Genomic DNA, 72,089 nt, shown 5'->3' on the forward strand with positions numbered 1-72,089 from the left:
TTTTTTTTTACCTAATTGCTGAAACACACCTTACCTATGACAGAAATACATCAATCTGCGTTTGAGAATAAAGTGTTGTTGTTTTTTTTAGTTAAAGCCCCTGTACGGAGTTTTTAACTGGATATGCAAAAGTCTCTGGTTTCTGCTGATGTGTCTCTGTTACCTACAACAGCAAATGAGCCCATCAGTGTGAAGATACGCTATTTCTAAGTAGTCTAATTCTATACCTCTGAAAGGCATTGGTCAGGTCGGACCACTGACGAAACGATTTACGGCAGTCAGACCGGAACTGGCGACATTCAGGATACGGCATAGCTGTTTTGTTGCTACGCTAGCCAGTGCTAACCGAGCTAAAACTTTTGTCATGGCTGATAATGAGACAAAGAAAAGAAAAATAATTCGAACTGAAGACCAATGAAATGCCAAGAGGGAATCCGATCGAGCTAGGGCTAAAACACGGATAAACATTGGCGATTCCTTCGAGAGATGGAGAGAGTTGCGGGGCTTGAAGGGAGGGTCGGGTCCAGAATTCGCCCGATTCCTCCTAGACAGGTTTGTAAATTTTATTTAATTTATGAAATGTAATGCGGGACGTAGTTTACAGCAATACATGAATTTATGTTGTTACAACAAAGCTGGCTAACGTTACCACTAGATTAGCTCTTGATACTACACTTGTGAAAACGACAACAAACGTCTTAGATCACGCATCCATTTCAGCTGTGTGTATCAGCCCAACCGACCTGCAACGATGCATCGGTAATATCCTCTGTCATTATAAATGATTCAGTTTCTTACTTAGAACAAAACATCCATCACAATCACTGTGACTTTGCTGTAACGCTAGCTCTGTAGCACCGTGGGTAATATATATAGCTGGGAAATTGCAGCGCAACAGCAGCATTACTTTGTTCCACCGGTGGCATATTATATTAAGTAGAAATACAAATAGACACATTACCTCGTCCATATGCACGCTGCAGATAGCTGCTAAAAAAAAAGTTTTCAAAGCAAGTCCCATCGTCTTTCCGACGTTTCCAAAACAAATCTACATGCGCCGGCCAGACAAACGTCTTCACGACAGTGGGCGCTAGAGCTCATGGGAAATGCAGTTTTCATTCCGGCAAAACACTACCGTTTTCATCCAGCGGGGCCGCCAAAATCAACACTAAATGAAAAGTCTGTACAGGGGCTTTAAAGGCAGCAGACTTTGAGTTGATGAATGTCCACTGGCATCCTCTGACCATCCAACCTGACCTGCCGGATTTCAAGGATGTCAACCATCCTAATCCAGTGTGGAGAGGTGGACTCTGTGTTGATGTCATTGATGCTCAGTGTTCACATGCAGTCAAAGTGGGAGGACAGTGTTTCCCAGATGTCCACCATATTGTCGTCACCTGTTTGTTGCTGCCGTTCATTCATAGTCAGTCTAACACTATATTAAAAGATGCTCTGTATGTTTGTGTATGTATGTATGTATGTATGTATATAAGTAACTACGTATATGATCCATGTTTGTGTGGCTTAAAGGAGTATACTCTCATTTTGTTATGCATCCCTTTGTTGTAAAATAAATTGCACTATTTGTTTAGTTTTGGTCATACAACTTGTGCATCAATATTTTCAGATAACTATCAGGCTCTGATGTCACTGTTTTAAATGTACTCTCAAAGCGTGTTTAATGAAAGCCACGTGATTTACAAAATGACTAGAGGTGAGATTTGTTTGGATGAGGTTCAGAGCATTAAAACAAACAGTGCATAATGATACAAAACAGCTAAATGGACAGCTGTGATGAGGTCTAGGTTAGATTTAATTTATAGCCTGGCATCCTTACAGATGCTGACATTTTCTGCCAGGCTTTAGATTTATGACTGGTGGGATCAGAGAGCGAAAAGCATAACTCCAACTGAGAGACTATCACATCTTTGTTGTTAACAGAAGAATTTACCCCAACATGTTGCTTATAGATGGATGGATAACATAGTACAGTGAAGGTACAGTAAGTGCATTAGGGTCAAAATTCAAAGTTCAGGTATTTTCATGAGAAATAACATCCTCACTGACCAAAATTGACTTTATTATTATTATTTAGATTATCGGTATGAAAGATAACACAAGTTGTTTAAAGGTGATGGCGACGTGTTTGAGCGGTAAAGTAGTATTTATTCCAAGTCTGATAATGATAGAGCCAGCACCTATTGCATGTGTAATAATACTTCCATCACCTGAGAGTGTTTGTAGTACGTGCACATGGTTCTCTTAATACTGCAGCGGCCGTCTGCAAACATAGAAGACATAGGACACGTTTGTCAGTACAGTCCCCCCAAAGTACAGTCTGCAGAGTCATACATTTTCAGCTGTGGGAGGACGATTCATCGTGTTGCTTACGGCCACGCAGTTTCAGAAGAATAATTTTGGGTTCAAGCAGGATAACTCACTCCCATCCGTGAGCAAAGAAATTACCCAAAGTAATTAAAGTGCCTTTGTGCACAACTTCAAAACCTGCTTCCTGAGAGTCATTTCAGTGAAACAAATGAGCTACTATGTTTCTCGAGGCAATTCCAACAACAGCAGACTGCTCTGAGGCTAGATATGTACTGTACATCCACACAGTGCGAGCTCAAATGGCTGCAACCTACTCACTCTGCAGTGCTCTGAAGATGACGCGCGTAATCGAGAATTGAGGCACTCAAGAATGATCCACATTCTTTGTTCCTCTCAACGTTTGCAAGCAGAGACATGTGAGAGGTGGTGATGATTGTAGTATGTATAAAGCTAATGTAATTACCATTTTGATGCTGCATTTCTGCATTCTGTGTTCATAAGCTCTTTAGTCATTGTCTAAATTAAAGCATATTAGTGACACAGATGTGGTCACACACTGAGCCTGTTTGAAAAGGTTTTTGAATACTTTTTGCTATATTCTAGGATCTCACCACTTTGAGATCAAAAACATGTCAACAACTATTGTGTAGATGGTTTCATGTATGGTCCCCAGAAGACAATGTCTCTCAATGATCCCCTGATGTTTTCTGTAGTGCAAACATTAAGCTGACAGTTTGCGGTTTTATTCAAATATCTCATCAACTAATGGAATAATTGCCGTGGAATTGGGTTCAGTATTCTGTTAGTATGATGCTAACAGTCTCAGTTGGCAGTGATGATCAGCTCACTGATGAACCTGTGGCAGGTTTGTAACTGCAGACCATTCCCTCACACATAATTACCCGCACATAATGACACTGTGTAGTAAACATCACACTCTGTCATCAGTCATGGAAAGCAGCCATTTCTGTCTTAATTGACCTTTTACCTTGTACACTCAGAATAACATGTTGCATATTCATCTATTCATCACTTCGGTAACCCTTCACAACCCGTGTCCCTGGTGTCATAATAAATCATTACGGGGGTCAAAACAATGTCACGGCACGTTTACAGACAACACATCCCTCATCACGTTTCTGTAGACATCTCAACTGGCTCAACACTTCTTTGACACTTGGACCATGACAGCTCGTTCCCAGTAATTGATTCAGGAGGAAATGTTTGACGGCCATTAAAAGGGAAACAGTTCTATTTATTTAGGAATGAAAGTGTTTTGACTCAAATGGGACAATAACAGACTGTCCAGAATCACAGACATGTAATATTTAAAATACAGGCAAAGCCCTGAAGAATTGTATCTGATCCACTAAGAACGTTTTTTAAAAATCTTTCATACCAAGTGCTATAACTTTGCTAAAATTGTAAACATTATTCATTGTTCATTGGACTCAAGTCTCTCTCACTCTCCATCTGTTTCCGTGCTGTTACGTCTTTTATATCCTTTTGTCTTGCTACAACTGCCAGTGATATGCACTGATAGGTTGAAGTCTTGTGTTGGGAAGGTGACGTGCAATGACGAAAAATGAAAATAATCAATAATTCCCCTCAAATGCGTTTAAACTCATGTAAAAAAGCCTGTTTTGAAATGTGAGGAGTAAAAAGTAAAGATATTTGTGTTAAAATGAAGGGAGGACAAGTAAAAAGTTAGAGAAAGAAAAAGAAATACTAAAGTAAAGTATAGATACCTGAAATGAATCTACTTAAGTATTTGTTACTTCCCACCTTTGTATGTATCATGCATGTTGTGTTAGCTATCATTGTGTGTATTGTGATTTACCATGATATGTGGATAAAAATGATTCATATTATTATACAAATGACTATTTTTTACTAAAAATTCCTTCTCATTTTGGCTTATTCTTCATTCCGGTATTTTTCCAAACATAATTTAAAATTCGTAGGGAATTAACCACATTGTCCATTTGGTGAGTATTTTTTTTGTATTATGATGTGGTTCTTAAAGATGTTGAAAATGTTCAGCATAAGCTGGCTTGGCAGGACTGTTTTTTGGCCCTCATGGACTTCTACATTCCTGCCTGGCTGTGAGAAGAGTGAGGGGAGGCAGGGAAGGAGGCCAGTATTTGTTTTACTTTGCCGCTGTGTTTCCACCCTCCCCTTTTTTTAGAAATGCACCCTGGGTTCTTTTTGTGAATCACCCGGCAACAGACACATCACTTTGTCTCCATCTTTTCACTGCGAGCGGAAACGTCGCACCGAGGCTCTTCTGGAGAGGCCTAGCAGCGTCCTACCTGACTGACTTACCAATGAAGAACCAGACACATTCTATGGACCCGCAGTGTTACACATAACTGGTCCTGACAACAATCCCTCCCTCTACCCACCACCCGAAAGGAACAGAGGCTTTTAGGATTAAGAGACATGGAAAAGCTACAGTACAGGGATCGGTCTGTCTGTCTGTCTGTCTGTCTGTTTGTTTGTTTGTTTGTTTGTTTGTTTGTCAGTGTCTGTTTACCTCTCAGTCTTTATCTCTCTTTCATATGCCCAAACACACATTGATTTCCATAAGCTCTAAAGTTCTAAGCCAACATATAACACCAGTAAAAAAAAAATGTTAGTTCAAACTAGGTGTTTTGAGATGCTAATGTAAACTTTGCATTGATCGGCGAGCATTGAAACTGATCTGGGGAGTGTAGATTCATGCACATCACACAGGTTTAGAGCTGACATTGTCCTCCGCCGTGATAACATTATAAGACTGTAATGATATGTAATTATGGTGATCAAATGACAGAAGCACTTTCGCCATGTTGTGACCCTGTTGGATTGTCCTGTGAGTTTGCAAAAAGGGCCAACGATAATGTGGTAAAGTGGTTACTGCCGATCATAGAATGGATTATGCTATTACTGATGTGTGTGATGTGTTAAGTGTCAAGATGTGTTCCACACTGTTCTGTTTATATGTATATACAGTATATATTACATTTATATGTATTTCTGCATGATGTGCATCATGCATTTCATGGCTCCCATAGGATGAACCCTAATGACTTCAATCCCCTGACTTTTACCCTAGCACCACCATGAGATTCACCTTAGTGATTCAAAGTGAAATGCCTCCGCAAATGTAAAGATTGTCATGAAATTAGGTGAAGACAATTCATGTTCCCCTCAGGATGAATTCTAAACACTTACATATGACCCCCCTTCATGTAGCGTCATCACTGCGTCAACAGTATAGTTTCCCAGAATACTTCAGTCTATGACCAAATACCTGCAAAATGAAATACCTTCACATCATCAGCTGTCCTTTATGTTTTTATTACTATTTAGCTAATATTAGCATGCTAGCATGGCAAACCAAGAATGGTCATCATGGTAAACAACATTCCTACGAAACAGCAGCATGTTAGAATTGTCATTGTGAAGCAATGTTGCTCTTTTGTGTTTTATTTTATCTCTCTGTGTTTTTATATTTATATTTTATTTCTCTATAATTCACCAACTTCGCACCCACAGTATATTATATGGTATTGTAAATTGTCTATCGCCTTGTAGCTCTGGTATTGAAAGGGGCAACAAAAATAAAGTTCATTACTGTTATTTTATATTGTGAGCACGTTAGCATGAAAACATTAGCATTTAGCTCAAAGCACCACTGTGAGCAGCCTCACAGACCTGCTGGCATGGCTTCACTCTTCTCACAGCTATGTCTGTTAATGTTTTTGCAGTTAATCAATATGCAAAATGTCCCAGTTTGAGGTGGAGTTGCATAAAACACATCTGCAAACATGCCTGCATTATAAATTCGTCTGTCATCATTATCACTGTCATCATCATGTCTATCACCGCTTCATCTTCCTCACATGAGCGATAATCTGCTCTGCAGTTTCCGAGCATCACTTTTGTCCTCAATGTCTGAGCAGTGAAACTGACAGGGGCCCAGCTGTCTGCCTGTGTGTTTGCCTGTACTCTACTCTCTATTACTACCACCTCCTTCTGTAATTACAAGCTCCACTGCACACAGGCTCACCATCAGGTGGGGCCAGGGCCACAAGCACAGCACCGGCAGCTCTCATCACTGTAGCATTTTGAATTCCCCCTCCATGTGAGAGCTGCAGGCCGACGGGAGGCTTTTTGCACATCTGAGGTGCCACAGCCTGCAGGCCAATCAGCCATTTGGGATTAGAAATGCAAAATTTCGTTTTGTATCATAAGAGGGTTAGCTCACCCCTCATTGGTTCACCATCTGGGCATTCTTGCCTTCCCGGCTCAGTTGGTGTGGCTTTGCTTTAGCGCTTGTATCAGCACAGCACAGCCTACAGTAGGGCGGAAGCAGACAAAAAGAAGCAAAGATGGAAGGGAAAGATTTGGGCAGATGAGCTCAGGGGGGTAGCAAAGGAAGCGAGCCTTGAGGGAAATAGGGATGGTGTGGAAAAAAGAAAAAGGAGAAGAAAGGGGGGATATGAGGATGTCAGAAAGCACGGTTTTGTTGAATGTTTTCAATGCATTTCATACATCTATAAGCCATGACTTTGCATGTGACACCACTTAACATAAAATTGAAGCTGCTTTGGCTCCAGAATATCACAAGTCACGATAAGGCGTAACCTGACAGCTTTACGACAAACTTGAAAATTAAATATCACCATCACACTTTTCATCGCTTGCCCACGTTTGTCACATCCCAAGGCAGATTTTATGTATTTATTTATTTATCTTTGAAATACTAACATTGATTTAATCCTTACTCATTTTCACGACTCAAACTTTTAACTGTTAAACCCTGTGAGAGCCTAATCTCCCAGCGAGACCCTGATAATTTATCTCGATGTGGGAGTTAAAGTCTGCATTAAGACTGCTCATTTGGGATGTTCCACAAGGGTATTTCGTTTTGGAAGACAGCGGGCTAAGAAGATTATAAGCACAGTTTTCAATTTATCTCACACACCCTGACTCCCTTTATTGGCTGCGACCCTCATATCATGTTTTGCCAGGGGGTGAGAGCAGCCATTGGCATCGTCTTTTGTATCTGGAGTGGCTGCATTTGATGCTTGATGCTTATTTTTTTCTCATGGCGTGGTCTTTTATTTTATTTTTTTTTCTACACAAGCTGTTTTCATGTTAATCACCCACATTGGGGTTTTTTTTTAGAAAATGGAAACTGTGAACATGTGTCACTTAAGTGTCTGGCAACTTTATGGGCAGCTAGTCATCTTTAGAAACTTACAGCAAAAGCAAATAAAAGGATGCCATCAAAACGTTAAGTAACCCATTGAAGTCCGTGTTGCGCATCAACTGGCCCTTGAGTGACTCAGAAAGGGAGAGAGAGGGAGAGAAAGAGAGAGAGAGAGAAGTTGCTGATGTAAAAAAAAGGAAAAAAAAAGAAAAAAAAGCAGCAGGAGTAAGGATATAAAACCTTGAGACAAGAGGATGCTCCTCTCTCAAACCCGCTGCCATCTCAGTGGTGGAAATGTTGGAGTTGGGGAGGGTCGACTTTGAGGTGACATTGACGCTATGTAGATGAGAGTGAGGATCCTGCGCTCCATGTTACGTCCCTACTCGACTCAACTCAGACGGCGGCAGCTCCTTTCCCCGTCTTCTCTCCCCTCCTCTCTTTCAGCACCACTCCTTCCAGGACAGCACCTCGCTTTCGAAGACGTATTCGTCCGCCATCCTCCCCCCTCAGGATCGTATATGTGCTCGCTGTCGACGGATGCAAAGTTTTCGCCCTGGTTTTATTCGAAAAGTGCGAGGAAGTAACTTTTTCTAAAAAAAAAAAAAAAAAAAGAATTCGGATTTTCCCATCGGGGAATTAACGGATTTTAATTGTAAGTATTCTGCTTCACAGTATGAATTTTACTTAAGCTAAAGACAGATTTGTGTTTGTTGACATGTTGTAACGATAGAGCACCTCGGAGGGATTGGGCATATGCAGATGCGCCGAATTTGGCATCGTTGCGCGGATGTGCGCCCACACTTCACTCGATGGCGACGGAAGAGACTTATCTCACGAGGGTTATTAGCGAGTTTGATCCTTCGATCCTCCAGCCACATACGATTTAAACGTGCCAAACGTGAATGTTTGAAATGTGCAGATAAAAATGCCCACACAGCTCCTTGTTCACTGAATCTCAATTCGTCTTGACGCCGTGTGTCTCTCTGAAGAAGCATCACGCGATCTCGACATATCGTGAACACATTTGGTATAAAATGCTCATCATATCAATATGAAAGAACTGTGCCCATGTTGCCTCGTGTTGCGCTTCGCAATTACGCACGAGAGGTGATGGAGGGCGCAGGGAGCGCGCTCCGTGTTTCACCCGCTCAACTGTCAGGAGCAGGTGTTTATTTCCTCATCTTAAAAGTGAAACATAAAAATGATTACGTTCATTTTTAAATGTAGAACATTTCTTGTAGTGTGATGTTTAAAACGACTGTGGCTTATTTTATTTGTACTTATTGATTAGAAAAAAAAGCATACAAATATTTTAACTCCTGCAGATATCTAAAAGAAAAAGAAAAAAAAAGAAAGAAAAAAAAAAAGCATCATTGTTATATTTACTATTAAAAAGCTCCAGTGAGTTATACCAGCCTCTTTAGGTGATTCATTGGACATTATCGTCGCGTCTGACTCCTAAATGTGTTTAATTGCTCCTCTCTTGTACGGGAGCAGTAGGAAGTGGGCCATTGAATTAAGAGCGTAATGAATCAAGGACAAAAGCAGCCTCTAAATTTCGCCTAACATGCATTCACTCCAGGCAATTAAAAGTAATTCTTATTGCATGAGAAGTCTTTATTTGATCCCGTGGGGTTCACGGATCGAGGGGCACATTTTTTTTCTCCCTCTCTCTCCCCTGCCCGAAGAAATGTCAGCCAATTAGAATTGTTGCACGCAGAATAACCGTGTAAAATAATATTTCACCAGGAAATATCAAACTTATTTTTTCCAGGACAGACCAGGACGATGCCCATCCAGGGAAGCAATTCAGCCACGGTCTAAATCTTAATTTTTTTTTTTATTTTTTTAATTTCCCTCTTGCAAACAAGTGATTATTCACTTAATGTGGGAAATAGATGCACTTTCATTGAAGAAAAGTTTCAGAATCACATATTTTTTTTTCTTTTCAACCTGTGAATATATTCAACAGTGAAGGCAGAATTACATTGAATTAATACTGACATTGACTCCAGAAAATATTTTCTAACAAGTAGATTCACATTGGTATCAGATAAAGTTAATGTCTTCTGTTTAAAAAAAAAAAAAAAGAGAGAGAGAAGAAAAAAAAATCACATTTTTGTATGTGTTGTTGTTTTTAAGGGCCGCTGGATCTCTGCTGAGCTGTCCCTGCTTCTGCTCTCGATCACTCTCATTACCCCAGTTATCCGTCTCTACTCGGCTGTTGTCTGGGAGCTGGGTGCACAGGACGGAGAAGCTGTCGTCTGCCTGGACCGGTGCTGAAACCCCCTCCTCTCCACTGGTCAGGACTATCCGACACGCACAGTGACCATGGCCACGAACGGGACCAAAGCCTCGGACGGACACGTCTTAACGGAGACGGTGAACGACGCGCCCACCACCACGCCAAACGACAAACCCAAAACCTTGGTGGTGAAAGTGCAGAAGACGAAAAATGAGCTACCCGAGAGAGAAACGTGGGGTGGCAAATTTGACTTTCTTCTCTCTTGTGTCGGATACGCAATTGGACTGGGAAACGTCTGGAGATTTCCTTATTTATGTGGAAAAAACGGAGGAGGTAAACAGGAGTTCTTGGCAATTTTCCTTTTATCCATACCCCCAAAAGGAGTGCAAAGATCTCGACATCAAAACCTGCCAGTTTGCCTTCCAGAGGTTTTTAATTAAAGTCTATCCCCCCCTCCATCCCCCACCCCCAACCCAATCTAAGCCGTGCGTAATTGCGCACAAGCCTGCGCTGTGATCTGGGGCGCAGTGTGAAACCAAATACACCTTTAACCAAGTATTTTATCTGGATTATTATTAATGTTAAAAGTGTATGATTCACCTTCACTTACACACCTTTACCTCTCACCTCTCATTCAGGGGCCTTCTTGATTCCCTACTTTTTGACCCTCATATTTGCGGGCATGCCTCTGTTCTTTCTGGAGACGGCTCTTGGTCAGTACACGTCTATTGGAGGGCTTGGAGTGTGGAAGCTGGCCCCCATGTTCAAAGGTAAAAGACACCTATGTTATATTACCCTTAAGGCCCTCAACTCTGCTTTGTTAAGAATGTTAACTGGGTGAAGGCCAGGCTGAATAACATAGGCAAAGCTGGAAATTTGGGGTTTTGTAAATGCATAACAATTCTCCCTTATACGTGTATAATTATTCTCGTTTGAAATTCAACAGAAATATTCCAGCATAATTTAACAACATCCCTTTGTTCCAGGTGTGGGTCTGGCTGCTGCTGTCCTGTCCTTCTGGCTAAATATCTATTACATTGTAATCATTTCCTGGGCTATTTACTATCTGTACAACTCCTTCACTAGTGTGAGTATTTGATATTTATATTCACGCTGTTTCCTAATACAACAATGTAGTAACAGGACTTGAATACATGTCGAAAATTAAGGGGAGAAAAAATTCCCAAAGTAGTTTAGCTTCCCCGAAGTGCCCCTTTAAATTGGAACAAAGCACTTTGTTTTCGCCAAAGTTGTATTTTTTAACATAGTAACCCTTTTAGTTATGTGGTAGGATCTGTTTGCCAGCACCTTTTATTTAAGTGTGCACAGACCTTAATAGGGTATGACATTTATTACTTCCTTTCCCACATAATTAGCTCCTTACACAAGGTATTGATAAATGCATTTGGCGATGAGGCATTCAGTCCTCTGAGAAAAGCATGAAATCTCAATGAGTATCATGGTCTTGGCTGCTCGACAGCCAGAGAGAATGGGACCCGGCGGTGGGAGACTGGTCCAAGTAAAAAGAGCTGTCTGTGTGATTTTTCTCTCCTTTTTTTCTCTTTAATTTTCAGAACCTGCCATGGCAGAGTTGTGGCAATCCCTGGAACACAGACCGCTGCTACACCAACTACAGCATCGCAGACACCAGAAACCTCACCAGTGCCGTGGTGGAGTTCTGGGAGTAAGCTGGACACATGAGTCTGTTTTTATCACGAAGATACTGCTCCGTTGTGAACGGATCTGAACTGCATAGAAAGATCATGGCCCTCACTGTGCATAATGAAGATCAGGGTTGGAGTCTGATGTTGCCATTTGGATCTAAAGATCCAGTGGATCAACAAATCCTCTAATATCTTTCCATCACCAGATACTTCTAGAGGAGGAAGAAATTGTGAATGTACAATAAAGGGCCTAAAATGAGCCTAAAAAAGCTGATGAGTGTTTAAATGATGCATGTAGACATACGCGCAAGCAAGCATGACATCCCTTTACTGTTGCGACTTAAAAAAGCTTTAGGGGTGAGAAAAGGAAGCAAGGCAGAGGGGTCTTTGTTTAAATCTAGACATGTGTGTGCATATTTGTTTGTGGACCAATACGTGCTGTGTGTTTGAGATTAAGGACGCATTTGTGCGTTATAATAAAACCACTTTACTCCTGCCCTGCAGACGCAACATGCACCAGATGACCGATGGTCTGGAGAAGCCTGGGGAGATCAGGGTCCCACTGGCTATTACACTGGCCATTGCATGGGTGCTTGTCTATTTCTGCATCTGGAAGGGGGTCAGCTGGACTGGCAAAGTAAGTTAAGAAAAGAACTAAAAGGAATGTAAAAATCTAAATCCATTCTAAATCGAATTTGCATCATCTTAACATTGAGGTCAATGAATGAGCACTATGACATGTTGGATTATTGTCTCGAATAAAGGGATTGCATAACTTAACTCTTAATCTATTCAGCTGTTTTCATGATTTCATAAGTTTTACTGTCATGAAATATTTGGAGATCATACGCAACAATTTCAGAACTTAAACGACACGATGACTGGCAATACTTTGCCAAAAGTTTTTCTTTAAAGAGCAATACAATATGAAACATCCAAATGTAGCATTTAATCAAAAGAACCTTGAAGCAACATTATGTAGAAATTTGGGAGGAGTGTCTGAGTGCGACACCATTGTTATAAATACAAATTGCAGGTCTGTAACAATTTGTCAGATGTTTTATTACATCATAAGAATGTTATGTGTTAAAAAAAGGGTAAACAGTTACATAATGTTGCTGTAAGTATGACACGCACCTACATTTTGACACCACTGACCCTTATGTTCTGTTACAATCACTGGAACATTTCATCAGTGTTAGAAGAACTGCACTGGGCTGGTTTCAGTCCTGTTTATCGGATGGATCTGTGTTGGTATGATGAATCCTCTATGCATACCAAAGTTATGGAGTTCCACAAGGCTCTGTGCTTGGACCGTTACTTTTCACTAACATGGGTAAGCACTTGGGGACTGTGGAGAGAAAAAGAGCATATATTCTTTTTCTCTCCGCAGTCACCAAGTGCTTACTCATGTTACATAAAGAAAACGATGGCCTAAACTTTGACCACAAAATTACAAAGCCATAATACATAGCAGTGTCAGGGACTGTGTCTTTGCTGGTTCACTTCTTATTCAGTGGATTATATCATGACTGCGCTGAAGTGTGTTGACTTTCGATAGCACAGTGCGAAATTAGTTCAGATAAGGAGGGAAATAGTACACTTCAAGTGTGCTGAACCCAACCATGCTGGGGTCATGTTGCCTCTGGGGAAAGGCTGACTAGGTCATTGTGCTGCACTGTGCTGTAGGGATGGTGCCACAGTACTGTAACACTGTTCATGACGAGTTGAACAACTAGCAGTTTCCACTTCTTCTCTAGTTCTGCTGCCTTGCAGGGCACATTTTTCAAGTGAAAAAGTGCCCCTCAGCTGATTTAAACACAGCTCGAATAACAATATATTTCATCCATTTTTTCTTTGTGTCCCACAGGTGGTGTACTTCTCAGCCACGTACCCTTACTTCATGCTGTTCATCCTGTTTTGCCGTGGCGTCACTCTACCTGGTGCTTTTGATGGAATCCTCTTCTACATCACACCAGACTTTGAAAAACTTAAGCAGTCTGAGGTAGGCCCTCCTCACGCTCTACTCTCTCACTCTGCAGGCCTACATGTCTTGTGTTTGGGAAAACATTTAGCACTTTATAGATCATCTAAAATAAAGGTGGCTGCAGAGGAGAAGCTAAGTCAGTGAGATGCATTTTGGATGCGTCATACAGGTTGTTTACAGGTTACATTAATGCCATTGTAGAGGTCATTAGAGTGTTCATCGACCTCAGTTTAATCCAATGGATTTTTAGTGATTGCACACTGTTTATACTAACACATACAATCGCTGTGGATTGTATGGGCTCAATCATTTTCTTTTCAATTTATATAGGCTGCATATATAATTTTACCTTCAAAAAGCAAGGTACATAACACAAACAATGGACGCAAACAACAGCTGTTGATGAAAAACAAGGAAGCAACAGAAACATAAATCATCATCCTCAATATTTTAACTGATATAACAAAGAAATGTTAAATGTGCAATGAATGTGTAACAATCTGCTTACTGTACTTCCTTGGCTGGTTGCTCAGTTAGCTGTGCAGCTTGTGGTATGGACTGGGAGCTCGGGTAATCTAAGTGTTGACACCTATAGCATGGGCGCTTTGGACCGGGTCAAGCCGAGGCGAGCTGGTTAGCATGCTAACTTCTTCAGATAGCTCTGCAACATAATACATAGATTTCATAATGTCAAAACTGCTGATTGTTCCCTCTTTTTTTTTAAGGTTTTCAACTAAAACTTAAATAAATGTATGGTCTTTACGCTTTGGGGATTACTTGGTTCCAAAGCTGCAATACTCTTTATTAGGATTTCAACATAGTCCTCTTCAATACAATCTATAAAGGGGCTCCAGAGAACATGTGTGAGCCTTCCCAATGGGAGGGGTTGTAGTACATAACAAAGCAAACGTGAAACAGATGGTTTGTCTTCGACAAGTCAACGCTGTAATATTGATTAAAGTATACAGTACCAAAGAAGACTAAGAATCCATTTGGATCTGTTTAGTTTCGATAAGGACATCTATTAGCACACAGAGATAAAAATTAAAAAAAGAATGTTAATATTAATGTATTTTCCCTTGAGCAGCAAAGCAACAAGCATACAAAAATCAAACCCCTATGATGACTATACACCATTGTATTTATCTAGCCGATGCAGGCTGAGTATAAAGCATACTGTAGGCCCCGGACAGCTCCTGAAAGGCTGGAGTATGCCAGCAGTTTGTAGTTTGATGTCCAGAAGAGAGAAGGCAGCTGAGTTAAGTTGATCAAGATGGGATGCAATGTGATTTTGCTGCATCAGAAAAGTGTAACACACCAGCATTTAGTTGTTACAGTTTCACAGAAGTAGTTTTCAGTTCCTGACATCACATCAAAGGTTTATAAGAGACAAAATAAATTTGTGCACATGGCTTGATAAGCCCAACAAAGAAAAAAGGCTCAAAATGACTATGTTCATCAGTGAAGTAAATAAATCTTGGTCATTTTTAATCATAAATCTCTGTTTAGCATTGACGATGCACAATCTACACTGGGGTTTTTTAACGTCTTTCTTTTGATAATCTTTGTGTGTCAGGTATGGCTGGATGCTGCCACTCAGATCTTCTTTTCCTATGGGCTGGGATTAGGCTCTCTGATTGCTCTTGGCAGCTACAATACCTTCAATAACAACGTATACAGGTAGGTGATTATAATATGTCACATTTCAGATCAATTTACCACATGAATCAAAAACCTTACCAGATGAAATATCTAGCACCGGTCACTCACGCATCTGTTTTTGTTGTCAAAGGAGACCGTGCAGATGTCTCTTCCTGGATTATTTTGGTCTCTTGGCAACATAGTGTCTGCTGTACCTTCTATTTTGGGACTATTTGAGCCTCCAGCTGTATCAGTTTTTTCATTATTTTGGCTCCGTTTTACACTCACAGGCACAGACGTTCAGTTTGCCTCTGTCACATTGTCAGATAAACACTGGCCTGCAGCCCGACTCTGTTCATCTCTGGTTCCAACTGTTTTGAAACTGCTGGAGCTCGCTGCCATTTTAAAAGAACAGGTCAATATAAATGCATTCAGCTGCTGTGCTGCTGCAGGATGCAAAATGGCTCTCCGCTGTCCCTTCCCCCCATGCCTCTTGACAATGTGTGACGGGTTGATAAGGAATTGATATAGGCGTGACAATGGCTGCCTTGTGCTTTGTCTCTCCCGTACAGAGATTCTGTCATTGTCTGCTGCATCAACTCCTTCACCAGCATGTTCGCTGGCTTTGTCATCTTCTCCATCGTCGGATTCATGGCCAATGTAACAAAAAGGCCAATCGCTGATGTGGCAGCCTCAGGTAATTGCAATCAATGTTGAAACTCCATACTGACAATAGACACAGGCGAGAAGAGATACTTGCAGGGGTGTGAAAATTTATTAGATTGCAAGATGTTATTCTATCAGTCAGAAAAGGAAGGTTTGATTTCTGGGTTTATAAGGAAGAAAAATTGCTCAATGATTTCTCAAAACTCTCTGTCCTTTCTAAATAGTCAAGTTTGATATTCAGCACTTGCACTTTTTTCTTCCAAGGTCACTTTAGATTTGGATGTTCTTTTTTTTATCAAGTATTGCAGTTGCTGTTATTATAGAGTGCTGCAGTAATGAGTCGTGAAACCCAGAGATGAGTTGGCATTTTCACACTTTTGAGTCTAGATGGGGTTTTCTGAAGTTTAATGTCTTAAGGTCTGTGTTTAACATAGACTTAGGAGATTTTCAACTTTTGTTCTATGAATGAAATACATCAATAAATACCCCACTCATACCCACCAAGAGCGCATTGTACTCTGTAGTAGGAAGCTTAGTTATGGTGATGTTGAAGTCAAGGTGCAGCTATTTGATAACCAAATGTTAGGTTTTTCTTTTGCATTATACGCTTAAAAAATCATTCAAGTGCTGTAAGTATCGTTGTGTCTGCCACAGTTTTCTGCATTTATCCAAAATCGAACTGAAAAATCCAATTTGTGTTTTGTTGATGGCGACAGGCCAATGCTAACTTCCAGGTTAGCCTACAAAAATACGTCATCCCTGTGGCACTCAATTGCCGAGAACACATTTTTAAATAAAAACATTTCTGCCGTGTTATTAGTGTCCCATTGTAAATGCACATCAGCATGTTTATGTTTATCTTCGGTCAGGACCTGGTCTGGCATTTTTGGCTTATCCTGAGGCCGTCACCCAGCTACCCATCTCTCCTCTCTGGGCCATACTCTTTTTCTCCATGCTGCTGATGCTGGGAATCGACAGCCAGGTAAACTCCACCCGACAACATGGTCTCAGTTTTTTTATTCAATATATATAACAAAGTGCTGATGTTTCAGTTTCTGCCAAGCATTACAAACTAAAGTAAAAATTGGAATAAATGAATAAAAATGTTCATGTTCTAATTCCATGGTTTTAGCATCTCAAGGTAGAAGCCTTCACGGTGGTAGACAGTCATGCAAACAGAATGCTATGACGTAACGTAGTACATCTTTCATTGATGAAAGTTACCTCTAATCCTTAGAAATAGGCCCAGTTTCTTTAATTCTGTAAACAGTGCGTTACGTAACAGTTCTGACATGACTCTGCAATCTCCTCAGTTCTGCACTGTGGAAGGCTTCATCACTGCTCTGGTGGATGAATTCCCTCATCTCCTCCGAAAACGCAGAGAGATCTTCATCGCAGTTGTCTGCCTTATTTCTTACATCATTGGATTGTCCAACATCACACAGGTAAATACTTACATCGCTGGGTATTCAGCTCAAAAGCACTCTCAACAGCCTTTCAACTGAATGACGCATTTAGTTTATTATTTATCATATTCAGGTCAGTGTTGAGTTTGTATTGTTATTCAGGTTATGAAATACTTATACACCATAATCTCCAAGGGGATCGCATGGCATCGATGGCATTGTCAAGGGATAGTTAAACATTTCCCACAGACTTGAAAGCTTCCCTGAGGACACCAGTGATGTGACCTCTTCATCTTACCAAGTATCCTGCAACACCATTTACTCAGCGCGGCCTAAGTTTGTGCAGTGATCATCATATAAAAACAGCATGTAAGTCAAAAGGTCATGGAGTCATACCTCTTCTGAGACTAGAGCTCCAAGCCAAAGTGTTTCAGGTCATTTAGCATCATACTTTAGTCTGAAAATGTGAAACAGCCACGATATCATTACACTTGGTTACCTTGGACCATAGGATGATGACGTGGTTAGCTGGTCCGTCTGTTCAACACTTTGGTCCAGAGCACAAGGTCTCACACATACATGCCCTGAAATGTAGAATTTGTCAATACAATGAACTATTGTCTAAAGCCACCATCGGGCATATTTGACTTCTGCCCAACACTTGCCCACTTTGTGTGTAACGGCTGCAATTCCATGAAATGTGTTGATGATGAATCCTAATGCTTTTTAATGCTTTGCTAGTGCCACCATCAGGCCACAATTTTACTTGAAATAAGTGGGCAAAAAATGTCTGAGAGGCACTTATCATAGATGATACAAAGATGTAATGTACTTTATGAAATAATTATTATTGCGGAACAAATTCAAGGCCCTCACAGAATGAGGGGTTCTTCATGAGCTTTCCTCAAACATCCTGGAGGGGTGAAGATGACCTATTAGGCATGTTAGGTTTTTTCGTTCCTACTTGTGCATGTCAAAGATCTTAAGTTAAAAAGCTCCTCTCTCCTATAGAAAACACTGCTCCTGAAATGCCCCGTCATTAGTCTTGCTTTTAATTCTGTGACATTGTGACATCACAGTAGGTCACCATGTCACACATTTGCATATTTTATGCCTAGCAGCTAGTTTAGCATATAATAACTGATTTAGCACAGCTACCCTGTTGTTGGCAGCGCTGGCTCAGGGATGTATGACCTGACCAATCAGAGCAGACCAGGTATTCAGGAGGGGGGCCTTAAAGAGACAGGAGCTGAAACAGACACAGGCGATATACAGAGCTGCAGCACTGGGCAGTATAAGAAAACTGATTTTTTGAGCATTAAAGCATGTAAACCTGTTATAGTGGTAACTGACAATGCAATTACGAATCTGAAAATGAGCATAATATCTCCCATTTTTTAAAAAAGCAATAAAATATGTATATAGTCAGTTTGAATGCATTATCATTCCAATTAAAGATCTTATTAGTCCCAGAGAGAGGTCACTTTAGATAATCATCAGTCTTCATTTGACCATTAAGATGCTGTTTAACTACTCAAATTCATATTCACATCATTAATTTATTTTGATTCAAATTTGTATTAATATCAAAGAATTAGAAGATTTCATTGCATTGGTCGATAGTAATCTCTCAATATTAAATGACATGGTTACTGAGCCACATTTCAACAGGATTGGCATGAGCTCTTCATTTTTCAGTTGTTTTCAATGTTTTTCGTCTCAAGAACAACACGCTTTATCCACCCAACTTCATCAGATTAAAAATATTTTATTTATATTTGAAATCTTTATCATTTTTTTCTTCACAAAACTTTGCTAGCATTAGTTTTACAACAAGAGATGGAGGCGAGAGTCAGCAAAAAGCTGGCAAAGAAGCCAACTTCTTTGTGTGGCTACTTTTGAGCTAGAAATGACAGAATCACCGCAGGCCAAGGTCATGTTATCTAATGACACTAGAGGACCCTGCATTGTCCGTCTACTTCTGCCAAACTGGATTGTCATCATGCCACATGCACAGCCCTGTTACAGTGAGGCAGTTACCCTAATCACTGCTGCAGGCAGGATAAAATATATCCAGCTTCACAGGGTAAGAGCTGACGAACTGTAGCAGGTCCCTCAGAGCCGGTCTCCATAATGACCTGATAGCTGCAAGAGATCGTGGACAGACATGAAGTGTTTCAGGGAGATGCCTGACCTGCGCTGGTCATGTCTGTGCAGCACAAGTCTTCGCACCAGTTCTGTCCTCACCAATGAGATGTCACTAACGCTCACCAGCCACAGCCGCTGGTGCTCTCGCCCTTGATGTTATTCCACTTGACCGATTTAGTCCTGTCCTGCACGTCCAGTACTATAATTGCATCTTCAGTTTTTTCCCCTTCTCCTTCATCGGTCTTTATCATCTTCGCATCTATTGTTTTTCTCCTCTCCTTTTGCAGGGTGGACTGTACGTTTTCAAGCTATTCGACTACTATTCAGCTAGTGGAATGTGCCTGCTCTTCCTGGTCTTCTTTGAGTGCATCTCAATTTCTTGGTTCTATGGTGAGCCACACTCATATGGATGTTTTTTGTCCAACTTTAAACAGGACTACATTTAAGATCCACACTCGATCCTGAATTATAGATGAACATGATACCTAAAACTGGATTCATCATCATTTATCTCCAGGTGTGGACAAGTTCTACGACAACATCGAGGAGATGATTGGCCACAGGCCCTGTCTGTGGTGGAAGGCCTGCTGGGTTGTTTTCACTCCACTCATTGTGGTCGTAAGTAACACTGTTCCATACACCAGCAGGGAGAATAACACCACATCATGCACAATATTTAGGCTTATGAAGTCTCAGGTGATGATATGTACTGAGAGCAATTGCTATATAACATGATTTTTCTTGTTACTATAGCTTGGTGGTTGTCCTTATGAAACCAAAAGTAGTTAATTCATTACTATCTGATACCTCTAACCTCACTGTAAGATATCTTCATGTGTGTGGCCAAGAATTTGGAATTTATTAGTCAAATGTTGAAACTAGCACAATATATTAGTCAAGTTTTATAGTACAAGCTCTATGAGCATGATGATGAAGGCGCTGAGATCTTCTTCCATGTCCCTCTTGTCCAGGGAGTCTTCTTGTTCAGTGCAGTGCAGATGGTTCCCCTCACCCTGGGCGACTATGTGTTCCCAGCCTGGGGCCAGGGGGTCGGCTGGTGCATGGCCCTCTCCTCCATGACGCTCATCCCTGGCTACATGGTCTACATGTTTCTTACACTCAAAGGCACATACAAAGAGGTAAGCTCAATTCGGATTCAGTCTAAAATTGTGCAGATTTAATATACTGTATAATATCCTTGTGTTAAAAGGAAGTGAAGTTACTGTATCCATGCACTTAAAGGAAAGGGTATATAAAAACCAGGAGTTCTGGTTACTGCAAAGCAAATGCAATAGCCACAGATTTCCCAGAACATATACTACCTCTGAGCCTTTCACACATCTATTAACTTGGTTGAATTTTAATCTGCAGTCAGCAGCGAGGCAGGCGCTGTGTTAAGAGTTTCAAGTGGATTACTTGGTATGCAAGATTTCTGGCTGAAATATATTACTAAACACTGTATGAGAGACAAATCCAGTGCGGCAAACACAGTGGTGTTTTAAGAGGGTGCTGATATTTTGTGAGGATAATGTGAATGCAAGCCCTGAGGATTTTTACAGAGGAGATCAGTTTTAACCATGTGGGGATGCTTGAATAAACATTTAAGGTCACCCTGTCGGTTTTTACAACCAGTTAGACTACCAGAATATATATTGATCCAGGATTTATTTCATCTTCACTTACATTTACAACATTACATAAAGGCTGGCAATGAAGGTCGCACCTGAAATGTAATTCAGCAGCAAGAGGACTCACACTAGATGTTAAAATGCTCGGCTTAAGCGGCTGTGCATTATAACTGTACCGCGATTCAATGCTTTTGTAATGAGCAAACACACAGGCATGCTGGGTAAAGATGTGATAAATTGCCATGAAGAGCAGAAGAGAGATAAAAGGATTAGTAAAACAGAGTTTCTAATTAGTTCTGTGACACCATTTTTGATTCCTTTTTTCGCTACACCAGCCACTGAGTTCTCGGTATATTACATTCATTTGTATGTAGCAAAATGGTACACTGCATTTTTATTGATCTGATGATCCTAATCACTGACACATTATACCTTTTCCGGCACGCCATTTACATTAAAGAGCTTTTTGATTTGCAGTCATTCACAGTGAGCTAAATAATAACCTTACATCTACGTGGTACAGATATAGCTTTATAGCCGCCACTGACAGAATAAATGGGCCATAATTGCAGGCAGTGCAACGGAGGCTGTCGGAGGCGATGTGCAGGTGTCAGATCCTGCAGTAACAGCTGATGGCTGATTGTCTAATTGTAGCAATCAGCCAGCTGATTAGTGCTCTGCACCCAGGCGGACGCTTAGTTTCACAAACACTCCATATAAATGCTGCCGAGCCTGGCTCATAGTTTGGAACATTTGGAAGAAGTTTGGGATGGTTTGATTTTTGGTTTGCGGGCACACTGAATCTGGCCCACAAAACATTTGTTAGTGTCACTAATACTGGCTTTCATGTTCCCTTTATCAGCTCTATCTCAGGCTGTATATCATGGAAAATACATTGTCTTTTCTGAGACTATCTAGGATGTTTAGATTCAGAGCCTGGGGCTGTGCATTCATCAAGCTCACAGCTGTGTAGCTGGCGTGTTCGGTTACAGCTTATGGGTTTGAGCTGTTTGGTTCCTCCTAATGGTATATGACAATGTCTCATTGTAATTTTGACACCATCTGTGTCAGCTGTGTACCAGTGATTTCACCGCTCCTCTTTTTCAGCGTCTGCGGATGATGATCAAGCCGGTGAAACTGGTGAAGGCTCAGGAAAATGGCCCGGACCAGCAGACAGAAAACCAGAGTCAGAACCCTGCCAACGAGGAAGCCTACATCTAGAAACTTCTGCCTGTCTCTCTGTCTCAACGGCCAGACTGGCAATCTCCACAGAAGAAACGTAATCAAGGTTGGGAACGACCACCAGACTTCCATGTCTGCTTTTATTCACCTACCTCCTGGGGACACGTGAGACCAACCTGATTACACAGTTATTTTTAGGGGTTTTATTTTCTGTTTGTTTATTTGTATAATACAGAGTTATAAAACTGATGAGTAAAAACAAACTACCCAGCAAAATTGTTGTGATATTATGAATTTCATTATGCAAAAAAGTTAGTCTTTTTAGAAAAGGAAATGTGACTTAGGAAATTACTGTATATTGAATATATAATTTAAATTTGGGGGCCCGCGTTGATTCAATAGTATTGTGCTACTTTGAAGATATTAACTAATCTACTAAACTACAATTACTGTACAAAGACAAATATGGGTTAAATGCATTTTGCTTGTACATGAAATAAATACATTAAAATGAATGCAGTGTTGTAGGTGAAAAAAAAATACTATTTGAAAGTTTGTAAGTGAAAATTGAGTATTGACCAATTTAAGGCAAAGACAATATGGGAATGTGCAACAGGTAAGGCCAAATCTGCTCATATGTGTAAAATATAATTTAGCCAGACTATCACTCCCTCGCAGGATCCTGCAGTTTGCCTGAAATGTTTACCACCCATGTCTGGGACTACCTTTGAAAAGCACAAGCACAGTAAGGAATTTTGAAGCGTCCAACTTCTTTTCGGCTCGATTGAAACTTGTGACAACAGCAAAAATAACTTACATGTGAAACATAGCAAGAGACTGTTATAATTGTTTCTTTGTTTTCTAAAGAACAATAACTTTGTATGTTGTCCGAATCTTTTTTGTAGAGTCATTTTTAGGTCGTTTTCTATATGTGAGAGTGAGAAGGACCAAAATCATACTCGAGTTTGAAAGATCGGTGCAGACAGTTGACTCACTGATTATATAGATAAAATCAAGCACCCCGCTTGCCTCCACAAAGAGCAACAGGGTAGAAAAGTAAAGACAGCATCCACCTACAAGCACAATTTGAATCTGTAAACTACCGCCTCCTACTATAACAATGTAGCCAGTACAGAAATCCCACATTTGCACTTTGCGTACTATATTTCTTTGGAAAATGTACATTTATTTTTCACTCCTGCCAACAAGTTAAGTGGAAAGACAGAGTTGTGTCGCAATAAGCCAATGTTAATTCTGATCCATATTTCTAAACTGTGAGCCTGAATATGCTCCAGTGGCTGCTGCATTGAATACTGCATGATAGATTTGGGAACCATTTACTTGTATATCTATTTAGTAACCCACTTCTCAGGAACAAAGGTGGACGTGACCAAATTCTCTCAGATACTACCATTCTACACTGAAACAATTAATGCTGTATTTAAAAGAAAAAAAAAGAAGAAGAAAGAAATGCAACTATTATCAAATTTCCGCCAATTCCTCCCGTTACTCCGACAAACTTTGAGGAGCAAGAAAACCTGAAAACAAGAAGCAGTATTAAAATATAGATAACTGGGCACACCCGGAAGCTGATCCAAAATGTCTCTTTTCTGTGTGCCATTTCAGCGAGCATCATTTCTTTCAGTGTAAATGAACTGTGATGGCCTTCACTCAGTCATTTTAGTAGAAGCCATAATGTGTTTCTATCCTGTGGCGAGTGCAGATATTCAATATCAGTCTCGGAGAGAGAAACTTTGGCTCAGTCAGAGGTCAAAGCCGGCAAAAGCACTGTTAACACAGCAGGACACAGCCAGATTGCTGTATAGGCCAACACCACTGAAACTACTCCTTACCAAGGGATAAAGAAAAAACCTATTATTACATATCAAGTTTGCTTGGCAATATAAAAACAAATATATAGAAGCTGACTTTGTGACAGACCACAGATATCACTGTATTATTAAGAAGGAGGATCAAGAAAATATGCTTCTGTGGCAGCTACGTGCGACAGGAATCAGGTTGAATCAGTCCCGCTTATTTTCTTTAATTTATGTTCTTTTTCTCTCAAAGATATGTGAATTAAAATGTGCAATGACAAAGGGTTCCGTGAATTTTGTATAAAGTTACCATACTGCAGTTTTCTCTCTTGAATGATGTTGTAAACTGGACTGTGTAATACATGTATCTGTGAATGTCCGTACAAACCTGAGTTTTTCTTTTCTTTTGTCTAAATGTTGAACAAAAAAAAATTGATATTATTTGCTGTTTTCTGCAATAATATTATTATCTCAGAAACTAAAGCACATATCTCTCTCAACTGTAAAAATTATAATTACAATAACAGAATAGAGTAATAATAAAGATTATAACAATAATAATAATAATGATGATAATGTAATAGAAATGTCTAGTCAGAGAATATTGTTTTGTATATTTCTAGCTGTTTCATGGGCCTAATGTAAAATATTCTATGTAAAAAAAATATAATAAATGTCTTTAGATGGTGTTATATGAAAAAGCATGATTGCAATATATGTTATCTGCAAAAATAAATAAAGACCTATAGATTATAATGTCTGTGTCATGTAATCTTTCTGTCTATCGGAGGAGCAGGCAATATTTGGTGTCCGTTCAGTTTTAAAAAGCCAATAGGGAGTTTTAGGAAGTACAAATACCATTTGTATTTGTTAAATGGATGTGACTCGTTGAATAGCTACAAGCGCTGACTTAAAAGGCATGCAAATGCTCTTCAAATATGCTTTCTGCATTGTTGAACGGGTTGGTTTTGCTTGACACTGACCTACTCGGTGTTATGCTAATGCTTGATTCATTATGTGAGGGGGAATGAATATGCAATCAGCTCCAACACTGCAAGAAATGTTCTCTGCGAACTTAGCTGATAGTTCCTGACAAAATAGTTCTTGCAACAGTAATATCCTAGTGACACCTGCACTGAGAGCTGTGCCAGCAGAGACTCTATGGCTACCGGGGCTGACAGCCAATCCCTCCTAGTCACAATGCACCATCCATCTCCCTGCTGTTATGCAGTCGTTAGCCTACATTTGTATAATCCGAATATCCACCAAATCATCACAAAATGCCCAGTGACAAAGAAGTACACAATGTGTAGACGTCTTTATTTGAAAGGATTTATGACAAGTGAACAACAAAAATAATACTTCTGGCATTGCATATGAGATGGGAAATGCATGAATTAACTAACATGTCTTTACATTACATGTCAACATAAATATCTCTTGGCTCTACTACTTAACATTTGTTGTCACTTTAAACACCAATGAAACGTTTTAAAGCCCCTGTACGGAGTTTTTAACTGGATATAGAAAAGTCTCTGGTTTCTGCTGATGTGTCTCTGTTACCTACAACAGCAAATGAGCCCATCAGCGTGAAGATACACTATTTCTAAGTAGTCTAATTCTATACCTCTGAAAGGCCTTGGTCGGGTCGGACCACTGACGAAACGATTTACGGCAGTCAGACCGGAACTGACGACATTCAGGATACGGCATAGCTGTTTTGTTGCTACGCTAGCCAGTGCTAACCGAGCTAAAACTTTTGTCATGGCTGATAATGAGACAAAGAAAAGAAAAGGAATTCGAACCGAAGACCAACGAAAGGCCAAGAGGGAATCCGATCGAGCTAGGGCTAAAACACGGATAAACATTGGCGATTCCTTCCAGAGATGGAGAGAGTTGCGGGGCTTGAAGGGAGGGTCGGATCCAGAATTTGCCCGATTCCTCCTAGACAGGTTTGTACATTTTATTTCATTTATGAAATGTAATGCGGGACGTAGTTTACAGCAATACATGAATTTATGTTGTTACAACAAAGCTGGCTAACGTTACCACTAGATTAGCTCTAGATACTACACTCGTGAAAACGACAACAAACGTCTTAGATCACGCATCCATTTCAGCTGTGTGATCAGCCCAGCCGACCTGCAACGATGCATCGGTAATATCCTCTGTCATTATAAATGAATTCAGTTTCTTACTTAGAACAAAACATCCATCACAATCACTGTGACTTTGCTGTAACGCTAGCTCTGTAGCACCGTGGGTAATATATATAGCTGGGAAATTGCAGTGCAACAGCAGCATTACTTTGTTTCACCGGCGGCATATTATATTAAGTAGAAATACAAATAGACACATTACCTCGTCCATATGCACGCTGCAGGTAGCTGCTAAAAAAAAAAGTTTTCAAAGCAAGTCCCGTCGTCTTTCCGACGTTTCCAAAACAAATCTACACGCGCCGGCCAGACAAACGTCTTCACGACAGTGGGCGCCAGAGCTCATGGGAAATGCAGTCTCCATTCCGGCAAAACACTACCGCTTTCGTCCAGCGGGGCCGCCAAAATCAACACTAAATGAAAAGTCTGTACTGGGGCTTTAATTATTGTGTGCTATCCACACACACCAAGGTCACATCTCCTCCAGTAATTCTAGGACCTTGAATCTATGTGTTCACAGCTTTACTCTGTCAAACTGTTCATATGGCTAAGCACTTTTTAATGTCACATAAGGCACCCTGTTTACTTTGCTGTCTCTTTTTCCAGCTACAATTGCAGTTACACAACTTTCAAGGCAGAGACATGAATGTAATATGTGAATGCATTCCACGTACAGGGAATGGTGTCAAGGCTTTGACCTTATCACCCCCCAAACAATACAGCAAACTCGAGACAACATAGATTGGGGCATGACAATAATAGCATCATCACCCAACAATGAAGATATTCAAATATTTGCTTTGTTCTTAACCACACACAAAGGTCTCTCTTGTCCAGTTATTCTCTGGAAAACTAACTACGCATACACACCAAGGTCACATCTCCTCCAGCCTCTCTGTTCAAATATGTATGTATGTAATATTGTCTCACTGTTTATATCGCTTGGGCCTCTTGTGCATCTGGAAGGGCATCCTCTAAAGCTGATTATGAGAATGCACTGTATATAACGATTTGGTATAAAGAGTTGGCATACGATGTCTCTGCTCCAACCTCATCAAACCCCAAAGGGCTAAAACAAGCTCAACACAATAGAGTTTGGGGAGTGACAGTTCCACTGGTCAACTAAAGGCTTCAGAGCTCATGAAACTATGGGTTTATCAGATATTTTCCAAGAATATGACACGTCCTCTCCAACTACTGAATTGCAGCAGGCTTCGTCAATCAAATATTCTTTTAAGTGCAGTTACCGAAATGCAGTGAGTGGCAGGGTGTGTGGAGGTGTGAAAATAGGCAGAATTTGAACTTCTCGGTCAGGCTATTCTTCTCACCATCACCTCCATCCCTTTCCCAAAACCATGAATGCCTTTGAGAGTTATCCCCTTTTTTTCCAATTTACTGAGGCAAGACTACAAAGACATGCCACAGACACAGGAGTCTTGGAGGAGGAGGTAATGGAAAGAAGCCAGAGGGAGGTTGAAATAAAATAGAACAAGCTTTGCAATTGACTGGAGTAACTGGAGGGAAAGGCTGTTCAGAAAGCCACGACAGCTGTGCCCCTTCCCTCTCTATGACAGCAGGCTTTTTCCCCCCTTCTTCGATGGTGGCCAATTTGGAAGAGGTATGAAAGGTTTGCCTTTAGATTTTGGTCAAACATGGTGACCAACTTCATTTGAAGCATACTGATGCCTTCATACACAAATAGAATTTGGGGTGTGGAGATGTCTGGGCTGATGAAATGCTGTAGGATGTAGTAGCAGAAGTCAGTCAGTATCATCAGGTGACAGTTAGCCGATACGTTTTCAGTCGAGACATGACAAATCAAAAGACTAAGCCGGGTGATGACAGGTTAAATACATGCTTCAATGCGGGGTGTATTGGATATATTGGATATACTGTACGTTGCATAGATCACTGTGAGTAATGTGAGAGTAGACTCCAATTTAGTTTTTTTCTGAACTAGCTCACAGGCTTTGCATTCTTCCAGTCAGCCTACTCATGTGGAACAGATTGTTGTGAATGCAGAATATATATAGACTTTATAATTGTCATCTTGGCTCTGACATCATCATTCCTCACAAGCATATACTAGCTCAGCAAAACAGAGATTGTGGTGTGATGATAATACATATCCCTGAAAAACAGGCAGTCGATGCAGAGCCCAACACCACATATTATGTTAAATCTTCTATATGAGTGCTTGTGGCAAAGCCCTTTCAGCCATTTTCCCAAAATAGCTCTTCACACCGCATATCTACTGAGCACTGGTGCGTAACTCAGTGGTACTCACTGGCACCAGCCACTGTATGGCTGTTGTTATGCTGGCACCTCAGAAAATGATAGAAGGATACCTCTAAACTGAGATGAAAGTTCAAGTAGAAGGGCTCAGATTAAGTTGGAGGACAATACATACAACAGTTTACTACCATGATTTGGGATGTTCACCTTAAAAGGTGCAGTATGTAAGATTTTAACATTAAAGAATGCGCCAAAATTATCAACAGAATGGGAAGAAATAACAGTGACAACATTATTAAGATCTATCTCCTGATGTTAGCATTCTAACCAGCTAACCCTGGCCTGTCCTTGGTCTTGTGCTAACAGTATGAACACCAACACTTCAACACTTCAGTCTGGGCTGCTAGTTGCAGGGCTAACTGTGCTATCTAGCTAACAGCAGCTACAGTGAACAGCAGCTAAATCGTAATATTGATTTGGGGACAATGACGTGACTGGTTAGCTAGCTAGTCTTGTTGTTAAACATACTGTTAAATTATATTTACTGTTTGTCAACCGTACGCAATGTTTTTGACTTTGAATCTAGCTAGCATTGCGTTAGCTTTCTGGCTCATTGCTAAGTGGACTAGAATATCTCCTGTTGCCAAGTCGTATCTATGGTCCGTCCTATTTACTGGAGGAGTGAACAATGTTTCTGTTGCATAAGAACCTTAAGGGAGGGTAATGATTGTTCCAGGTATTAGTCAAACCCTCAGGCGTTACCAGGGAAACTTACTTACGGCTTGTGAAAAACTTTATATTTTGATTGTAAAACGCATGAAAATATAAATGAATGGTCTTAATATCTTTTCTTTGGCAAGTGACCATGGTATAAGCGTGATAATGCCCTTTGAGATGTCCATAATCCGGAATAAATGGACTTCGCGGAGGCACTTCCTGATTATGGGCACCTCGTCAGGCATTAACCCTTACGTATGTTGCTCAAATTCATGTCAGGTGTGTCTCAGGTGTTTGTTTGTAAGCACCCCTTTGTTTTGAGAGTTAACAATTCATAATCACTGAAAACCACTGGTTCAAGTTATTGAATGGTGCATCTGTGCATTTGTTATCACGTGTGTGTGTGGATGAGCACAAGGGAGAAATCTATGAAGAGGCAGTGATTTTTTACCTGGTCAGATGAGGCGTCTCCAGTGCTGTCGTACAGCAGTGGTGATGACTGTGTGTTTTTGAGCATGTGTGAGTCCGTGTGCATGCATGCATGTGATTCAGCGTGTCCTTGTGAGTATGCATATATATTTATATATGAGTCTGTGTCTGCTCATCTGAGCATGCAGCGGTAGTAGAAGTGTTAGTTGTGGTGATGACACAGACATGAGCGGAGCAGCTCTGACAGCTCCAGTCTAGCAGAGGTAGTAACTGCTCTGAAGTCAGCTCCGGGGCCTCAACAACACACACACTGTGGAAATGGTAATCTGTTTTCCCTCCCTGCCAGCTTGGCCAAGGCTCCCAGTAGCATGCATACTCTCCAACTGCATCACAATCATTGGGCGCTGACGTATGCAGCACGATGGGGCAGGAAAAGAGAGAAAAATACTTCTTATGGCTGCAAGGCTGTTTTTTTCCAAAGTTGTTTCATGTGAAAGATGCTAGGAGGTTATGCAATTGACTTTATACAAGAGGAGATGTGATATCATGGGTATGTTAATGGATGCCAGTCAAAAACATTAACACATTCTTCTTAAAATAGTTTATTATAATAACAATAGCCTCAGATTTCCCTTTTTTCCCAACATCAGCCAAGTCATTGTTATTGTAACCGTGACGCGGAGAGTCCCTTAACCTAAACAAAGGAATAATTTTAACCCAAATTACAATGTTTCTGTATAACCTTAACAGTAGTTACATTAACTTAAAGTCCCCATGAAGTCAAAATCAGTGTTTTTTTATTGTCATACATGTCTTGCTCCATATTTCACCTATACGTCAGTTTCAGGTCCAACAGCTGCAAAAAAATTGTTTTGCAGGTGTTTTTAATGGAATTATAGAGTTGTAACTTCCTGGAAAATCATAAAAAATGACGTTTGTCATTACGTAGTTTATACTTCAACAGTTATTTGTAAAGGTTTTGGACAGCACAAAGAAGCAATGTCGTCCTGATGATATGGGGCTAAAATCGTAAACTAATGCTATGTGTCGTACTGAAGGGCATAGACAAACACTGCAATGTACTTCGTCATTTAATTTGGAGGGATTTTTCGGATGTCTGCAGCTTTTGCACAGCAGCAGCATTTTAAAAGGCTGTCTAGTGTACACTGCAAGACCTTTCCCTCACCTAGGATCCATTTATCTCCTGCTGACCAAAGCGGAATCAGAATATCAGTGAGCCTTCATGGCTTTCCCTCTGTTCACCCTAACAACAGGCTACTGATAGCATATCTGCTCCCAGCAGACCAACAGACAGACAGGCAGTGAGAGCAGCAAATGCCCTTATCACTGCCTGCCATATGATGGGATTAGCTTGAGTGTTGTCTAACAAAGCATTAATGAGCAGTTTTAATTGCCTGCACGGCATACCCTGCCAAGCCCTGCCTGAAATACACACACACACCAACGCAGAGTTGTGACGCATATTTGTCCCATCTGAAATGGCGTCCAAGTGATACAGAATTTGTATTCATCACTGGAGTACACACAGACCATTATTGCTGTCATTCCAATACAATTGGTGTACAATTTGACAGAGAAAATGGGTTTGAAGACGACTTTAACCTCCATTTATTCCCCCACACATTGCTGACTTAATTGAAATCAATAGATGTTTTTGATTATCTTGTAGTATCATATCACAGTGCAGCCTCACGGCAGCCATGGGGCTTCAGCAGCACTCTGACCTGAAAGCCCCTGTGATTACAGCAGGGCAGAGGGTAACCTCTTTCATTTCACTCTACAAAAATACCATTCAAAAATACGATTCTATAGATATGTGATGTCTTGTCTGACTGGACTTGTCATTAGTTTGTGATGAGGGGTGCTATTGCTTTCATTGGATCAGTAAACATCTCATAAAGACAGGTGACTTGGTCTACTTTTGCCTTTCCTATAAAGCCCTGTTCTTAAGGTTACAGTGGCAATATGCTCTGCACTGTCAATGGAATAGCAATAGAGATAGATAGATAGAGAGATATTACTCCACAGTAAACACCATATTTCTGTTAATTATGTCTGGAAAACTGCTCTCTTGCTCTCTCTCTCTCTCTCTCTCTCTTTTTCTCTCCAAATTCGTACATTTTACTACTATTATTACTACTAATATTATTATCATTGTGAGTTCAGGTAGTGTGGGACAGATGTGCATTGTAATTATTTAATGTGTGCTAAATCAACAGCCAGTCACCAAAACTGAAATTGAATTGCTGCTACAAGACAAATCTAATCAATGGTTTGACTTTGTCTGACATCATCAGAGTGGGCGTGGTTTGTCTGTAAAGATAGTCTGTCAAGTGCGAACATTTCATGAGTTCCATTTCACAATTATAAGGCTGTTGAAGGAATTGAATTTAGGTATCACACTGTATTACTGGTTCATACTGAAGTGATTTAACAACTGGTTGAAATGCAAAAGAAAGTAATTCATTAATGCTGTAAAACTGTTATTTACCCCTCACAACCCACCACCAGTGCACCCCACATTTCAGTTTTTGTGTTATAGACTTTTTACTGTCTATACCACAGTGTATCACAATGCAGCCACATCCTCAAGCATTTCCTGCTCATCATCTATTTAACTCTAGATGGGACCATAATTTATTATTGCTATGCTGTATTGAAAAATACTTGAAACTAGCGACCGAGACCATAAACTCAAGTGAGAAGAAGGGGCATTTTCTCATAAGCCTACATACAATCAGATTCCTTTTTGAAACCAGTAAAGTCACCCCCAGCTGGCTATTAGAATGAATGCAAGGTTTAAGGCACCTCCGCATTGGCTCACTTTTCAGACAAGATACTCCGTCCATGTTTTAAATCAGAGGTTAAGCATTTCCCCCCAAACTCCTCTGATCTCATGTTTTAACATGCACTGCACTGACATTTGCATGCACTGTAGTTAAAGTGGACCAACCTAGCCATTCCCTACTCTTATGTCAGCTATTTTGACTTGTCAAACACTTCAGGAGACACAGTCCGAGGATGGGGAACCTGTCACCATAATATCCCAAAATGGTCAGCAGCAGTCGCCCTCCACCAATCATGCCAATAATTAAGCAGATGGTGGCAAACTATGCCGCTGGTCCGACCGTTGAGCAGAGGAAGAAACAGAATTTCCGTAACAATACAGGCCATGCAATGACGCAGCAAAAGGCCACACTGTTTAATCAACACAAGGTGCTAGCATAGTCAAATTTGAAAAGAAACACATCGAGGCAGCCCTTTTACAGTACGGGATATGACTGACCTTTTACCTAACAGCTTGTGGAGATATAGGGAGCAAAAACAGACCATCTGTGGTCAAAATGTTGTCAAGAAATGTTGTCCACATAAAGTAAAAAAAGTGGAACAGTGCTGAACTAGGATGGTAGCTACATGTGCTGCAGTGTTCAAACAGCAATAATTTGACAACAGCAGCAATGTGAGGCTTGAACCAAACAGTGATCCTCAGACCCTCTCTGTCTTTTAGCGATGAATGGAGACAGAGGAGGCCTGTGTGACAAAACAGGGAGCCTGACTTCCAGCTGGAAACAGCTCCTTTCTCCTGGCACAAAAGAGTAAAGAGCCCCAAACAGAGCTCAACACTCCTCTTCTCACTTAGTCTCAGCTGCCTTTCCCCACATTCTCTTCTCTTCTCTTCTCTTCTCTTCTCTTCTCTTCTCTTCTCTTTTCTTGTCTTCTCTTCTCTTCTCTTCTCTTCTCTTCTCTTCTCTTCTCTTCTCTTCTCTTCTCTTCTCTTCTCCTCTCCTCTCCTCTCCTCTCTTCTCTTCTCTTCTCTTCTCTTCTCGGTAGAATGAGTGATCGTCATGCCAGACCATCAACCAATGAACCCATCCTATCCCTTCCGGTCTCTGGGGTCTTTTGCCACGCCACATTTATCACCAAATGTACCAGGAGCGCTGGCGGTGTGGTGCATCTTAAAGCTCAAGGCAGACCCTTTTGCCTTGTGGCATCTTCTTCTACACTGAAGCAGAGAAGATATGGTACAAGACTAAATATAATGTCACGGAAAGACATGATGAGATACGGTAGAGTGAGAGAAGGTGGAAAGTCGGACAAGTAATTTATCTTGTGTTTTTTCCCCATGTTTTTTCACAGTACAGTCCCTCTATTCTTCAGAGACAATGTTTTTGAGCCAATGCTGTGGGAAAAACCTGCGCTATAACCCCATGACAAGCAGAAATAGAAAAACCTTATCATTGAAGAAGGTCTAATTAGTGTTTCGTTTGCTGTCAAGAACCTTCACATCATCAGCCCGGCGCTCTCCAACTCAGCGTACTTGACACGACTTTCTGAAGAGTACTACCCACACAGCCGACAAAAGGGGTAAAATTGCATCAAAGGTACATTTGTTTATGATGGGAGAACCAAAAGGAGAGAAATGAAGAGTTCAGTACCATGAAAGTGAAAGCTTCCAGTCTGAGACTCAGCCACAGTTGTTGGCGTGGGAACACTGTAAGATCTACCATCAAAAGTGATTCGCATGTGTTTTCTTCCTAGAAAGGTTACATAAACACCTCATGGCAAGTTACAAGGTTTTGCACGTACCGTATTATCTACTTAATGGAGACGCGTAAAACTGTGAAATGTAAAAAGAAAAAAAAAAGGCTGTACTATGAAGTTTCACATAAGAATAAAAATACAAAAAATATTATAAATGCATTCTTTTCCTGTGTCATCAGGATAAAAAAGTTTAATGTCAAATTTCCAAATTTAGGAAAGTAGCATTAAAGATATTACAAATCTTGAAATGGACTCAAATTCAATGGCTTGGCAGTCTTCTCAACTGTAACTCCCCCACCACCCCATGCCTTGTAATACACTGTAACTGCAGTGTAGATATAAATGAGTAATCATGCAATGTGTAGTAATTGACAACAGCTAACAGTAAAAATAAATGCTACATCAATGCTACAACAAATATTTGTTTGTGATTGCTACCTCTACAAAACATTCTGACTTGTACAAATGTCTGAACGCTGTGAACTGCCTTGGAAACAATCCAGCGGTTGAGTGCTTGTACATCTTGAAACGCAGACTCAAACTGGGTTTCAGTTGCTTTGAAACCGTCTCACCTGTAGATGTTCCACCACCCCTTACAGCTCCCAACATGAAATTCAGATAATAAACATGGAACGTGAACTTGATATGACACGTTTCGTATAAATGTTGATACAGCATGTAGCCTATGACGTTCAAAAGTATGTGTCTCTTGCATTTTTTACATTTTATCCTGGTAGCTGGACTAAAAAATCAATGATCCCTCAGTACATTTTATGAATATGACCACATGCAAGAACATGAGTGCTTTCTAGGGGAGACTTGGAATGTGGGCTGTTATCCCCATATTTTGATTTCAGCATGCTTAAATTCTCACAGGGACGATGCAAACATGCTGACATTTAGCAATATTTCCATCATGCTCACCTCAATTAAAGTTAATTGTATTATCTGCCAAACTTTGCTAATTAACATTAAACAAAAATGACACATGAGGACGATGGGAATGTCATTAGTTTTTAGTTTTCATAAGTATTCGATAAACCAAAGTGTGGACAATTAAAGATTTGACATTACGATGGCACTGATCAACAAACTGACAACTCCTAATATTTTGTACTGAAACTAAGACACCTCAATTTACGGACGTCCCTATTTAAACTGTTTGTTTACCAAACACATGTTAGGGATGAAACAGTGATGCTGGCAAAAAAAATATCCTTGAATAAATGTCTGCTATGGTGCAGCGATTCATTGCTCAACAGCGCAACATCCAACCAAGGATGCATCATATGTCAACACCCCCCAATCTCTCCCTCTCTCCCTCCGTAATGCTGCTTATGCAGAGAGGAAGAAATCTGATGTCATGCCTGCCTGCCCTCGGCTGTCAAGCCCTCTGACACACACAAGCACACACACACACACATACACAGACAAACGTTATTTACAGTATAATTACTTCCATGACAGTTCAGATGCAAGCCCATCACTCAGTATTATCAAACTATTGAGGCGTGTAACAGCCTATATATAATACAGAAGGAAAAATCTGAGCGCTATTACAGATCCACGCTCACACACGACCAACAACACACCCACTGTAAATGCACGAAATGATTTCAACAGTCATCTCAGAAAAAAAAGAAAAATGGCGACTGCAGTTTTTTTTCTTCTTATAAAAAAGATTCCAAACATTCTGAACAGATAAAGAGACCTTCCATAACATAAACTAACCCTTGGAAGCAAAATATCCGATCAAGACAGGATAGTTTTTCCTCATCTAACCATTGCTAGTCTGCAGAATATGGGAGGAAATGGCAGGCAAGGCATATTTATATGGGTTTCTAAAGCCTATAGTTCCTATGCAAATCCCCTGTAGATGACTAAGTGATTGCTTAGAGACTCTCCCATTCTGCCGCTCTCTCCCTCTCTCTCCAGTTCCCCATAACCTGAGCCACCGGAGCAGAACATGCACTTGTCTTTGCTTCATGCCTCAATCTCAGCGTTGCCGAGGGGCGTGCTGAGAGAAATCAGATGTAATTAGGCGGATGTTTGAGAGGCAGTTGGATATTAACATGGATTTCACCCCTCGACATGGTGTTGAATGCCGGGCGCACATCTCCTGCAGTCACTTTATGTTTGCAGACAGATGTTCTTTAAGGCCCCCTCGCACCATCGTTAAATTGTGGGGCGTAAGTGCCGATTGTGCACATGTATAATGGAGATAATGCAGTTCAAGTGAGGATTTTTGTCCTGTTGTTTCTTGCTTTGGGAGAAGCTTGAACGTAACACTAAACAGGGCTGAGAACTACATAGATATGAGCTGCATATCCTGGCAACTGGGCTGGAAATGGCGGCCTTGATTATGTTCACTGACAGTGTTTTTTCCAGTCATGGAAGGGGTAGGTTAATGTACTGAACACAAATCTGTTAGGTCTGCAGACATTCTGTTGCCGCTCAGGATGAAATTTAATACTTTACCTGAGTTATGCTTAGCGTAAGTTCAATTAGGGTGAATATCAATTTTGCTACTTGTCATTCTCATTTCTCTTCCTTTCTCTCTCTGCCACCCTCTTCTCCTTCTTCTTTTGGGAACGCCTACAGGCATTTACTCTTCCAGTTAAACAAACCAGATAATGCCACAATCTTCTTCATAACAATGCTGCCGAACCTCAAATCAGTTCTCCTCTTTGCTGCTGTAGTTGTGACCCTCCTCCATCCCATTCACTTCCAGTTTCATCACTTCAAGCACGCAGGTCAAAGCAAACTGGGCTTTGTTCAGACTCCCAGCCCCAATCAATTTTTCGCTACCATAGCAACTCATGTAAACATGCTGGGGGGCAGCTGCTCAGGGGTAGAGCCAGCGTCTTGTTATCAGAAGATCACTGGTTGGATTCCCCTGGTCTGCATTGTTGAAGTGTCTCTGGGCAAGATACTGAACCCCAAACTGCTCCTGATTTGCTGGTCGGCACCTTGCATGGCAGCCACCACCATCAATGTATGTATGAATTACTGAAAGTCAAAGGAAAAAAGTGTCTGCTAAATGCCCTGTAGACTCCTTCAGGGTGGGATTCTATGCAATGCATGGCATTACCATTCCCTTTGAATACAATGACGCCACAATGGAGTCCAACGCCAATGCTTAGAGTTGATTATGTAAAGCAAGAATGGTTATTGCAGATAAAACAGTGAATGCTCTGCAGACCATTCCAATATAAATATTTTGTGATGATGCTCATCAATATTTTCCTTATTATGTCAATGAATGAAGCAAATTTGGGCAGCGTTATGTCTCTCCATAAAATAGATTTGTTTTTTTGAAACTGCCTTGTGTTGTTGCCATTCTTTGAAGAATGCATTGAGCATGGAAGCGACCATGAGAGTACTCCGCAATGAAAACCAAATTATATACATACAGTATTTATGGGCCACACAAGAATTTGATCTGATAGTTAAATAATTTGATTTTCTACATTTCTACAAATCATTCTGACCAATGGAAGATTTGTCATTAAATTAAGTTATACCTCATCATGCCTGTGACCATGATCTATATCAGATCACAACAGTTTCACAATTAATTTCTGTTAGCCCAACATTTGATCTATATATATGAAATGATCATAAAAATCATAAAATGATTAAAAATGATATTATATTTAATCATTGTATCAATTGTGTTAATTTAAAATAAGCTTGCTGAGCCTCAGCTGTGGTTATCGGTGGGAGTACAACTTAGAAGAGCACAAAACTGACACACACAAACACACACACACACAAACACACACACACACACAAAACCCTGAATAGGACATGCTTCGAGGAAAAATGGCAGAGACAGATTACAGATTAAGCGTGCCACATCCAGCTCTCTAACTCTCCTCTCTGTCTCCTTTCTCATGGTAAATGCTTTCCTTTTCTCTGTTTGGAGAAAGTAGTGGGAAACAGTGAGTCAGGCTGGAGTGCTCAGAGCTGGACCGGACTGTTAATGCCGCCGAATGAATTAAGATTCGGTTCTGCTGGTTTACCATTTGAATGACTGGGAGGCTTGGGAAGGTAGGTAGAGCTCTGGACACAAAGAGATGCTTCACAGCCCGAATGCACTTTGGTTCACATCTACATGTCTAAATATTTGCTTCCAGGGACACAGCATGTTGTGTGTAAGTGAGAGGACATTATACTGTACAGCAACACAAAGAGAAAAACGTTTTTTTAAGTGTCTTAATCATCTTCGTTACAATTCTAACATTAAAACACTCTTTATGTATGTAACTGCAATTCTGACCTATTTCCACTATTATTTTCAAAGTGGCCATATCAGAAAAATGCTTATAAATTTGACTAAGTGACGCACATTTATTTGGGAAACTATCCACTTCTGAACCTCTGTGATGGTCCCAGGTGAAAAAAAAGGTGGTGCAATAGTTCTGAGAAAGACAGCTTATTGTTGAGTCTCATTTCCAGTTATTTGACAACCTAGGACCGAAAATCAACAATTAACTATCTTACATTTTGCGCCTTTAACAAATCAAGCCATTACTCATGCATCTGTCAGATCCCATTTGCATAGTGAGAGGTCACCTTGTTCAGAACACACTTGATAATTCTGCAGTTGGCTGCTTTCACAGTGTAATTTCACTGTTAACCCTGCACACAAGACGATTTTGGTGGTCGTTCACATGGCTTGACATGGTCTTTTAGTACCACAAGGATAAGTCCCCCTGAGATCAGCCTACAGATTGTAGTCAGGCTGTCAGTCAGGGCAAAGCCTGCTTGAAATAAAACACAGGTTAACCTTTGTAACCTTCATACTATAACAAGTCATTGACTTTCTCGACACCATAAGGGCCCTCAAAGAGCGCAGACTTTTGCAAAGGCCAAAGGTCCATTCTTCTATGATACACAAATCTGCAACCATAAACACAAAAACAGTGTGTCTGGATAAATGTGGAATTGTGATGATGTTGCAATTGTACTGGTTAACCCAAGTTTGAGCAGCTACATGTGTTGGCTACACCAGGGTGCACATCAGGGTGTACTGGATTGAAGAATGTATGGAACTTATTCCTGCAAGGCCAGACTGGCAATTGCAATGGATATTCTCCTTGTTGAACTTTGAGATTTGCTAATTCTCTGAAAAATGACAGACTTAGCGTGATGAATCCGATCTCTTTAATCTGTACAATATAAGAGGAGCACCCAAAATGTTCTCTCCAGAACGTCTTCACTTATATACAACAGGACAACAAATGCAGACCAGTGTTAATCACGCTTTCCCATGAGCAGTGACCCTTTGATGTTTTGAAGGATAATAACTGTCAGCAATTCTGACTTTCTGACAAGACCTTCGGCAAAGAGAACTGCCCTTCATCTGAATTACTGACATGTTCTAATCCTGACAGCTCCCCACACCACAGGCGAGGATAATCGCCCCTCCTCTCAATTCGTGACAAGATCTAATTCATACATTGAAATTATTAATTCCCATATAATGTAAGCAAAAGCAAAAGCATTATCCCCTGATTTGAGATAGGTACACAGATGCTACAGAAAGTGTCCTGACTTAAAACATCAAAAACTTGCAAGGTTTGTGCATAGCCCAGGACAGGAAGGTGGTCTGCAGCAGGTGATTAAAACCCCCAGGAAAATCATTGGTACCCATCTGCCCAACAGACAGATATTGGGAGTGAGGTGTCAGGTGCACAGAGCCCAAAGGAAACTAAAAGCCAACACCCACCGCAGCCACAGTCTGTTTACTCCGCTGCCAGCTGGCAAAAAGGTACAGAAGTATCTGCTGTCATACCACGAGACTATAGAACAGCGTCATTCCTCAGGCTGTAAGACCCAACTCATCGTCAATTCTCCTGTTAGAGAAAATAGTGTTTTTCTTAAGCACCATAAATTTAGTACAACTTACATTTCCTTGGCTAACCTTGTGTTGTACAATGACAATTAAGTGAACCCTGAACCCTTCCACCAAATTTCATAGAAAATCAGGTTAGTTGTTTTCCATAACCTTGCAGACAAACAACCCGATGGGCCAACAAACCAATATAACCTTCTTTGGAAGAGGTAGGATTGATGGTCTGTCGTGACTTGCGTGAGTGAGTACTTTCTAATCTTGACCGGCCTACGGGGTTCATAAAAGATCCTGTGCTTGTAGAACGAGGGCCTCACTGTGTAACCACTTTTTACAGGGTGACTCTGATTGCAGGTTGTACGGAGCAGGATGGTTGCGTGATGGAGGGGCGAAAGAAATTGTTGCAGGTGAGCACTTTATCCCCCATATGGGCGCTTTCACAAGGCTCGTCATCAGAGAGAGACGAGACCATCAACAGGGTCCTGATTACAAAGAGAGCACTTTACTGCAGCCTTACAGGAAACCCACTGAGGGTGCTATTTATAGAATACAAATGTTCAATTCACATTTCAGTCTCACTTTTCAAATCTAACAAAGAGTACAGTGACCCATCCCCATTGCCACACTCAATATCCACAGTACATCCTTTGTGAGCACAGATTCTAAGAAAAATTGCAATATGTAACACATAAAGTGCTATTGTGCCACCATTGTCGCTTATTTTATTTGAGAATCAAGTGGTTTACAGTCTGTTTCCATAGTGTTTCAAGAAGCATGACTTCAGTTAGTGAGCTTGTATTTACTATGTGCAAGTATTGAAAAACACATCATTCTTCGCAGCTCAAAGATCACAGGCAACACAAGTCCTGCTACCCACTTATCAGACATGAGGCTATTTAACATTAGAACTATTCAACGTTGAGCAAAAAATGAGATATTCACCCAAATAAACCACTGATAAAGTATTGTGATTCCTCGCTGATGCTTAAGACGTTGTCAGGAATGTTTAAGCGACAAATCACACGCACAAAAGTAGAGATGTGAAGGATCTGTGTGACCCAAATGGCGTGGAACTGGTTGCATCTGCTAATGGCACAATTAATCATACAGGCCACCGCGTGTGTCACATGCTAGAACAACACATTCTTTTCATTTCCACATTGCACGAAATTCCCCTCTCCCATCGCTTCCCTTTTTCGGGCAGCAGGAATATCTCCAGGCAGCCTCGCAAGACAATGGCGCGCAATTACCCCGAGCAAAAAGCACTGTGGCACTGACAAATGTAGTTTTTACTGAGCAGGAGACATTATGTTCTCACATCAGAGTTAAATACCTCCTATTTATCTCAGCCAAGGCGAGGGAGAGAAAAGAGCAAAAGGGAAAAAGGAAGGCATGGGGAGAGAAAGTCAGAGTGATCAAGACAGACAGACAGAGAGAGAGAGGGGGTATTAAGCCTTCGGGCTGTGGAGACATTGCGAGACGTTCCATGACAACCGAGCTGGAGGATTCTGTACCATTTCGGCCGATGTTGCTATAAGGAATATCACATGCCAACTGAGAAATGGCACAGTGAAAAAGGTGCAGCTGCATAATGACTTACAGTGTATTTCTCACGCAGACGTGAATGGCATCTCTGTGCAGCTCAACTGACATGAAACTGACGTGACTCAGAGACATTGAATGACATTTTCATTTTATGAGTCACGGTCAAGACTTGGTTCAAAGCAAGGCAAGGCAAGGCAAGTTATATAGCACCATTCAGACACAAGGCAATTCAAAGTGCTTTACAGAGACATGGCAATGCATCAAAACAAGACGTTTAATGTTCCGGAAATTGCACTAATGGGACAAATAAAACATGAAGCAAAATAAATAGTAGCTGATAGAAATACAGTCCAGTCGATCCCCTCAGCTGGCAGCCGCGTCACAACTGCAGTGGCGGCCATATCATATATATTACAGAAAATATTCCTATGGCATTAGACCTCTTTGCTAAATCATAAGATCTGTCTTGTCACCAGAAACACAAGTCTCGTTCAAAAGATCACCTCGCTCTGAATTTCTCGAGAGGCGACGTGTCAATCATCTATATTGTCAAGCTCATTTAAATATTCAGCCATGCATCCATTCAGCCTTTGGAAATAAATTCTTGCTGGCAGTTCCTCCAGGTAAACTCCAAACATATTATTTACCCAAAAGCTCTCTTTCTCTATAGGAATCATTGCCAGACACAAGAAATACCGTCAGTGGCAAAGACAAGCACTTTGAGTGGATGCAACTTTGACAGTTGGAGTTGGAGGCTCAGGCCCATAAACTAGTGAGGTAGTTGTTTCATTAAAGAAAGTCACAGCAAAAGTGCAACAAAAAACCCTGAATATTGCTATTTATATTACCTCTAATCAAGGCTTCATGAAAAAATATTGGGGCTAAAGTCTTTGTACATAAATACAAACCCATAGTGCTCTGCAAGCACAAAATAATGAGAGAAATAACCATCCCATTCATTTTTTTTTGCATGACTGGCCAAATATGGATAAAGACGTCATCATAATCATTTTCTCTTGTTTCTACAGTATCTTATTTATAGAAATGCAGTGTCAGCATGTGTTTAGTCAGCTGGGAAATAAATAAGATGTCATTTAACAAAAGAAGTCAGTCGCCTGAAGTAAGCGTAACAATGTGGCACGTGGAAAAGGTCTTAAGGTCCTGAGAAATGTGGATGTCATATCAACCTTAACATTAGTATAATGTAGAAAATACTAATTCATACTAATCCAATTGTTTTCTTACCCAAGTGATAAGAAAGCAAGTGACAGTGAAAGTGACATTCTCCATTCACAGTGTTATATGAAGAATATTATGTCTCTGGAAATAAACGTTCTAAAACTGAAAGATAGTATGACACTGCTTTTCACCGGTTTCCACTGTTTCATTATTCTCACATGCATGAATTGAAAGCCAACGTGTTCTCCTTAAATTCCTCCACTTTTCTTAATGGTGCTGTAGTTTCCTGTCAGGAATCCTCCTGCCGCTGCCCCTTGACCGCAACACTGGCTTCTGAACAGCATTTGGACCCAAGGCGCTGAGCTGTGGCTGCCCACTGTTGTGAAATAGTGAGGATGGGTCACATGGCTGAGGACAAATTTCCCCACAGGGACTAATAAACTACGACTTCGCAGAGGCTGTGGAACAACACCCTTTTGTCTCAGTGCATCCGCATGTGTTTGTGTGGGTCGAGCCACGGCCTCCTTCTTATTGCCTACTGACTCATGAATCAAGGTGTTTGTGTTGACTGTGACCATTAATTTGGAAAGGGGTCATTTTGAGGGTCAAGGTTGTTATTTTTCTCAAATAGATTCCTTAAGCTCTGCCTTGCTGGCCTCAGTAGACTACAGCTTTATTTGCTCATATTTGTACCACAACATATACTCTGAGGTCAATCATAGGAAGTAACATGTTACATATTATTAAGCACAGAAGAAAGAAGAAAACTGTACTTGCCCTTCTGGTAAACATGCTTCTGATGAAAGAAAGAAAACAAAAGCAGAGTGACCTGACCTGCAATTATGTTAATTACAAGAATGTAACATCTCATGAAACACTGAAGAGGTTGGTTGGTTACTAATCACGTAAGCGACCTAAAAACCGCCATGAAACATTATTGCTGCACGTCGCCTCGGCTCACTAGCCCGCTGCATTATGATATTTATGATGACATTTTATTTCCTAGAAATGCATCTTGCTTTGTCTCCCACCAAGAGATATCAAATAGAATGCCACACTGGGAAGGCGTGACTTGATAATTTTTCTGGAGCAACCAATTTCACAGTGTAGCCCGGACTGGCTGTCTGTGTGGGCTTTCATTTGTGAAGGTTATCCAAATAAGACAGAGAGGCATCACAGGCTTCTGTTTGTGTGTTTCTGTCACTCTCAAGCAAACAGAGGTGCTTTGCATTGTCTTTCTTTCATATCTGAAGCCAAAGCTGTGATTTTGTAAGCCTGGCTCTGGTGAATTATCGGGGGGGGGGGGGGGGTCATTGCAGGTTCAAGGTCAATCAGAGCTTTGACTGAGGTTGAATAGAGGAGGTTCAGCTCCATCTCGAACTCACCCAGCCCCCTCTCAGAGCAGCCACGGTGATGCAGGTCATTAACCCTGTAATGTGTGATGTTTTAGGGGGGCCTACTCTGTGTTTGTGTCTTGGTCTTCTGGCTTCTTTTATTACCAGTATTCCCAGTAGTTTTACCTGTTTGTATTTTTCTGTATTTCATCATCAAATTATTTATTACACAGTCACATATTATCAGTTCTGTCATTTTGCTGCAATTACCTTCAATACAGTAATACAGATTAGATTTTTTTTCACTGTAAAAGTTTAAAATAGTGAATCAGTTGTTGCCGTTCCTTTTTATTTCATTTGCTCTTTGGCTGTAACTGTATAAAAACAGAGCCGACAGGAATACACCAAACATACAGTAGCCTTTCCTAGAAAAACTGACATTTGGACAATGTCAAGTCTTTCACACAACAATCATCTTCGGGACAGAAACGCATCTTTTATAATCTCTGTGTCACTGTGTCACAGTTTGTAAGGCTCTCAGGGCTCTCTGTGAGCTGAGGCGTGACGCGAGACGCGCTGAGGGCGATGGGCATTCGAAAAGAAAGCTCTCATAGTATTCAGTCTTTAGCATTTAGTGGATTTCATAGTGCAGTGGTTACTGGGGGCTGGAGGAATTAATCCATGGCCCCTTTCATAAAGTTAGTGAATGCCCTGAGTGGCTCTAGGAGAAAAGCATAAGGCCTAGCGGCGTTGGAAACCGATGATCCATGATGCCTTTATGCTATGCTAGTCTGCATCACTATGCCTCCTTCTCCCTCTCTCTTCATCTGCTGTAGCTGTATCTGTTCAGAGAGAATACTTGACTGCACTCCATGAATACAGAGAAGCTGTTTTAGTTATTTCCAGAAAGCATCTGCTCAAAGCTCTCGGAGCCGAAAGTTCTTTGTCATTCTCTGTCTGGCATTCACAGCTCACTAGTACGTGGTGGTGAGCCTCACTATGAGACAGGGGGAGCAGTGGGCTAATTGTGAAAGTGCGAAAACAGCAGTGATGACAGTTAAATGATGTAGTGATTACAAAAAACAGAAAAAGACCAGTGAAAAAAACAGCAATTAACAGTTACTTGCTGTAACATTTTACATATAACCAACACATTCAGACAGCTAGCACAATGGCTTAATTGGTTAGCAGTAAATTGATCACAAGAAAACTAATTAAACAAATCACAAAACAGCAATATTAATAATAAAGAAAAATTGGACCCACTGGTAAAGCTCCAACAAGGGTATTTGGGATGAAAAAAGAAAATGTTTATCAATATTTTCTCAACCAGAAATCTGACAAAAATGGTGGATGCAACCAACTTCTGGTGGAATACCACATGAAGCTGCAGCAATAACCATGTTTACTAAAGGAATATGAACCTATTCAACACTTATTTGAGTAAAAACATAATATACAGCAGCTTTAAACCTGTTACCAGTGGAAACAAGCTCTCGGAGCCGAAAGTTCTTTGTCATTCTCTGTCTGGCATTCACAGCTCACTAGTACGTGGTGGTGAGCCTCACTATGAGACAGGGGGAGCAGTGGGCTAATTGTGAAAGTGCGAAAACAGCAGTGATGACAGTTAAATGATGTAGTGATTACAAAAAACAGAAAAAGACCAGTGAAAAAAACAGCAATTAACAGTTACTTGCTGTAACATTTTACATATAACCAACACATTCAGACAGCTAGCACAATGGCTTAATTGGTTAGCAGTAAATTGATCACAAGAAAACTAATTAAACAAATCACAAAACAGCAATATTAATAATAAAGAAAAATTGGACCCACTGGTAAAGCTCCAACAAGGGTATTTGGGATGAAAAAAGAAAATGTTTATCAATATTTTCTCAACCAGAAATCTGACAAAAATGGTGGATGCAACCAACTTCTGGTGGAATACCACATGAAGCTGCAGCAATAACCATGTTTACTAAAGGAATATGAACCTATTCAACACTTATTTGAGTAAAAACATAATATACAGCAGCTTTAAACCTGTTACCAGTGGAAACAAGTTGTAAACACAACATTTCTCTCTCTCTGGTTCTTGAGCTGTACTGAACCCTACTGGAACCTATTTTTATATTAAAAAGACAGCTGAGAGGATCATAATGACTTTATTGCGAATGTGGTTTTGGTAGCTCGTTGTGCTGCCCTAAACAGAGACACTTTCTCCAAATATCACCGTTTTCAGACCCAATGACTCGTTGTTGCTGGATTCAGAAAATACACAATGGCCAGTAGCCTTATTTCAAGCTTAAAGGCTTACAGTTACAGGCAGACAAAGTGCCCTCCAGAACAGTAAACTTGCAGTCCTTTTACCACTCATACCATGTGCAGAATTAAGATGATAATTGACGAGAGTTCTTTGTGGTGTGTGCAGCTCCGTGTAACTAAAGTCTGTACCAGTCAACAGTGCTTCACTCAGGAAGGATACACTTATTTTCTAATCCACAGAACACGATTTGAGTTTGGTGGAATTGTTAGCTGACATAAGCCATTTCCTTCAATTCAAAGGGTTTCTAAAGGCTGCAAAGCCCCCAGATCCTCAAATGACCTAAATGTGGGAATGTGGAGAAATGTCATGGCAGCTGTTCAAATAATGGTTCTATGATTTATGTCATCGTGTCAGACAACCTTACAAACTATGGATAGAAAAAAGGTAACAGGAAACATTAAATACAAAACGTGCCTTTTACCCAAATGTGCAAGAGCAAAGGCAGCATTGTTTAACAAAAAACAATTCTGTCTCGCTGGAGGACAAATCAATTAAAAGCCTGTTATGCTCAAACAGCACACATCAGTAAACGCCAGTCTGTTTTACTCAATAGTTTTGGCTCCCTGGGGTAGAAAAGCACTCGATAATTGTTACATTTTTCCATTATCACAAAGTAGTATCAAAATTGACAATTATTTTTTTTCTAATAAACAATGAACATACATAATCATGAAACCATCAAACATGACCTCCAAACGCCTGAGGCAGAGCAACTGAGATAACAGCATTGTTCACTTTAATGATCTCATGCTGCAGTTAACTCGTTTGTTTGCAGGCTGCTGTATCTTCCAGGCTCAGGGGACCTTTGCTTGAGGCCAGTGTGCAGAAACTACAGTAGTTGGAAGTTAATATACAGTAAGACATGGAGTGGATTTGTCACATATTGTAAAGCACATATTTCTAGTTGGCAACGTGACCTTCGATGTTAGATAATATCCAAGACTGGACGTTGAAATGTTGTGAGTCACCTATGAGTTTCACTGGTGCCTGAGCAGGCCATCTCTTTAAATCAGTGCAGCCTGAATCAAAGGCAAATCAAAAGTGTCCCACAGAGTGACTTATGGGTCACACAGTCAGGCAACAAGTGGCTAATCGGTTCTGACTCAACAGCAGCCTATGCTCTTTTCACTAGTAATTATGGAACAAGAGGCTTTGGTGAGGCACCAAATCATGAGCCATGCCTGACAGATTCTGAAATGACATTTAAAACAGAAATCATGTGTTGGATAGTTCTTCTTCAGAAGTCTATTTTTACTCCAATTAATTTCCAATGCGCTGGTCACACACTTCTATTCTACTATTCACACCCAAAATGCTGAGAACTCACCTCAACCACGAGTAGTAAGTCATGTTAGACCTGTCAAAACATTTGACTTGGTGGTAGTGCTACTATATAACATACTGTATGCTAATGGTTGGAACTTAGTTAACTACTTAAAAAGTATAAACCTAAATGTACAAGTGAATAAACAGATGCTTCCACATTTAATGGTTGAACACATGTTTGGGGCAATGATGCTTTTCTGATGGACTTTGGTACATGCAAAGTCAGCAGTGACAGGTGAAAAAATCTGCCCAGTCGCCAGAATAAAATTTTACATTCTTGCAAACTGTGAATATGTTATGCTATAGCTCCTGGTGGAAAAATTTGCACCGTTACTTTAAAAAAGGAATGTGTCCACTTAATTGTCTCAGTATCTTGTTGAATCCATTGGAAGTCTGTTTGCTCAGTAGGAGCTTGATACTGTTCTAAATTGTTAGAAAAAGCAGACAGAGTACAAAATTCCAAAGAAAGATATAAGAAGAGAAGGTGAACAGAGCACTGTTAATTTAGTTTATGGGGATAAAACAGACATAATAAAGAAATAGAAGAAGATTAAGGGGTGTGGGCAGTGATGCCATCGATGAGTGATGCTGATCTGAAACTTTATGTGACAGAACTGGGCTTATGATGACTTTGCGTGTTGGTGTATGTCATAGAATTAAAAAAAACGTCCACAAAGGTCAGTGCCACATTACTCTCAACAAACACCAGTCGTTGTCCCCCCCCCCCAACAGCTCTTGACTAACTCATCCATACTCATCCAGACCTCGAGACACAAACAATATAGGTCATTTATTCCATGCGTATAGTCAGATTTATATTATATATTGAAATGTATGACAGAATAAGACAACTTGAGTAATGGATTCTGCTGCCCTGCAACAATGCAGAGTCTGATTTTATTTATGTAATTGCCTACCGTTGTGAAAATGGCTCAGGTCCATCCCACTACAGGACATGGTCAACCCACTGCACCCCAGCCCATCCACTGAGCTCCGCTTCTGACTTGAGGCTCTTTGGCATATTTGATGAAGTCTGATGTACATTGCGTGATTCTTAGAATTTTTGTGGGTTGTATCCACATGGATGATTACACTTATTGCAAGTAACATTGGATAAAATAGCAAGCTGAATAAATGTAATGAATACTTCTGAACGTGTCTGAGAACTGTACTTGTAGATGGAGTCTGCTGAAACTGATTAATTCTCCAGTGGACCGGTGGAGGATCTGTACTAGCCTGAATGCCTCTGACTCATTCAGAGAGAGAGGGGGAGAGAGAGAGAGAAAGAGAGAGAGAGAGAGAGAGAGGGGAAATGACCTCAAGTCTCCCCTCCATCCATCCCTCACCATTCATCCATCCATCCTTAATGGGATACTCTAACCTGGCTGTTTAACACACATTAACATCAGAGCTCCCCTCAGCTGGAAGTCTCGCTTTGGAAGCTTTTGGCGAGAATGGCTTGTTTTTTTTCGAAGGACATTGTCATGTGCATGCTTCAAACGGTATTTTGTTGATTTGAAACAGATGTAAAATGTCTGGCTGTGATATGAGTCCAGTAATATTCGTTAAGATGCACATGTTCATATATAGTCCAGATATGATATTCATGTCTTAAACAACACAAGTTATACAGGTGTAACTAATAAAATGATTAATCATGGTGTTGGGCCTCACCTTACACAAGGCCCGGTTAAGGTGTGTTTAACAACAATAAAAGGGGGATTTAGGTTAAATTTGGCTATCAATAATAATGAATGATTATTTGGGATAATTATTAATTATGATAAATAATATGATCCAATTTGCATTAGATCACCTCGGGGCACCACCCTTGAAGAAGGGAAAAAGATAGCAATTTTACTAAATCAGTCTCATAAAAACGTACTGAACTGTTTATAACTCTGGTTAATAATTAACTTAATAACTACAACCAAATTCACCATAACAGCTAGTAATGGTTGAAGGATTTTGGAGTTCTTGACAGTGTAGAGGTTGGCAACATTCACTCATGTACAATATTAAATAGACAGCAAGAAGGTTCAAGATCTTTTATTTAACACAAAATGGAAACACACAATCGAACTAACATGTACTATACCAGTGTGTGTGTGTGTGTGTGTGTGTGTGTGTGTGCGAGTGCCTGGCAGAACAAAGGAACAATGGCGGTCAATGATATCACATGTGGGTGTGATATGCTCTAGCCTCAAGGAATGTGTGTGTCTGTGAGTATGTATGTGTGTGTGACGTGGTGCCAGGTTATAGAAGATGGTTAGTTGCATGCAGAGACCCTGAGTCTGTGTGAAGCATAATTCAACTAATGTCGAATTAGCCGTCTAGGAAAGCAAACTACCAATAACTTGACTCGAGGTCACCATAACACCAAAACACTGAACAAACACATCAATTGAACACATTACATCAACCAGAGTTTAAAGTCCTGTGCTTAGCCGTGCTATGGTTTGCTATCTAAGCCCAGTTCAACGTTACCAGTCTTTGAGGAGAAGGTGCTGGTGGTTGCAGGAGAAAGTTGGGGCTCCAAGGTTGAACAAGCTGCTCTTGCTGTGCAAGGTTTGATGAAAGTCGGCAGAGGAGGAAACTGGTCGCTCCTTTACTTTGTAAGGATAGCAGCTCGGTGCTAACCTGCTTGGTGTTCCTTAGATCCTCAGATTGGCAGGACCTCGTGTCGCTGCAGTGAGGAGAAGTTCTTTGGGCCTGCTGCCAATGCAGCTTGCAGCTCCCCACAGCTTGTTGGGCCCAGAAGAAGGGATCTAGAAGGCAGGCAGCCCCGTGGGGGAGGTGGAGAGGAGCCCTTGAAGATCCAAAGTTAAAGGAGTAGAGCGCGTTGAGTGAGAGAGCGAACATTGAATGCTCTGGGGTTTTGACTACCTGATCAGCAGGGGGTCTGTCACCCTGACCAATAGTAGCTCAAACCTGAATTCTGCACCTAGGTGTGAAGAATGGGGAATTCTGGGACACTGAGTTCATTTCAGAGTCCATTTTGAAATCCACAATGAATGACTTCATCTGTGGGTCCCAACAATGGCAATATTTTCTTAAGGTGGACCAGTGACAGTCTCTAATATGTGTTAATGCCGGCTTGATACTCCTCAGAAGAAAAACAAGAGCCAATCCAAAACAACCTCTGTTTAAGTTACAAGGTCGGATTGAATTGTGGGTTGAAGCATGTAATACGGACAAAAGGGTGACTACTGTTTGGTTCCCTTTTAAAACCACAGTAAACTTTGCTTTTGTAACTTAAATGGAGTTGCATCAACAAGACTACATAAACTTAATACTTTATCGATAGGTTTTTCACAAAACGCATTAATACTATAAGTTAAAATCCTGTTGTTTTAAGAAATGTGATCTCGGCCGAATTGCATTACAGTGAAGAGTGAAAAAACATTTCACAATCCCATTTAAACATGACGGCCCAGTGCGAGCAATGAGGCAGGACGAGTTCCAATGTTTGCTTATCTATTGATGATGAATGAACATGCACTGAGGGCAAAATTAAATGAAGTGCTGCTTGATTGAGACTGAGTTCATTAATCTGTAACGAGAAACAGTGGGAGAGTAGTTATTGAGAACACAGCTCCCTGCTGTTAAGCTGTTCTGGTTGGCAGACATAATGATGTTAGTTTTACATTGTACATTAACTTGAAAATATTCTGTCCCAGAGGCACAAGGAAATATGTTTCCATCAGGGAAGATTTGGATGAAACAAATTCTGACTGCTGTTGAATGTGAGTTCCTTTATTAAAAGGTTTTCTGCTTCTTTCTTGTCTTCTTCTTCTTCATCGTCTGTTTCTTCTTCTTTTTGAGATATTATGGTCTGCTCAGATAATGAACTACGAAATACTGCGAGGAAGCATACACTAGTGTCTACTCACTCAGTACACTCAAAAAACATGTGCTATACAAGGCAGACGACAACTCTTCACACAAGAGAATACAATGATATTCATTTTTTAGGTTGTTCTTAACTTTGGTGGTTCTGTGGTCAGATTTTTGCCTGCAATGTCAGAGGCTGGGGTTTGATTCCTGGCTAATGCAACAACACTTTTATTCTCATACAACAGCAGGAACGGTGCAGTAATAGAGATACTACTCTGCTATGAACATCTACTTTGCTGAATACATTCAAAAACCTGTACTGTACAACGCACATGATACTTTTTAACTTTTCACCTTTTTGAATTGTAACAGTAAATGGGTCCAGTTTCAGTCAAAACCGTGGATGTCAGAAGTAGGATTCAAGGATTTAAACCATCCAGCTTTCTTTCAAACAGTAGCATTTTCTCGCCTAATGATTCTTCAAAGACTAGTGGCAGTCATTTCCTGGGTCCACATGATAATTTTTAACTTTTCACCTTTTTGAATTGTAACAGTAAATGGGTCCAGTTTCAGTCAAAACCGTGGATGTCAGAAGTAGGATTCAAGGATTCAAACCATCCAGCTTTCTTTCAAACAGTTGCATTTTCTCGCCTAATGATTCTTCAAAAACTAGTGGCAGTCATTTCCTGGGTCCAGGTTGAATCAAACTGGAAGATAACAATGAAACTGTAATGCAGTTTCAATGAAACTGTAATGCAGTTTCAATTCACCTTTTTGAATTGTAACAGTAAATGGGTCCAGTTTCAGTCAAAACCGTGGATGTCAGAAGTAGGATTCAAGGATTCAAACCATCCAGGTTTCTTTCAAACAGTTGCATTTTCTCGCCTAACGATTCTTCAAAAACTAGTGGCACTCATTTCCTGGGTCCAGGTTGAATCAAACTGGAAGATAACAATGAAACTGTAGTGACTGGAAACAAGAAAAAACCATTATGTCCAAAAGCAGACCACAAGGGAGGCTCCTAGACAGATTGTAATTTTGACCTGATGATGGTGCTAAATGAAAAGTAAAAGGGTCACCAACATTTTTTAAAATTCATCCTCAGGAGAACATGCATGTATTTGCCCATGTTCACTACAATCTAACCAATAGTTCTAGACGCATATATGAGTGACTGTCAGATTACCTAATTTTTTACAGTGTATCAATCATTGGTAGTTCAGTGGTAGAATTCTTGCCTGCCACGCGGGAGGTCCGGGTTTGATTCCCGGCCAATGCAAGCAGCCTTAACTTCGTCATTCACAGTAGAAATCGTGGAGTTAAAGAGATACTACTCTGCTGTGAAGCAATCATGAGCATCTACCCTGCTGAATACATAAGCAAACCTGTACTGTACAAAGCACATGATAATTTTTTACTTTTCACCTTTTTGAACTGTAACAGTAAATGGGTCCAGTTTCACTCAAAACCGTGGATGTCAGAAGTAGGATTCAAGGATTCAAACCATCCAGGTTTCTTTCAAACAGCTGCATTTTCTCGCCTAATGATACTTCAAAAACTAGTGGCACTCATTTCCTGGGTCCAAGTTGAATCAAACTGGAAGATAACAATGAAACTGTAGTGACTGGAAACAAGAAAACCATTATGTCCAAAAGCAGACCACAAGGGAGGCTCCTAGACAGATTGTAATTTTGACCTGATGATGGTGCTAAATGAAACGTAAGAGGGTCACCAACGTTTTTTAAAATTCATCCTCAGGGGAACATGCATGTGTTTGCCCATGTTCACTACAATCTAACCAATAGTTTTAGACTCATGTATGAGGGACGTAATATTACCTCATTTTTTACAGTGTTATAAGCATTGGTGGTCAGTGGTAGAATTCTCGCCTGCCACGCGGGAGGCCTGGGTTCGATTCCCGGCCAATGCAAGGAGTCTTTTCACTTCATCAATCACAGTAGGAATTGTGGAGTTAAAGAGATACTACTCTGCTGTGAAGCATGCATGAGCATCTACCCTGCTGAATACATACACAAACCTGTACTGTACAACGCACATGATAATTTTTAACTTTTCTCCTTTTTGAATTGTAACAGTAAATGGGTCCAGTTTCAGTCAAAACCGTGGATGTCAGAAGTAGGATTCAAGGATTCAAACCATCCAGGTTTCTTTCAAACAGTTGCATTTTCTCGCCTAATGATTCTTCAAAAACTAGTGGCAGTCCTTTCCTGGGTCCAGGTTGAATCAAACTGGAAGATAACAATGAAACTGTAATGCAGTTTCAATGAAACTGTAATGCAGTTTCAATTCACCTTTTTGAATTGTAACAGTAAATGGGTCCAGTTTCAGTCAAAACCGTGGATGTCAGAAGTAGGATTCAAGGATTCAAACCATCCAGGTTTCTTTCAAACAGTTGCATTTTCTCGCCTAATGATTCTTCAAAAACTAGTGGCACTCATTTCCTGGGTCCAGGTTGAATCAAACTGGAAGATAATAATGAAACTGTAGTGACTGGAAACAAGAAAAAACCATTATGTCCAAAAGCAGACCACAAGGGAGGCTCCTAGACAGATTGTAATTTTGACCTGATGATGGTGCTAAATGAAAGTAAGAGGGTCACCAACATTTTTTAAAATTCATCCTCAGGGGAACATGCATTTGTTTGCCCATGTTCACTACAATCTAACCAATAGTTTTAGACGCATATATGAGGGACTGTCAGATTGCCTAATTTTTTACAGTGCATTAAGCGTTGGTGGATCAGTGGTAGAATTCTCGCCTGCCACGCGGGAGGCCCGGGTTCGATTCCCGGCCAATGCAAGCAGTCTTAATTTCGTCAATCACAGTAGATATTGTGGAGTTAAAGAGATACTACTCTGCTGTGAAGCATGCATGAGCATCTACCCTGCTGAATACAAAGCACATGATAATTTTTTACTTTTCACCTTTTTGAACTGTAACAGTAAATGGGTCCAGTTTCACTCAAAACCGTGGATGTCAGAAGTAGGATTCAAGGATTCAAACCATCCAGCTTTCTTTCAAACAGTTGCATTTTCTCGCCTAATGATTCTTCAAAAACTAGTGGCACTCATTTCCTGGGTCCAGGTTGAATCAAACTGGAAGATAACAATGAAACTGTAGTGACTGGAAACAAGAAAAAACCATTATGTCCAAAAGCAGACCACAAGGGAGGCTCCTAGACAGATTGTAATTTTGACCTGATGATGGTGCTAAATGAAAGTAGGAGGGTCACCATCATTTTTTAAAATTCATCCTCAGGGGAACATGCATGTGTTTGCCCATGTTCACTACAATCTAACCAATAGTTTTAGACGCATATATGAGGGACTGTCAGATTGCCTTATTTTTTATAGTGTATTAAGCATTGGTGGTTCAGTGGTAGAATTCGCGTCTGCCACGCGGGAGGCCTGCGTTTGGTTCCTGGCCAATGCAAGCAGTCTTAACTTTGTCAATCACAGTAGAAATCGTGGAGTTAAAGAGATACTACTCTGCTGTGAAGCATGCATGAGCATCTACCCTGCTGATTACATACACAAACCTGTACTGTACAAAGCACATGATAATTTTTTACTTTTCACCTTTTTGAATTGTAACAGTAAATGGGTCCAGTTTCAGTCAAAACCGTGGATGTCAGAAGTAGGATTCAAGGATTCAAACCATCCAGGTTTCTTTCAAACAGCTGCATTTTCTCGCCTAATGATACTTCAAAAACTAGTGGCAGTCATTTCCTGGGTCCAGGTTGAATCAAACTGGAAGATAACAATGAAACTGTAGTGACTGGAAACAAGAAAACCATTATGTCCAAAAGCAGACCACAAGGGAGGCTCCTAGACAGATTGTAATTTTGACCTGATGATGGTGCTAAATGAAACGTAAGAGGGTCACCAACGTTTTTTAAAATTCATCCTCAGGGGAACATGCATGTGTTTGCCCATGTTCACTACAATCTAACCAATAGTTTTAGACGCATATATGAGGGACTGTCAGATTGCCAAATTTTTTACAGTGTATTAAGCATTGGTGGTTCAGTGGTAGAATTCTCGCCTGCCACGCGGGAGGCCCGGGTTCGTTTCCCGGCCAATGCAAGCAGTCTTAATTTCGTCAATCACAGTAGAAATTGTGGAGTTAAAGAGATACTACTCTGCTGTGAAGCATGCATGAGCATCTACCCTGCTGAATACATACACAAAGCACATGATAACTTTTCACCTTTTTGAATTGTAACAGTAAATGGGTCCAGTTTCAGTCAAAACCGTGGATGTCAGAAGTAGGATTCAAGGATTCAAACCATCCAGGTTTCTTTCAAACAGCTGCATTTTCTCGCCTAATGATACTTCAAAAACTAGTGGCAGTCATTTCCTGGGTCCAGGTTGAATCAAACTGGAAGATAACAATGAAACTGTAGTGACTGGAAACAAGAAAAAACCATTATGTCCAAAAGCAGACCACAAGGGAGGCTCCTAGACAGATTGTAATTTTGACCTGATGATGGTGCTAAATGAAAGTAGGAGGGTCACCATCATTTTTTAAAATTCATCCTCAGGGGAACATGCATTTGTTTGCCCATGTTCACTACAATCTAACCAATAGTTTTAGACGCATATATGAGGGACTGTCAGATTGCCTAATTTTTTACAGTGTGTTAAGCGTTGGTGGTTCAGTGGTAGAATTCTCGCCTGCCACGCGGGAGGCCCGGGTTCGATTCCTGGCCAATGCAAGCAGTCTTAATTTCGTCAATCACAGTAGAAATTGTGGAGTTAAAGAGATACTACTCTGCTGTGAAGCATGCATGAGCATCTACCCTGCTGAATACATACACAAACCTGTACTGTACAAAGCATATGATAATTTTTAACTTTTCACCTTTTTGAATTTTACAGTAAATGGGTCCAGTTTCAGTCAAAACCGTGGATGTCAGAAGTAGGATTCAAGGATTCAAACCATCCAGGTTTCTTTCAAACAGCTGCATTTTCTCGCCTAATGATACTTCAAAAACTAGTGGCAGTCATTTCCTGGGTCCAGGTTGAATCAAACTGGAAGATAACAATGAAACTGTAGTGACTGGAAACAAGAAAAAACCATTATGTCCAAAAGCAGACCACAAGGGAGGCTCCTAGACAGATTGTAATTTTGACCTGATGATGGTGCTAAATGAAAAGTAAGAGGGTCACCAACGTTTTTTAAAATTCATCCTCAGGGGAACATGCATGTGTTTGCCCATGTTCACTACAATCTAACCAATAGTTTTAGACTCATGTATGAGGGACGTAATATTACCTCATTTTTTACAGTGTTATAAGCATTGGTGGTCAGTGGTAGAATTCTCGCCTGTCACGCGGGAGGCCCGGGTTCGATTCCCGGCATGAGCATCTCCCTGCTGAATACATACACAAACCTGTTCTGTACAAAGCACATGATAATTTTTTACTTTTCACCTTTTTGAATTGTAACAGTAAATGGGTCCAGTTTCAGTCAAAACCGTGGATGTCAGAAGTAGGATTCAAGGATTCAAACCATCCAGCTTTCTTTCAAACAGTTGCATTTTCTCGCCTAATGATTCTTCAAAAACTAGTGGCAGTCATTTCCTGGGTCCTGGTTGAATCAAACTGGAAGATAACAATGAAACTGTAGTGACTGGAAACAAGAAAAAACCACTATGTCCAAAAGCAGACCACAAGGGAGGCTCCTAGACAGATTGTGATTTTGACCTGATGATGGTGCTAAATGAAAAGTAAGAGGGTCACCAACGTTTTTTAAAATTCATCCTCAGGGGAACATGCATGTGTTTGCCCATGTTCACTACAATCTAACCAATAGTTTTAGACTCATGTATGAGGGACGTAATATTACCTCATTTTTTACAGTGTTATAAGCATTGGTGGTCAGTGGTAGAATTCTCGCCTACCACGCGGGAGGCCCGGGTTCGATTCCCGGCCAATGCAAGGAGTCTTTTAACTTCATCAATCACAGTAGGAATTGTGGAGTTAAAGAGATACTACTCTGCTGTGAAGCATGCATGAGCATCTACCCTGCTGAATACATACACAAACCTGTACTGTAAAACGCACATGATAATTTTTAACTTTTCTCCTTTTTGAATTGTAACAGTACATGGGTCCAGTTTCAGTCAAAACCGTAGATGTCAGAAGTAGGATTCAAGGATTCAAACCATCCAGGTTTCTTTCAAACAGTTGCATTTTCTCGCCTAATGATTCTTCAAAAACTAGTGGCAGTCATTTCCTGGGTCCAGGTTGAATCAAACTGGAAGATAACAATGAAACTGTAGTGACTGGAAACAAGAAAAAACCATTATGTCCAAAAGCAGACCACAAGGGAGGCTCCTAGACAGATTGTAATTTTGACCTGATGATGGTGCTAAATGAAAGTAGGAGGGTCACCATCATTTTTTAAAATTCATCCTCAGGGGAACATGCATTTGTTTGCCCATGTTCACTACAATCTAACCAATAGTTTTAGACGCATATATGAGGGACTGTCAGATTGCCTAATTTTTTACAGTGTGTTAAGCGTTGGTGGTTCAGTGGTAGAATTCTCGCCTGCCACGCGGGAGGCCCGGGTTCGATTCCTGGCCAATGCAAGCAGTCTTAATTTCGTCAATCACAGTAGAAATTGTGGAGTTAAAGAGATACTACTCTGCTGTGAAGCATGCATGAGCATCTACCCTGCTGAATACATACACAAAGCATATGATAATTTTTAACTTTTCACCTTTTTGAATTTTACAGTAAATGGGTCCAGTTTCAGTCAAAACCGTGGATGTCAGAAGTAGGATTCAAGGATTCAAACCATCCAGGTTTCTTTCAAACAGCTGCATTTTCTCGCCTAATGATACTTCAAAAACTAGTGGCACTCATTTCCTGGGTCCAGGTTGAATCAAACTGGAAGATAACAATGAAACTGTAGTGACTGGAAACAAGAAAACCATCATGTCCAAAAGCAGACCACAAGGGAGGCTCCTAGACAGATTGTAATTTTGACCTGATGATGGTGCTAAATGAAAAGTAAGAGGGTCACCAACGTTTTTTAAAATTCATCCTCAGGGGAACATGCATGTGTTTGCCCATGTTCACTACAATCTAACCAATAGTTTTAGACTCATGTATGAGGGACGTAATATTACCTCATTTTTTACAGTGTTATAAGCATTGGTGGTCAGTGGTAGAATTCTCGCCTGTCACGCGGGAGGCCCGGGTTCGATTCCCGGCATGAGCATCTCCCTGCTGAATACATACACAAACCTGTTCTGTACAAAGCACATGATAATTTTTTACTTTTCACCTTTTTGAATTGTAACAGTAAATGGGTCCAGTTTCAGTCAAAACCGTGGATGTCAGAAGTAGGATTCAAGGATTCAAACCATCCAGGTTTCTTTCAAACAGCTGCATTTTCTCGCCTAATGATACTTCAAAAACTAGTGGCAGTCATTTCCTGGGTCCAGGTTGAATCAAACTGGAAGATAACAATGAAACTGTAGTGACTGGAAACAAGAAAACCATTATGTCCAAAAGCAGACCACAAGGGAGGCTCCTAGACAGATTGTAATTTTGACCTGATGATGGTGCTAAATGAAACGTAAGAGGGTCACCAACGTTTTTTAAAATTCATCCTCAGGGGAACATGCATGTGTTTGCCCATGTTCACTACAATCTAACCAATAGTTTTAGACTCATGTATGAGGGACGTAATATTACCTCATTTTTTACAGTGTTATAAGCATTGGTGGTCAGTGGTAGAATTCTCGCCTGCCACGCGGGAGGCCCGGGTTCGATTCCCGGCCAATGCAAGGAGTCTTTTAACTTCATCAATCACAGTAGGAATTGTGGAGTTAAAGAGATACTACTCTGCTGTGAAGCATGCATGAGCATCTACCCTGCTGAATACATACACAAACCTGTACTGTACAACGCACATGATAATTTTTAACTTTTCTCCTTTTTGAATTGTAACAGTAAATGGGTCCAGTTTCAGTCAAAACCGTGGATGTCAGAAGTAGGATTCAAGGATTCAAACCATCCAGGTTTCTTTCAAACAGTTGCATTTTCTCGCCTAATGATTCTTCAAAAACTAGTGGCACTCATTTCCTGGGTCCAGGTTGAATCAAACTGGAAGATAACAATGAAACTGTAATGCAGTTTCAATGAAACTGTAATGCAGTTTCAATGAAACTGTAATGCAGTTTCAATTCACCTTTTTGAATTGTAACAGTAAATGGGTCCAGTTTCAGTCAAAACCGTGGATGTCAGAAGTAGGATTCAAGGATTCAAACCATCCAGGTTTCTTTCAAACAGTTGCATTTTCTCGCCTAATGATTCTTCAAAAACTAGTGGCACTCATTTCCTGGGTCCAGGTTGAATCAAACTGGAAGATAACAATGAAACTGTAGTGACTGGAAACAAGAAAAAACCATTATGTCCAAAAGCAGACCACAAGGGAGGCTCCTAGACAGATTGTAATTTTGACCTGATGATGGTGCTAAATGAAAAGTAAGAGGGTCACCAACATTTTTTAAAATTCATCCTCAGGGGAACATGCATGTGTTTGCCCATGTTCACTACAATCTAACCAATAGTTTTAGACCCATGTATGAGGGACGTAATATTACCTCATTTTTTACAGTCATATAAGCATTGGTGGTTCAGTGGTAGAATTCTCGCCTGCCACGCGGGAGGCCTGCGTTCGGTTCCTGGCCAATGCAAGCAGTCTTAACTTTGTCAATCACAGTAGAAATCGTGGCGTTCAAGAGATACTACTCTGCTGTGAAGCATGCATGAGCATCTACCCTGCTGAATACATACACAAACCTGTACTGTACAATGCACATGATAATTTTTAACATTTCACCTATCTGAATTGTAACAGTAAATGGGTCCAGTTTCAGTCAAAACCGTGGATGTCAGAAGTAGGATTCAAGGATTTAAACCATCCAGCTTTCTTTCAAACAGTTGCATTTTCTCGCCTAATGATTCTTCAAAAACTAGTGGCAGTCATTTCCTGGGTCCAGGTTGAATCAAACTGTCTGAGTCTGAGCCTTTTAACTTCGGTAGAAACTGTGGACTTATAGAGATACTACTCTGCTGTTAAGCGTGCATGGGTGTCTACTCTGCTGAATACATTCACAAACTTGTACTGTACAACGCACATGACAGGGACTTTTTTAACTTTTTTTCTTTTTTCAATTCCCAGCCCAACAGTGACACAGTATCAACTTCATGTAACAGCAGAACACCGTTTTGGACTCATCTACCACGGATGTTGATGGTACCTCATTTTTTGCAGTGTAGTAAGCATTGGTTGTTCAGTGGGTCTGAACTGGGTTTGATTCCCGGCCAATGCAAGGAGCCTTTTAACTTTATCAATCACAGTAGAAATTGTGGAGTTAAAGAGATACTACTCTGCTGTGAAGCATGTGTAGCTCCGGTATTAGATTTGTGCTAACTGAGACCTATGTTCTTATTAGTAATAGAAAATATGGATAAGGTAAATACAACTGACAGTTTTATTTCAGTACAAAAACACAAAAATATCACAGTTACAGTGACTCAAAAAATCCTCAAATAAAATAGAGCTCTCTTTTGTTTGAATAAAATAAAAATACAAAAATAAAATTCTCTGGAAAAGAAATATTTGTCTCTGGATCCAGTCTCTTTCGTTCAGTTCTTGTTGTACTGGTACTGTTCTTTGTGTTGCTGGTCTTGTGTTTCTACTGTACACTACCAGAGTAGGTATTAGTTAGGGGTGCAACGGATCAAAAAACTCACGGATCGGATCATTTTTCAGATCAGCAAAAACAAAAACAAAACAAAAAAAAAAAAAGACAAGACAAATAAACATGACTTTGTAAATGCCGCGGTGATACGCGGTTGTTGAGCAGCCTTCGTTTTCACTCCTGTCAGTGAAACACCGGGGTGATGTCGCTTCAAATGCGTGGCCATGCTTGATGTGTTTCCACTGTCGTATGGCTTTCTTGTGCCACAGTACACACCGTCACGGTTTTATCCACTAACCTCTTTCCTTCATCATTATATTTGACAGGGAAGCCAAAATGCTCCCGATACAGGGGATTTAAATGACGCGGGGCGTTCAAGCTCCTCCGTTCCTCGGCTCGCCATGACCACGCTGCACTTAACAAGTGTGTGGATTGAACATGCGCAAAATTATTATTATTTTTTTTCATAAATCAATCCGCGGATCACGTGTGTGCCGAACCGAAGATATTGATCCGAGCAGATCACGGATCAGTGATGATCCGTTGCACCACTAGTTTTAGTGTATGTGTTCTCGTGCTTATCTGGAAAGTCCTGTTGCGTTCCACGACGATCTGACTATGAGGACCCTGTAGTAGCTGGCCAGTGTACTAACAGAATTCCTGAGTTCTCCTGGTGGGCTTGGCTCGCCATCAATCTCAAACTTCTCTCAGCGGATCCAGGGTCACCAAAAACCAGTCTACACATATTGTGCAGAACAACAAATCAAATTACTTCATCATCTTCAATAAAAAATTATATAATCATAAATTAATTAATATCAGATTCAATCAATCAAGATCTTTTCACTTAACTTTTTAACTTATAGAGATAATCTCCCCATGAATTTACTATTTTTTAACAGTATTCTTATCTAAACAATTATTTATCAGATTTTTAACAGTATTTAGACATGAATTTCCTCACATCCACATTCACAATGAAATTACAGCATTTTAAATAACACAGTAACATGTTTTTAAACTTTAAACATTTTTAACAGTGCTTTCACACAAAATGATGAACTCATAAACACAATATAGCAATATATTACTCAGTAATGTCCAGCATGTATAACTTCCAAAATACTCCGACTGGTTTTAACTCACATACTACTGTGCTGAATAATACTAGTGTGACTAGTTAGCTAGCCCATGGTCTTGCTAGCTGACGGCCATGCTAGCCGTCAGCTACACCTAAATAATGCCTTCACTCACCAAAGTTGGTCAAATAATCCTGATCCATCAATGTAAGGGAACATGCTCAGCGATGCTGCACCTCCTCTCACACACTTTTCCTCTCTTTTTAAAAGTTTTCTCTGAGCTTTCTGTTTCACCAAGCACATGTGTGGGGTCTCTCTCCTTGTACTTCCTTCGCAGGTTTTTCCGTCAGTCTAACTTGCGGAGGATCGGCCCTGACGTCACTACAGGTGCCAACAGGTTCAAAACAAACAACTCGGAGTTACTTTTTAGTGTGTGGGTTACTCATGCATGGGTGTCTACTCTGCTGAATATATTTACAAACCTGTACTGTACAACGCACATGACAGGGACTTTTTTAACAGTGTTTTTTTTTTTTTTTTTTTAATTCCCAGCCCAATAGTGACACAGTATCAACATTATCATGTAACAGCAGAAATCTTCTTGGACTCATCTACCGGGGATGTTGATAGTACCTCATTTTTTACAGTGCACTAAGCATTGGTGGTTCAGTGGTAGAATTCTCACCTGCCACGCGGGAGGCCAGGGTTTGATTCCCGGCCAATCCAAGGAGTCTTTTAATTTCATCATTCAACAGAGCTATAGAGCTTCTACTCAGCTTTGAAGCAGACATTGGTGTCTCTGCACAACAAGTTAGTTAATTAGTTTGATTACATTATTAGTAACATTGTTTTTGTGATTTTGAATATTTGATTATGCTTTTGTTATGAAGGCACTGGCACAGGTCAATCTCTATATATGATGAGGCAGTTGGTGGTAGGCAGGCACTAGGAAGGGTTTATTGTTTTTTACCAGGGTGACAGGCCGGTTCTAGGCATGGGCACTGGAGGGCAATGCCCCCCCCCCAAATGCTTCGGCTGCCCCACCAAACCGACCCCGCTTCATTCTGGGAAAAAAAAAAAAAAAGTATATTCAAATATATAATATTGTAACGTATTCCAATAAATGCATGGTTTGAAATAACACAAATCTACATCCATTTTTTTTATTTGATTATTTGTTTGCAAAAGTTAAAAATGAAGCAATGCCTTCTGGGAATTTCAAGACTGAATCGAGTGGTTGTTGGAAGTTGGAGATTGAAAATTGGAAGCTGACTGAGATTAAACGAAGAAAAAAATGAATCGAGGCATCAAGCGACACAAGGGGTGAGCGGAGGAAAAGAGAGAGAGAGAAATCTGAGAGCACTGTAGGCTGATGGTGAAAAATGCTGCAAACCGACTGATTTGTTTTTAAAATCAAGTGAAACTTCATCTAGAAGAGGTAAACATGGATAACGAATGATGGCAAGACAATTTTAGTATGGAACGGCTGGCTCTGATGATGTTGTTTATTTTTTTTTTATTTATTTCTTTTTATATGGTTTATTTAATAGGGACAGATACAGATCATGTGGGTTGTACAACAATCCAACAGAAAGCATCATAGCATTTATAGCCTTAGCTAATTTCCAATGCCCGTCCCTAGAGGGGACATCACTGGGGCTCAAAAGTGTGTGTTCTTTCCGTGTGTCAAAAGTTCTATCTGCCAGTTGCGCAATATTTAGGTTTAGATTCCATTTAATATTAGATAACTAATTATAATTGGGCATTGCTAAAGTTGTCCTACATCGGGGAGGTGGAGGTGGGCTTAAAATGTAAAATGCCAATTACATTGTAGCTTCAAATTTAAATAGAAAATATCTTAGTAGACTGACATCAATAATTTGTTAGCCACAGAATTTGTTTTCTTCAACAATCCATCCAATTCCCGTTTGAGCTTTGCCGATGGAACCCCAGCGAATCTGCCATGCTTACGTCTGGGTTGGCATCATAGACTGGTAGGCATACAAAAAAATGTCATCCCTATGGCACTCAAAACAGTAGCAGTTGGTGACCCATCAACATTTCTTACTGCCCCCCCAATCAAGGCAGTCTAGAACCGGGCCTGGTGACAGGGCAAGAGAGAAGCGGAGCCATTGTCAATTGTTTGCCACTCAAAGGAGAATAAACCGCAAAACCTACCACAATGACTGGAAATTGTTTTGTCACATACCTGCGTAAGATTCACTCTTTAAGTGCCTCAGTGGCCATTTGGTTTCGATTTCGATAATGTTTTTCAATTGGACAAAGGGCATTATTATTTAAGACAAATCCACCACTACAGGATGCATGTGACCTGGAAGTATACTGACTTACTCCACTCAGCCATCCAGGAGGTTGCATTTTCTGAGCCATAAGTCCAGTCTTGGCTGAACTTGGGGGTCCAATTCCCAGCAAATACTGAGACAGCATCAACTTCATCATGTAACAGCAGAAACTGCACATGTCAGTCTGGACCAGAGTAGTTGATCAACCACCCAACAATTTGGTATTTTTTCTGAAGCATCTAAGGCCTTGGAACCAGTGGATGTTTTATTCTACAAACTCTAGATTGTAAAACAGCTCTTGTGCTAACATTTGTCCCTATCAGTGACAATCCTGTCGTCTTTTTCATTTAGATCTTACAGTCATTTTTCTTCTGTACTGCCTTTCTCAGCTCATGTTTAATTAATCTGACTTGACTTTTTCTACCACCACCCATGGGTAGAGATACTCTGGTGTATTCAGGGTTGAGCTGGAACCTGCAATTAATCTGTCACTTTCAAAACAAGTCCTCTGTGTATCAAAGGGGCCAGTGGGCTACCAAAATACACCCACAGTCCACACACACACAAATCCCTATGCACTTTAGTGAGGTTACCTTCCACAAGCCCAGCACTTCATAATGTGTGTTATTGTTCCAGAGACAGGGGCTCCCCTGGCACCTTGACTGAATGGCCTCCCTTGGATTTATAGCAAGTTTGTGCTCTCCTCTCAAGCTGTATGATTAATGGTTTACCACCATAAATGTAGGTCACCAACGACAGCCTTATTATGACATTATGTGACTAGACTGCCATTATTTATTTAAAGAAAATTAGTTGTCAGTCTGGGAATTGAGCATGTGGTTAGCAGACAGATCAGGGCATTGTCAGCTTGTCAAAATGGCTCTATAAGTAATGCTAAACGATGCCATATTTTACAATAAGGTAAAAAAAAAAAAATGAAAGAGGAGGTAGCCTATTTGTCTCTAACACATTAATTTCACTGTCCGCTGGGGTCTCAGATTTATCTACAGCATTGCCAGTTCAGTGCTGACATCATGAAAATTAGAAATGGTAAATTAATTCACTAACATATTATTCATTACAGAAATATCAATCTTTGTCTCTCAAGCATGCAGGCTCTTCATGAGTATGTGAATAGCACTGATTGCACATCCATTCAACTTTAAATTAGTATATCCTCTTAATATTTTAACATATATATAAAATATTGCTCAGTTGATCAGCCTGTTTTTAATGTTATTCAGCAACTGGCATATTACATTGTGGGTTGTATTTCTTACAATATAAAATATTCAAAGTGGAAAATGTTTTATTTTACACCTGTCTGGATATCAGATTAAAAATAACAGGATGTTGCTATAAAAATACATTAGGCCATAAAACTAAATTAAAGTAATTGTTTGTTTGTTTGTTTGTTTGTTTGTTTTTTCATTTCCACTGTTTTTCTCGGAGGTCTTTTCAGCTCGTTATACACGACAAAAAAAACCTACAAAAGTAAGTTAGGTGAGGCTTAACTCACAGTGAAATATAGGTTATGTTGTTTTGTTGGACCTGTCCTCAACAAATTACTATACACAAAAGGAGATCCCAAAGTAAGAGGGTCACTAAAGTTTTTAAAATTCATCCTCAGGCGGACTTTGGACTCGTCTACTGCGGATCATGATATTACCTAATTTTTTCAGGGTTTCACGCATTGGTGGTTCAGTGGTAGAATTCTTGCCTGCCACGCGGGAGGCCGGGTTCAATTCCCAGCCAATGCAATGTGTCTTTTAATTTCATCATGCTAGAGTAGAGCTTCTGCTCAGCTACTCAGCTAACACTGATGTTTGTTTGTTTTTTCATTTCCACTGTTTTTCTCCAAGGTCTTTTCAGCTCGGTATACACGACAAAAAAAACCTACAAAAGTAAGTTAGGTGAGGCTTAACTCACAGTGAAATATAGGTTATGTTGTTTTGTTGGACCTGAAATAATGGTTTGGTCATTTGGTAAGGCTTGTGATTCTCAAAAAAAAAACAAGTCCTGGTGCACTTTAAAAACACACACACACATACAGCAGTAGATATACATGTTGGCGCTTAGGAGATATGGAATAACTAATAAAAAATATTGTTAAACATGTCATGCTAAGGTTTATAGACTGACAGGACCCAGTTCACTAGACTTAAAGTGATGATTGAATGTAAAAAAATAAATAAATAAAAGCCGGCATGCAGTACTGTACGTCATACCAGTGGTTTGCAATCATGTGCCATTGAGTCTTGAGAGTCCTCTGGTTTCTTTCCCAGCTGACACTATAGCAGCTGATTTCATTGATTACAGTTTCAAACTGAGTCACAGAGCGCGATGGCTTTCAGTATGTGCATTTTGTTGCTGTTTTAAATATATTTCTTATGCAGATTTTCTTTTTAGACTTAACTCTCATGCAAAAAGCGAACAGAAGGAAATCAAATTGCACTTCTATTACACAATATTCAACTTTTAAAACGGTGAAGACACAATGAAGAAGAGTAATAAAATGGCTTATTCTGCAGAGGCGGAGGGGAACATTTTTTATTTATTTATTTTGTTCTGCAAAACATTACACTGCGTAACATTACGTTTCAACAAAATGTATCAAATCAAGTCCACATTACATGTTTATCACCTGCCTTTCATATCGGGAGGCAGACTGGATGTTAGTGTTCGGGCCACTTGGCTCTCTGGTCATATCTGGTCCTGTTTGTGACGACAAAACCAGGTATTTAAACCAAAACATGAGGTTTATCTGCCAAGCCTTTTCTTTGTGTGTGTGAAAACTTAACCAGACCTTAAGCACAGCATTGTCACAAGATAAAACGGCAGAAAACAAAAAATAGCTAAACAAAAGAAAACTGCAACCTGAGACTGAGGATTGAAAACAGCCTGAGCATCAAATCTCTCTGAAAAATGGTGCCTGTCTTAATTCAGGCTGCGTACGATCCTGATGGTTGAAAGAAGTGACAGGGGAGCAAAACAAAACATTTAGCAAAGTCTACTTGTTGATCCAGCTCAAAGGGATGCAGGTCATTGTCTTCTGCTAGTCCGGTTCTTGTATTGGCCGCACACCGGTAATACGTCACATCTCACAACATTTTATATCTACATTTTTTTTGCATATTAAACATTTAACTCACTAGCAATATAATATTTCCTCTGCTAATTTATAAATACATACAATAACTTAGTCCGTGTGATTCTATTGACTAGCCCACCACAATATTTTGCATGTCATATGACTCTATACATGTTGATGACATTCAAGACAGGTTTAAAAGGCTTTAAAGCTTGTATGTTAGCTTGATCACAAACCTGAAAAAACTCCCTTTCACATAAATGCAGTTGGCATTATGGCCAGATTTATTGGGATTTTGATCTTTTTTCGTACATTTTCTGTGCCGAGTTGACAGCCATGTTGGCGTTGGTGAATTGTGTCAAACTGTGATTTTTTTCTACTTGAAAAAAATATCAACTTTTAAACTGACAATGTCATATGCGTGACTCACATCACAATTACATCATCAAACTGTTAACATAGTAACAAAAAAGAATGATGACAAGCCTCCATGCTGTACTGAAACAAACAGCACACTGACCCATTGTTAAGGCTCGGGACACATGGCCAAGAGGACACAAACTGTAGTCCAACCATCAACATCCACATCCTCACATTTCACTGTGCTGCTGATGTATCGCTCAGGCCATTTTAGGCTATTTGAAAAGAATATTTCCAGAAAAGAGCAGTCTCAAAAACAGCTTGATGGTGATTCTTTTTTTTTTTTGTCTTCTTCTCCATCTTGACAGTGTCACCTGTGCAGTGGAGCCTCATGTGGTTGCTGACCTCTGGTCGCGCTTACCAACAGATTATTTTGAAAGTAGGACATAATTTTACCTCTCTGCCTCCTGACTTGCAGGATAGCTGTCACTTCAGGCTGTGTGAAACTTAAAGCCTGCAGAAAGCATATCTCAAAGGGAGCATTATTCAAAACAATGCATCAAATGTTATACAATGATCATATGTCTTTTCTTAATCTGCACAGGTAACTAATAGCTACAGCTTTCAGATAAATGTAGTTGCGTTAAAAGTGCAAAATTAGCCTCTGAACTGTAGTGAAGTAGAGGTATGAAGTAGCCTAGAATAGAAAGGCTCAAGTAAATTACCTCAATTTGGTACTTATTTTCTAAGACGTTCATGTGACTCTCTCATTTGTTTCTGTCTTATTTGACTCTTTGTTTTCATTCATGTGGCGAGGTTTTATTTCTCAGTGCTAGTCATTAGTGGGTCTTTGTTCCCAGTCGTTTTTCATGTTAAACTCATGCTGTTCGCTTTCATGCCAAAAAATAGGTCACAGGTCTCGTTCTAAATGGCTAAACCACCCTGAGGTCTCCACCCGCATATTGCATCCTCTCTTCAGCAGCCTGCCTCAGTATCGACCTTTGTTTTGTACAGTAAGTGCAAATCAAGCTTCTAAATATCTCGCGCAGGAGCGATATTATTAAACAACTTTCACAAACACATCGCGCTCACGCTGAATCGTATAGGTTCACAGCTACTATGCAAATCATCTCGATATTTTTCTGCTCCTTGTTAGCACGAGGTCAAAATCACATTTGGATAATCTCAAATCCTCCTCATTGTTATGATAAACAGTCAACATTAAAATATGCTGAGCGCTGTACTGAGTATCACCGGGGTGCCATTGCAGGATGACAGCGCCATTGTTGAGGTGGAGTAAAGCCATAAAAGGTAATAATTGAGAGGTTCCTTCTTTTCAGTCGAGATCTGGGCTCAACAAAGTGCTATAAATCAAACTGTCGATCTGTAGAACAAAGATGATTTTGACTGCACAGTAGGGATCACTGACTCTGAGTGTGTGACGGGAAGAGAGCAAGTGTTTGTATGGGGAAGGATGGATATGTGTGTATTTGTGAGAATGGGTGGGGCCAAGTGAGATGTTTTTACGGTCTGTAAATGTACCTTTGAAGGTGGGCTGCTCCAGGGCAAAGGGACAAAAACAATTTGCCAAACCATGGCCATAATATTTGGACTTGTGTTAATATAAGAAGGCGTAGATTTCTTTATGATTATGGATGAGGTTGTCTTTATTAATCCCTAATCTCAGCTATTATACTGTAACACATACAATTAAACATTTTTTCAGTGACAGAATTATTACGATGTCTGTATTTTTGCAGTGTCTACTTTCCGTCACCGTTTTGGCGTGGAGAGGAGGGGTCTGGTGGGAGGGGCACAGAGGGTGTGATATGCATACCTGCAAACTGATGAGGGAAATCTCCATAGATGAGTTGCCTCGCTGGCATCTTTGATGAGCCATCTCTAAACAACAGCAACATCTCAACCCTGGTCGGACTAACTGCTAGTTTTTGGGTACACTCAAGGTCCCTTTTCTTTAGTCTTTGGCCCAGCAGGCAAACTATGTCTCCAACCTAATGTTGGTGAATGTGCTGTTAAAATATGAATGCAGAAACATGCAATTTAAAATGAATGAAAATGAAATCCCATGTAAGCTACAGGACACAGGGGTTTTTAACTGGAAGTTACTGTAAAGAAACATAATTAGCCCTTAATTAAGAGCTTAATAGCAACAAAATATAGAAAACAATCTCAGAACAAAAGTAAACAAAAGGATGCGAATGGTGTGTCCACATACTTTTGGCCACATTGTATATGTTCTTAGAATTTATATTTACAAAGACATCATAGGACACATACTATAGCGAAACCACGACGATGCAGCCTTGCCATGAGGTGTAGTCAGCAGCTGTTGAAGACCTTCACAGATCTTAGCTTGGCAACAGCCTCTGCATGGACCTTGTAAGCTGGTGTTGACTTTACTACTGTTTCCAAAGTCTAAAACAACTCATAAACTTAAACTCAGATATCTAAACCAGGAACAAGCCTTTGTGGCCTTTGGCATAGTCAGAAACAAGTGTGTCGCAAAGTTGAGCCCAACGCCGAGTGAGCGAGTGTCACTTTATGGGAAGATGAGCCGTTTGTTTCTCAATAACCTATTTTGCGCCGGAGGGGGGAAATAACTCTTACGACTTTTAACTCTCTTACTCTGTTTGGATTATGGATGACTCATTTCCTCTCGTCCGTAAACATAATATTTGTCTTGTGAGTTTTTTTGTCAACAACTCGGATGCTCTCGCTCGCTAAATCTCCATCATATGTCAGTTGCAAGAAAAACAACTAGAGACAGAGAAAGAGAGAGTAAAAGAGTGAGGCAGAAAATAGGAAGAAGAATGGGACCTTCTTCCTCAATAAATGCACCGACGATAATCACTTGCACTTAGCATATGTGCAGACAAAGAAAATGCAACATTCCTTCAGTCGCTCCTTCGGCGAGTCTTCAAACATCATTAGAATTTGTTACGGCCGTTCGTCATTTTGCCACAGCGCTCTGCTGAAAGGGTGTATTTCCACAAGTACAAAAAAAGGAAAATAGACGCAGCAAATGTGTTTTGTTTTTCTCTGTCTCCTTCCATTTCCCCCTCCTTTTCAAACATTACTGTAATGAATTGGCCTGAATGACAAGAAGGCAGTGTAGTGAGAAGCCTTTTCCTTGTCTCCATTAGCAGGTCCTGTGTTTCCAGAGAGGCATCAAAGAGAGAGGAGCAGGAGAACGCAGGGGGGGAGGCAGGCTGTAAGCTTCAAGCTGCACACAGAGATAAAGACCAGACATATCTGAGTGTGTGTGTGTGTGTGTGTGTGTGTGTGTGTGCGTGCGTGCGTGCGTGTGTGCGTGCGTGTGTGTGTGTGTGTGTGTGAGGGATTAGGCTGACTTTGACTGGCTTGGCTCCATTGTGACAGCAGCTCCTAAGAAGCTGCACACTGCCACATGATGGACAGGGCTTGGAATTGCACAGATAATGTTTCTCCCCCCCCTCTCTCTCTCTCTCTCTCTCTCTCTCTCTCTCTCTCCCCCCCCCCCCCCCCCCCCCGACTCGCTCGCTCACTGTGTAGTGTCTGTGTGATAATGTCTCTTAGCCCCAGGACGCTCGAGCTTTACAAATTTGTGTGACTGGAGAAACATGCAGTATGGGCCCTGAAGGTCAATGGCTCTTGAAACTGTGCAATTATATACATTTGGTTCTGTGTCTCCGTGAGTGCCTAAGAAAGAAAGTGTGTGAAGGCCGTGACATGCCTAACTGACAAAGAACGAGCTGCAACAAGGCTCGTGTCACGTAATATCTGCGGTGTCTCGGCCCAAAAAAGCTGCACTTAACTACACCGCAAGGACTACAGCTGACAGCCACCTAGCTCGTACAATCAGCGCCTCCAAGAAAGGAAATACGTCTCTGCTGAGATATAAACAGCTGTTACGATTAAGCAGCAGGAATATGTCTGTTGAAAAATTGCAAACGGCACAGGCAATGACGCAGATGAAAAAAATCAATAAAAACGGCATTCATACACTGATAAGCTGCCATACAAGACGCCAACCTGCTCATCAGGCAAAGTTTGGGGTTCAGTATCCTCCTCAAGGATACTTTGATTTGCAAC

At 40.5% G+C, this 72,089-nt stretch overlaps 1 protein-coding gene and 1 non-coding gene across 2 annotated transcripts; both read left to right on the forward strand.

Moving 5' to 3' along the window:
* The first annotated feature begins 7,725 nt into the window (after positions 1–7,725).
* slc6a1b (solute carrier family 6 member 1b) lies at positions 7,726–24,668 on the forward strand. The gene is made up of 15 exons (XM_030420911.1): positions 7,726–8,180; positions 9,671–10,106; positions 10,412–10,543; positions 10,760–10,860; positions 11,348–11,457; positions 11,942–12,074; positions 13,308–13,442; positions 15,001–15,104; positions 15,638–15,762; positions 16,601–16,713; positions 17,045–17,176; positions 19,573–19,675; positions 19,803–19,903; positions 20,257–20,424; positions 22,021–24,668. Exons 2-15 carry the CDS (start codon positions 9,860–9,862, stop codon positions 22,132–22,134), a joined length of 1,818 nt encoding a protein of 605 aa, XP_030276771.1. The 5' UTR covers positions 7,726–8,180; positions 9,671–9,859; the 3' UTR covers positions 22,135–24,668.
* A 32,641-nt stretch (positions 24,669–57,309) lies between these two features.
* Positions 57,310–57,379, forward strand: trnag-acc (transfer RNA glycine (anticodon ACC)). Its single transcript has one exon. It is a non-coding gene; the product is annotated as a tRNA-Gly (tRNA).
* The last annotated feature ends 14,710 nt before the right edge of the window (positions 57,380–72,089 follow it).

This window comes from Sparus aurata, chromosome 6, assembly GCF_900880675.1.
Source record: "Sparus aurata chromosome 6, fSpaAur1.1, whole genome shotgun sequence".
Taxonomy (NCBI): domain Eukaryota; kingdom Metazoa; phylum Chordata; class Actinopteri; order Spariformes; family Sparidae; genus Sparus; species Sparus aurata.

Excerpts from the sequence above, each read along its gene's own strand:
- slc6a1b (XM_030420911.1), top strand. The coding sequence starts at position 9,860 with ATGGCCACGAACGGGACCAAAGCCTCGGACGGACACGTCTTAACGGAG. Across the intron at positions 10,544-10,759 it reads GCTGGCCCCCATGTTCAAAG|GTGTGGGTCTGGCTGCTGCT; the intron begins GTAAAAGACACC and ends CCTTTGTTCCAG. Across the intron at positions 17,177-19,572 it reads GATTGTCCAACATCACACAG|GGTGGACTGTACGTTTTCAA; the intron begins GTAAATACTTAC and ends CTCCTTTTGCAG.